The sequence below is a fragment of the Ambystoma mexicanum genome, chromosome 7p (assembly GCF_040938575.1).
Source record: "Ambystoma mexicanum isolate Mex_15411 chromosome 7p, UKY_AmexF1_1, whole genome shotgun sequence".
NCBI classification, from domain to species: Eukaryota; Metazoa; Chordata; class Amphibia; order Caudata; family Ambystomatidae; genus Ambystoma; species Ambystoma mexicanum.
Window position 1 is genome coordinate 941,254,119 of NC_090939.1, and position 72,089 is coordinate 941,326,207.

Below are 72,089 nucleotides of genomic sequence, written 5' to 3' on the forward strand. Positions count from 1 at the left end.
CTTTGCTGCAATATGCTCGAGAAAGGGCTCTGGAGAGAGTAACGGGAGAAGGACCACGATTCATCAAAGAAAATGGGTTGTAGTATAGATTAACTAAGGCCAGGAATCAGTAGGATCGGAATAGACTTCGTTGGACCTTTCGAACCGACACAAAGAGGTCCCAAATACATTCTTGTAGTGGTCGATTATGCAACTAGGTATCCCGAGGCATTCCCACTGAAAGCCACAAATACGCAATAGATTTGTGACGCCATCATACCTTTCATTGGACGAGTTGGGATACCCAGAGAGATTGTCACCGATCGGGGGTCGAATTTCATGTCTAAAGTATTAGAACAAGTTTGTGAGACCCTAAAAATAGAACACCTGAAAACTGCTGTGTATCACCCACAGACCGATGGGCTAGTAGAACGTTATAATAACACCATTAAACAGATGCTGAAGAAAACGATTTCCCCAGAGAATAAAGACTGGGATAGAGTACTTCCATGGATTCTAATGACACTCAGGAATACTCCACAGTCCTCAACAGGGTTTTCACCCTTTGAGTTATTATTCGGGAGACCCGTTCGTACTTTGCTCCTTGGGAAGAACAACCAAAACATGAAATAACACTAACAGAATATGCTTCCCAACTACAAGAAAGAGTAGAAAAGCTACAAAGTGTTGCAAGAGATAACCTTCTCCAAGCACAGATAAGACAAGAAAGATACTACAATCAAAATACACAGTTACGAGTTTTTAAAAAAGGAGACCAAGTACTCGTGTTAGTACCTACATCAGAGAACAAAATGCTAGCTACTTGGAAAGGTCCTTACGAGGTTCACGAAGTCTTAGGACCATTAACATACAAGGTGAAACAGACAGACTGTAAATTTCCGTATCAAACCTATCATGTCAATTTACTTAAAAAATGGAGATCTCCCATCCCAACAATGGCCATGATATCCGTGAATGAAACTACAGAAGAACAATTTCTACAAATAAAGGAAAAAACTGGTTCGAAGGATCTGAATGTGAACCCAGAGTTGTCAGCTGTACAAAAAACAGAGTTGTCTAGGGTCATACAAAAGTTTACACATGTATTCTCTTCCCTACCAGGGAGGACTAATTTAACAAATCATCAGATAGTCACTAAACCGGGAACTATAGTGAGACAAAGACCTTATCGAATTCCTGAATCAAAGATCAAAGCTTTCAACCAAGAAGTTCAAGAAATGCTAGATCTTGGTATCATTGAACCTTCTTACAGTGATTGGTGCTCTCCGGTAGTTCTTGTACCAAAGCCGGATGGGAGTGTAAGATTGTGCATGGATTTTCGAAAAGTAAACGACATTTCTAAATTTGATGCGTATCCAATGCCTCGAATAGAAGATCTCCTGAACAATTTAGGGAAGGCAACATTTTTGACTACCATTGATCTAACCAAAGGTGACTGGCAAATTCCCCTCCTTCCGGCTGATAAGGAAAAGACGGCGTTTGCCACACCCACAGGTTTATATCAATTTAATGTGCTACCCTTCGGGTTGCATGGAGCTCCGGCCACCTTTCAGCGACTAATGAACCATATCATCAAGGGACATGAACAATATGTCGGTGCTTACCTTGATGATATCATAATCTACAGCAACACATGGGCAGAACACCTACAACATCTTGCAAGTATCCTTACGACTCTAGAAACGACAGGATTACACGTAAATCCCAAAAAAACTCATGTTGCCATGTTGCATACAAAGTATCTAGGATATTATGTCAGTCAGGGGATCATCAAACCTCAAGAAGAAAAGATCAAGGCTATAAGGCAGTTGAAATTTCCAGCTACACCAAGACAAGTACGGGCATTTCTAGGATTTGTGGGATAATACAGACGATTTATTCCACACTTTTCTACTCTCGCCAGCCCTCTCACAGATCTCTTAAAGAAGAACTCAATGACAAAGAAAACTTGGGAAACTCTGGAGACTTTACAAGCATTTAAGGCATTAAAGGAGGCCCTCACTGAGAGAGCTGTATTGCACTGCCCAGATTTTAATGCACCGTTTTACCTACAGACCGATGCCTCAAGTACCGGACTCGGTGCTGTGCTGTTTCAGGATCAAGGAGAGAAGGAAAGACCCATACTCTTCATTAGTCGGAAGCTATTGCCACATGAACCCAACTATTGAGAAGGAATGTTTGGCCGTAAAGTGGGCTATTGACGCTCAAAGATATTATCTCTTAGGCCGAGAATTTACTTTAATAACAATCATGCCCCATTGGTATGGCTTGCTCGGAACAAGGATTTGAATCAGAGAATACTTAGATGGTTCCTTACCCTCCAGCCCTTCTCTTTCAGGACAGTTCATAAACCAGGAAAACTGTTAGCCCAAGCTGATTATCTATCCAGGGCTGAAACCCTTCCCGATCGTAAGGGTTTAGTAGAGGGGGTGTGACAATGTGCATGTCTTATTTGTAGCGTCTGCTTTTATTATATATATATAAACACGGCTATAAGGCTTGGCTGACACGGAGATACTAGAGCAGGAAGTAAAACAGGTAGGACCTTTCCTCTAACACTGTGTTTTCGTTGCCTAGGAAACGGGGTCTGAAGAGGAGGAGATCGAGCCCAACGGTCTCAGCTGGGCGTATTAATGGAGGCTGCCAGAAGTTGATCAGGATAAGTCCTGTAGCGCCGTTGCGCAAAGTTGAGTGTTTCAGCATTTAAAGTTAAAAGGTTGCTTCGACGTAGAAGCGGAGTAAGAGAGGAGAAGCTGTTTAACGAAACGCTGTCGCGTTTCATGATGTTTTGAAGAGCCGCGGAGCGAACGTATTACCTGGTATGCGGAGAGGGAGAGCGAGGGAGGAGAAGTGGTTTAACGAAACGCCGCTGCGTTTCATGACATTTTACGGAGCCGCCGAGTGAAGCTTTTCTGTGTATGCGGAGAGAGAGAAAGAGAGGAGAGTTCCGTATGCGCCGAACTGAAGAGCACAGCTGACTCCGGAGCTGAGCCGAGAGGTCAGAAAAGGGGCGGAAAATAGAACGAGCCTTCTCTCTCGCCCTCGACAGCGGAGGAAAAGACATTACTCAGGTAACGCTACGTTATAACAGGGAGGAGTCGAGAGACAGAAACTGCTATGAGCCAGGCAAAGCAGGAAAACGATCTTCCAACCACTAATAGGGCATTGTACTGAAGGGGTAAAACATACAATCTACGAAGGGAAGACCGAAATAACAGGGCAGCCATAACTACCAGTCAAAATATGCAAAGGTGAAGAGAAAGCGAAGGAGAATTTTAAAGAGGGGCCGTCAGGATTGCATAAGAAACTGTCACACTAAAATATAAAGCCAACAGTAAGGTTGGGGAGGTTATAAAAGCAACAGAGTCTCCGCAAAGCTAGAGAATATCTGAACTGTCGAGTGCAAAAGGTCTGTATTTTCTGTATTTTCTGTAAAAGGTTGATTTTGAAAATGGGATTAAAGACTTGTTAAGGACACTTCTAAAACAAATAGAGGAAAAGAGAGCAGACAATAAATATCTAAAAGAGAAGAAGATCTCCAACAGAAGGAGAGAATACCGCACAGAGAAAAGAAGAGAACCCGAGACAAAAAACAAGACAAAGATAAAACACGACCCACGGCCCTCATTTGAGTACAACTTACCCATGTGGCCTTGCCGGCTGACTCTCTCTCTCTTTGAAGATCTACAGTAGGCTGAAAAGAAGTATCCTTTTTCTGGTGTTTCTAAAAGAAAAGAAAATTTGATTAATAAAGATTTGGGCTCTCTTTCAGTCCAAAGAAACTATTTGATGGCTGAAGACTCATAATTCTTTGGTTTCAAACAATATCATAAGTATATCATACACAAATTATCACAAGGTGTAGTAAACATTTTGACAGGTGTAGTAAACATTTTGATAGGTGAAGTAAACATTTCGACATAATCATTATCTAATTCATCTCGGAACTCAAAAAGTCTATACACATGTTCTCTCACTTCTTCATCCCTCTCCCTAACAATCGCTGCGGTGGTAATTTCCCAATTAGCTGTTTCCATCTCTCCACCAAATATTCACCCATGCATTCCAACACTACCTGTCTTTCGTTGCTTCTTCGAAAGTCATATATCGAAGCCAATGTTGCCGTCCCGTCATTCCCGTCTATATACATCTCTGCCTGTTGCTGCGATTCCACCTTTCTTTCTTTGCTGATTGTGCTGCAGGTTACCCTCGTGCACTCCCGTTGGTCAGTCCCTCCTCTTGCCCCCGTGGTTTCAACTTCAACCCCGGGAGGAACGGACGGTGCTGAGTCTGTGTCTAAGGCGGGAGGTGCGGATGGGAAAATGGGAACAGCGAGGGTCTGTTGTGGGCCTGGTTGGCTAGTAGGAAGTGTTACGTGCGCAGTCTGTGGCTGTGGGAGGGCTTGAGCTACCGGAGGGGGAGCTTGGGCTACGGGCGGGGTCTGGGCAATAGCTACTGACGTATCTGGTCTTACTTCTGATCTTGGGCCTTGTTTTGTATGGGTCAATATATTTTCTATCAATTCATCTGCTATGTGTAATTCTCGCTGTGGGTATATCTTTTCTATATTCAACTGGTCACGCCTGCCTGCCCTTCTTAGACTCTCAGTCCACTCCTCCTCTTCTTTTTCTTCCGCTACCTCACATTTCGATTTATGCCTGCACGCATGCTTTGCTCTGCTTTTATAGTCTCAAATGCTGTAGGACGCGCTTTCTTTCTTATCAACACCCTTTCCAAGTTATCTATCCTCGCCATCTCAAAACTACCATTAATCGGCCACTGATGGTCTTGTTGCTTTCTGGTTTGCCTATGCCAAGTCTCACAAAATATTATCGCACCGACTCTATACTTCACATACATCTCATACGCCGGCGTTCCCCCAGGTGGTACAATTTGGCCATTTTCCAAAGATTGTCTATCACAGCGGAAACACCCTGCTAAGGTGGACAATACCCCAGGCATGTTTCAACCTTCCCCCTGGTTAATCAACCTTACCTAGGGCGTTTGATTTTGCAAAGTCAACTCTCAACCAATGCCAGGATGCTTTGAATCGGGGAATGACTCACCTGATAAAGCAAGTCGTCTGTATACTGACGCACCAAAGGACATCGTGTCTGCGTTTCTTGGCTTCCGCCTCGTTTCGGGACCCTCACCTCCTTGTTCTCTAGCCAGGCACGTGGATCAGGGATCAGATGTGTGCAGATCTGCAAAGGAGTCTCTCATCACTTTTACAGGGCACCCCGAACACCTCTTGATCCCGGCTCGATCGTCCCGTCCTCGCCGTTCTCTGCCTTTCTCAATTACAACGTTACACGAAGGAACAAGTGGGGGAGGGTCCCTATTCGGGCGCCATCTTGAAAGGGGCCCGTAGGGGACCCTAACGTCTATGGAAACAAGGCGGGTCACCACACACGATAGAGATGCCAGACACGAGGTTGTATTCGAAAAAAGCTAGGGTTTTATTGCAAAGCAAAAGTCTCAGTTGGCCAACTGGGTCTCACGCCCCGCAATGTGTATCTCTAGACCTCGAGGGACGCAAGAGAGTGAATTACGTACATCAGTTACATATATACAAAATGCATATCAAACAATCAGCTATGTCATGTTTAACACCCCCCCCTTTATTGGGTTTCTTTGAACTTGGTGTGATGATGGACATCTCCGACCACTATGGCACCTTTAAACATCTATTGTAGTAACAATTTGCAATTTGTGAGTGCGTAGGCATCTTTCGGTTACAGAATAGAACACAGCGCTTCTGTTCTTGGAAGCACACTACATATGGGGGGGGAGTTGCATTCCAGACCTTGCTATCTATCAGGTGCTATTTGCGTCCTGAGAGCCGACATGCTCTTAGCGGGCTCAGCAAAGGGGGGCCATTAGAAAAGCATAATTCAAGCCTTTAGCAGTATTATTCTAACATATTCTACCATATAACGAGACTGACTGGCAGCTGTGAAATGATTAAATGCCCTGCAGCTCTGCTTCAAGGCTACATTAAGGAGGGAGCGGGCATTCTTCCTGGCGCTGCCTACGTTTGTGTTTCAGCGAACTCTTGTTATCCTTGCGGCCCTGTGGCCTTGTCCTTTTTGCATACAGACAAGACGCCTTAAGCCACTTCTTGTTCTTGCCTTGTCCTTGATCCAGCCATGGGCCCACATACACTCATAGGTACCGAGTTTTTCTCATGTATATGGGTCTATTGTGATGCTCTCAGGCTTGCAACACCCAGCCATTGTGATGGGGAGGGGAGGTCAATTTGCAAGCATTCTGGAGCAGGAATCTTTATATATTTAAATAGGGGGAGGGCGAGGGAGAGGAAGGTAGAGATAGAGAAAGAACAAAATATGGTATTTGGAGGCTATGTGTTTGCATGGAAAAGATTTTAGGCTTTTAATCAAGTGGAAAGGCTCTGTGGCTGGTATCTCAGCCTGTTGATGCTTTGTTGAGTTGCTTGGAAAGTGCAAGAACAGAGACCTGAAGCACTCCCGGGCCAGGTTGCATGTCTCCAAGTTACGGAAACCCCACAGACCTCCTCCCTGTGCCACACAATTCTGGGCACTGAGCTCTGCAGTTGTTCCCCACAAATCACCAAGCGCCCCAGATTTACTTTCTCAGAGTTGCTAGTTACTGCTACCGCAACTCGGCCACTTGATCTTTCCCACATACTTGCTACTGTGGAGTAAGCAGGGCTAAGAGAGAGGGAGAAGGGGTGTGCCTATGCAAATCATCTGCCAGGATCCTACCTGGGAGTTAATTCAATCTCACCAGCTGACACCTGGGCAGTGGCAGGTAATTTGGAGAACAGACATATTCGGACAGGCCACAAAGCATACAATGGGCTATTAATTGGTGATCCCTTTAGCCATGTCTCCCTTAGTTACTGAGGTCCAGAAAAATTCCACCCAGAGCTCTCATAGAGAGGTCCTTGGCCGATCGTGGCCGATCAGGGGAGTGAAGGGTTGGGGTGACTGCACACTGCCTCACATTTTCACTGTATTTTACAGGGCTAATGCTTTTGCAGTAGGCGTCTGTACAAGTGATTGTGTTCTGCACTGTGTGAAAGTAACGTTTATCCACTGACATTAACCAAACTACTTTCTCTGTTCAAAGAACATACATGCAGAGAAAACATTTTATGTTTTTGGCGGAAGTCCCAGAGTGTCTTGCTAATGATTTATTACGCTGTCTGCTACTCTATTTTTGACGTAGAGTGTTCCCAGCCCAGGAATGTTTAAGGCATACTGTATGTAAATCTCTTACAATGAAAACTCTGTTGAAAGCACATAGGTAGATAGGAATGGATCTGTTAAGAAATGAAACAAAAAGCCTGGAGAAATGTGGAAACAGGTAGTATTTGGACTTACAATAAACGGACTCACAGTCAGATGTGCTATCCCTTGACCCACTGACCCCCTTACCTTTTGTGTAATACTTTTGCTCTCAGTAGGTTTGTCCAGAGTTCCCTTCTTAAAGCGGCTTTCTTATAAAACAATCCTAGACCTGCTTTTTGTGGCACACATGCCTCATATCCCGTTGCTCTTGATAAACTGAAATCATCTCCCACCAACACAAGCTATACAAGATTTCCAGGGCTCAGCCAAGCAAACTCAGGTGGGTCGAAGGTTGACCAATCCTTAAATCAGCAGCAAAGTTAACATTGAAATCAGCCTCAGAATCTCTTAAAGGATGGTCCAACATCTGTTGCTTGCGGGCGCAATCGGAAAGCCTCTGGTGCTGACGCCTTAAGGCACCTCTTGTTCTTGCCTTGTCCTTGATCCAGCCATGGGCCCACATACACTCATAGGTACCGAGTTTTTCTCATGTCTATGGGTCTATTGTGATGCTCTCAGGCTTGCATCACCCAGCCATTGTGATGGGGAGGGGAGGTCAATTTGCAAGCATCCTGGAGCAGGAATCTTTATATCTTTAAATATAATTGGCATTAAACCAAACCCTTTAGGACCAGATCAATACAGCAGCAAAGAATGCTGATTCATTGTTGGTTGCCTCTTAATTTCATACCATCCGATATATAAATGGTGTTTGGACTTTCTGCCCTCTGACATAAGGACATTTGGTATGGCAAACGTTTGACCAGAGATCCTAATCAATGGTTTGATTGACTCTCTCTTTGTGTTTGCTTCCACAACACATGTACTAATATGGGAATGATAATAGGAAAATTAAATTGGCCCCTGCTCTAAAGATGACACGCACATTCGTAAAGCATTCACTATTTTTGGTACATGACAGGACAGAAACTTTTCTTAATTTGCAAGTCTTTATTTTTTAATACATCTTTTTTAATGAAGATTGAGTGCATGAAAACCTAAAATTAATGGGAGGGAGGGGGGAGGTAGAAGCGGAGGAGGAGGGAATGGAGAAGGTGTAGTGATAAAGAGAACCCGCACTCCCTGGGATCCAGCCCTTTGTGCAAAGTAAATCACTCCTAATTACCTTCCCACACAAGTAAGGTTTATGACGCACGAGTCTGGAAGAAAGCCAATCACACAGAATATATGATGCTTGCATTTATTATCTACAGTGTCTAATGAGAACTAAGCAGCAATTTACAATAATATGGAAACAGAAAGTGCAAGCTGTATAATGCCAATTGTCAATCACAGATGAATATGCAATTATTTTGTCTTGCGCTCCTAATAAAATGTAGATGAAGGTACGATCAGATCACACCCGGGACCCTCGCCGCTACAGGTTCCCGGCACTCCTCGAGAGAGGAGGGGAGGACTGGCCAAGCCCCCACAGTCCTACACCAGAGTGGGGGTGTGATGCTAGGAGTCTTGGCCGAGATAGTGCACAGCTAGTCGTCCAGGCACTGTTCCTCTTGGGACGCGCGTCTCACCAACAGCCCAGGATGAGTCCCTACCTCACTGGTCCAAGCATAGTTCTCTTATTAGGGGCTGCGCGTCAATCATCATGACGTACCAGCTCTTCCAAAAGCTTCTAGACTCACCCCTCCAGGCAGTAAACATGTTTTTGCTTGGAAAGTTACAAGACTGGAAACAGCCAGTCTTGGCTCCCAGGCTTCGTGCACTGTGTTTTGGGAAGATCTGACATTCTTGCCTTATCAGTGCACCTGACTCGCAGAGCGAAGACGAGCATAGCTGTGCAAAGCTGTGCCTGGCTCCCAAGGGCTTCGTAGAGCCTCTTGCAAATGCTAGATGTTTTATGTCTTCAGGAAAGGCCTTCGCAATTAACCCCTTACAAGCATGCAGGCTCACCCAGTTCGAGATGCCTGGTTGATGTCAGCATTTTCCTCCACGCTTCAAATAGGCTCTAATACACACAAGATAGCTCAGTGGGTTAGTGCAAGTGCAGGTTACTGCAAGTGCCTAATCACGACATTCCACCCCTTTCGAAGTGAGGCCTGAAAATGCTGACTCAGTTCCACGATTTGGAAGCATGTACTCTGTGCTGTAGGCCGATTAAGCGTTTCTCTAGCGCAGTCATTCTAGTATAAAGGAAAGACATTCTGCGCAAGAGCCCAATGAAAACGATAAGGATGAATATTAGGGAAATCAGCAACCACAGCAATGGATGCAGCATTATATTAAGCAGCTTAGTGGAGGAGGGAGACCATCCAGTGAATACATCCCACCAGTGGTGAGTAGTAACTGATTGCAGATGGTCAGCAGTTTTAATTAATTGGTTCCTGTCTATTATCAGTTTGCACTCTGCAGAAATAACCGAGGTAGCTAGCATCTGGAAATCTTTCCAAGCAGTTTGGGCAAATTGTCTAATAGCTTGAAGCCGGGCAGTAATCACCCCATAGGGTAGAGTCCAGTTAAGCAAATGTGTGAACTCAGCATACAGAGTAGTGTGAGACCACTGGGCTAAAGAATATAAGGTATGAGTAACAATGTCTAAGATAGCCACAACCTGATCTACGCAAAATACTTGAGGATTCCCTAATAGCCTATAATTGTTAATAAGCAAGGAATGATTAGTAACTATGCAAGCTTTATGCTGATCTATCTGGAAGATATCAGTCCCATTAATGTGATATTGCATCCAGGTGCACTCCCCCGCTACGGGATGCATGCATGGGTCCGGAACCCTCCCAGTTAGGGGACACATCCACCCCTGATCCCAGTGCATGCAGGTGTGACTATGGATGGTGTAGTTTTGGCTGTCTAACCATTCCTCTCGTATTTGCGGAACCCACCAGGAACCATTGATTTTCATAGGCAATACTATAAAAGGACACCATATTTCTAAATCATAAGCGGTCCTACTATCTTGCATTAACGCATGGCATGTGTTATTCATGCAATCAAAAGCAAGCGGTTTAATCCATATGTTTGCTGGTAAGTGTAGCTCTGTGTGCCAGTGGGTTGAAGATAGTCGCCCCCATTCGGAGCGGAAAGCCAACACCTGCTGATTTAGCAAAGTTTGCCATAGAATGCAACGTGTGTTTTAGCAGTCTTGTTGACCTGCCCTATGGCAGAAAAAATGTCTTCATGGCTGAAATTCTGCCACTTCCAGTGGTTGCCAATACTTGTAGCAGTGTTGCACAGGGTAGGGCTTATCAATGGGCCCCACTGGGCCAGAAGCTTTATAGCGGCGCTGGCATCAGAACCCATAGTGGCTAACTTATTGCGCACAGTTTCTATGTCAAAAGCATTTAAAGCCCCCGTTCCCACTCCCGCTGCACCCGCAATCAATGAATCTAATCCTCTAGCTACGCGCAATTTGGCTATGGGCCATAGAAATTGACTCCATTTATAGCAGCTTGGTAGTACTAAGGAAACATTGCCTCGTGACAAATCTATGTCTAAGTGTAGCTCTGTAATGATAGACGCATGCATCACTTGTCTGCAATTTAAATGTTGTCTTACTACTGGAAAATCTAGCATGTTCACAGTTTCTACTTTGTGTGATTTGAAAAACACCATCCTCCAAGTGGGATGTCTACTATATACAATATTGGTTTTTGATACAAACAGCATACTACCATCTGGTACAGGCTGTTTCAACGTACAACTGTATGAAAGGCATTTGGTCAAGTTATAGTCCAGAAAATCATGGCGAGTACACTTGCTGCAGTTCTTGGGGCAGAAGAAACATGAAACATCAAACAAATTATTTGATCCATTCACTGAAATGTTTGGGCCTAAAATTTCATAAGGACCAGTCATATGAGTTAGTGACAAAAGGTGTCCGACAATGTGCCAATCTAGAACTCTTGCAGTTCCATGTGGATACTCATTTGTAACGCTTTTCTCACAGGTTAAGGTGCGGTTGTAGTTATCACGCAGGACTGGAGCATCAGGTGTAGCGCATGCGATTCTCAGAGTCCATGTAGCGTCTTGCATCAACCCATTCTTTACAGAGAAAGCGTTGGCTTGGCAGGCCAGGAGCACCCACAGCAAGGTAAGTCCCTTCCCCTTCATACTGCTCTACGTTCGTGGTGTGAGCCTAGTAGCGGGAATATAAACAGGCATGTCAGAATTATGCAAAAGTACAACATAAGTACTTCCAACACCTTGACTTAACACTTCCCCAGCCTCAGGCTTTTTGTTTGAATGGTGCACCCACACCTTTTTCCCCGTGCTACCGAAGCCTCCTTCCCCCCTCAATGTAGTGTCTGGGGATTGCTTGCTCTCTACCACTAGGGGAACAACTGCTTGCTCACAAATCAATTGTGCAATTCGGTCATATTTGGTTAATGGTACTGCAGATGCACCAGCATTATGTAAAAGTACCGAAACAGTCCCTCTATAATCAGGATCAATCACACCTCCCAATATGTCAATGCCTTGTTTCGCCAGGCTGGATCGTGCAGCAATGCGTCCATAAGTGCCAGCTGGCAATTTGATGCCAATACCCAGCAAGATGGATTTGGTTTGCCCCACCGGTATAACATCATCTTCACAGGTAGATAGATCAAGTCCAATGCTGCCTGCAGTGGCTTGCACAGGCAGCTTAGCTTCTTTGTCGGTTTTCCACAAACCAGAGTCTTTGTGGATTCCACTTTCTCACTTGTCCGTCTCACAAAGGGTGTCTGGCGGTTTCCCAGTGGACGATTGTTCAGTTCAAACAGTGCTTGTGCTAGGTGTTTGGACCACCCCTTGAGAGTGTGAGTCTTAGTCAGCTTCTTTATTTGTTGCTTGAGCAGCCCATTGCTACGTTCCACCAGAGCAGAGGATTCTGGGTACCGGCTGATGTGCAGTGTCCATTTTATGCCTTGCTCTAGTGACCAGTCCTGCACATTGTGTCCAGCAAAATGGCTGGCTTGGTCTGATTGGATTTCATCCGGGATGCCATAGTGTCTGATGAGGTATTCCATGCCTTGCAAGGTAGCCCGTTGATCTGCATGGGCAACTGGATAAGCTAATAGCAGTCCAGAGTATGTGTCTACCATGGTCCACACATAATGCTTTCCATTCTCGGGCGGTAAAGGGCCAATGTAGTCAACTTGCCATACGCTAGCAGCTCTTTCACCTCTTCTCAAAGGGCCTTGAGGCTTCCTCTCCAGAGGGTAGTGCTTCACTTCACTGCACACGGAACATTGGGAGGCAGCTTGTCTGGCTTGATCCATGGTAATGGGCAATTGTCTCTTTTTTGCCCATTGATAAGTTCCTGTTTGCCCTAGATGCCCTGAGGTTTGGTGTGCCCAATCCGCCATCCCTTGCAGCACCTCAGCTTCTTGCGGTGTTGTCACTGGGCGAATCTTTGCCATTTGGTCCACTTCATTGTTGAACAGGGCAGCCAGTGAGGTGTCAGGGGGCATGTGTGCATCGACATGCCCAATGCAGATTTTGCACCTCTCACCTTTGCACCACATCTCTTCCCAGATGTCTGGCCCTCCCCAGATCGGCGTGTTCTTGATCTGCCAACCATCTCTTCTCCATGCCGGTGCCCAATGTGTCAGGCCTTGATATGTGGCCCAACTGTCTGTGTATATGTATGCAGTCTCTGTTTCCTTCACCTGTTCAATCACGGAGGCCACTGCTTGCAGTTCAGCATACTGACTTGATCCTCCCACACCTTCTCTCATTAGCAGTGTTTCTCGATGGGGCTGGAATGCGACAGCTTGCCAGTGTCTTTGCCCTTTATCATACTTTGCCGTGCCGTCCGTGAACCATGCAGACTTTTGTTCTTCTTCTGTCAATGTATCATAGGCGGGTGCGACTTTCAAGGGAGATTCTGGCAATGCCACAGGGGTGTTTGGTTCAGGCATCGCTTCCAGATCTACTGCCTCCAGCATTTGTTCTTGCAGTCTGGAAACCCCTGTGCGGCCAGCTTTCGCACGTTGCTGTAAATACCATTTCCATTTGACATGAGTGGCGTCTTGTGTCCCAGCCCATGATTGGAATTTCTGTGCAAATTGTCACTGGTTGCTCGCCTGTGATTCTTTCAGTTTCAACTAGAGCCCAGTACACTGCAGCAACTTGTTTCTCAAGCGGAGTGTATCTTGTCATAGGATCTGTGAGTTTCCTTGACCAGAACCCCTGTGGCACTCTTTTATGTCCTTGCTTTTGCCACAAGCTCCACACAGCCACGTCATTGTAGACAAGAATTTCCAATTCAAAAGGATCAGTTTTTGTCAGGGGCCCCAGCGTAATGTAATTTTGCAATGCGTCTTTAGCCTGTTGGAAGGAAGTCTGTTGCTCTAGGTCCCATGTAAAGTCATGTTTCTTTCTGGTGACTTTGTAAATGGGTTTCAGTATCAAGGCTTAAATGAGGTATGTGATTTCTCCAAAACCCCATTAACCCAATGAATCTTTGTGCCTCTTTTTTATCTGCTGGTGGAGCCATCTGCTGAACCATATCAATTACCGGGTCGGGAATTTTCTTAACTGACCCAGACCAGATTGCGCCTAGAAATTTCACCTCTTGAGCAGGCCCCTGTACCTTTTTGGGATTTATGGCCCACCCCCGATTTTGCATGCGTGTGATCAACTTTTCAGCAGCATTTTCTACATGTTCTTTCTCAACACTGGTCAGCATGATGTCATCAATGTAATGAGCAATAAATACATTATCCAATTGCACCATCTTTAAGTCTCTGGCAATCAATCCATGACACAGAGTGGGACTATGCACATACCCCTGGGGCAATTTAGTAAAGGCAAACTGTCTGTCTCCCCAAGTGATAGCAAATTGGTCTTGTGATTCAGTGTCAATATCAATGGAGAAAAATGCATTGGCCAGGTCAAGGACCACATGCCATTCACCCACTTCTCTCGTAAGGTTTTCAATCAGGGTGTTGATGTCTGGCACCGCCTCAGCTAAGGGCGGCACCTTCTTGTTCAAAATGCGGTAATCAATTGTCAGACGCCATGCCCCATCCGGGCGGCGGAAAGGCCAGATCGGCGAGTTGAATGGACTGACTGCCGGCCTCATTATGCCAGCTTTCACCAATGACTCAATAGTTTCACCAATCTCTTTATGTCCTCCTGGCAACCGGTACTGTTTCACACACACTGGGTCAGCAGGAGGAGGTAAATGCAAGGGGGACCATTTGGCATGCCCAACCACAACGGGGTTAATAACTCTCACATGGATTTTTCGATTGCCAAAAACAAATTCGCCTAAATCTGTAGTCACACTTTTGCCCAACAACACATCCATGCCAAGGATGTACTCCGGTATATCTGCAATCAAAACATTTGCTGTGAAAGGCAATCCCTCGCCAATTGACATTTTTACATTAAAGGCTTTTGCAACAGTTTCTGCTCCCCCATAACCATTGACCAAAACTCTGGGACCAGACAATTTACTGGGATTGCCATTCAGAATGGTTACCTCAGCTCCTGTGTCTATTAGAGCCAAAACATGTTTTACTTTCGCATCCAAGTACAAGGTAAGTGGCACAAAAGGGCGTCTGTCTCTGGGACTAGTTCTCTTTATTAACCGTACCTCAAAGACAGAGCCAGCCCTTCAATCAAAAATGGGGTCTGGGACCTCCTACTTGTTCTTTGCCAACTCAGGGTAACCTTTTGCTCGCACTTTGGGCTTTAACACCTCCTCTTCAGAGGGTGCAGAGGGCTTAGTTTTTCCCGTCCCTATCTTTTAATTGTTTTCCATTTCTCCAGCAGCTCAGATGTGGGTTTACCATCTATCTCTTCCCTTGGAATTCCTGCTTTTAGCAGGTCCACCCACATTTGTTTGCGTGTGATCTCAACAGTATCAGCTTTCTCTTTAGACTTTACATTTTTACCACGCTTTTTTCCTGAATCATTGTTTGCAGCCACTAGACGCGCTGCTTTGCGTACATCCAGCCCTTCTAGTTGCCCTAACAGAAGTGCCACTTCACCAATGGCTTTGCCCTGCGCTGGACCCAGCAATGAAAGCAATGCGCCCTTCATGTGACTCGGTGCATTTCTTAACAAACGTGCGCGCATGCCAGCTGTAAACAACTCCATGTCAGGCCCTGCAAAATTTGCACTGTACAGTGCACACTGCAAACCCATCTCTCTAAGCTGGTTTGTTGCTTCAGTTAGTGACTGCCACAGCCCCAACTCTCTTCCATATCCATTGGACTCCCATACAGATTCATTAGGGCAGTCTGAAGCCAATTAAACAAGGAATGAGAACCTTGCTGTCCGAGCGCACCGCGCACTATCTGTCCCAACATCACATTAGTAGTGAGTGAACCCATCTTTAACAGTTCCTCTGGGGTTAAGAAGATACTATCGGCACCCGTGTCCCAGATGCAAAGGAACCAAGTCAAAAGTGCTTCACCTAGCTTCTGTCTAAATAACTTAGCAATCTCTAAAAGCTCTGTCTGTGTATAATCACGGACAATCCTTGTATTTTGAATATTTGCACCGCCAGCTTGGCCTTTTGGTTTGTTCGTGATTAACGGCCGTGCTGGATAAACACATTTCTTTGGAGCACATTCCAGCTCCTCTTCATCAGACCAATTTAATTCAGCAAGTCTAATTTCAACAGACTCATTCCAGTCGTGTGCTTGCTCAGTTTCACTATCACTGACTTCACCCGACCATAAATTTGGGTCCCAGTTATCTTTCCTAATTAGCGCGCAAATCCTTATCTTTGACGGATTGCCCCGCCGCTGTCTGCGCTTGTGCGTGGCTACACGCACAGCTAAAGAGGCACACCTGTCCTCCATCTGATCAGCCCGTTTAACGGACGATTCAAGGGTCTCTCTCATAATAATTTGTTGCTCTTGGAGCAGGGATACCTCGTCTGTTAATTTACGAATCTGAGCATCTTTAAGCAATTCATTCTCATGCACCTTTCTGAGCGCCTGCAGGAATAACCAGCCTATGTTTCCTGCTGCCTTTAGCTCCTTTCTGCATTTCTCAAGCGGTAAACTCTCCAAGCACTTACTAATTACCGCCGGGGAAACATAATTTTCAAGCATGTCCCATGCCCTCGGTGCCGGGTACTGATGCAAAATATCTGCCACACCCGACCAAGCATTTGATGCCGGCCATCCTGGAATGTGACAGAGTGCACTATCTTCCCCATTGCATTCATCTTTTGCATGTTTTTTCCAGAAGGGCATTGTGCTCGTAAACCCTGCTCACAGCGCCAAATGTAGTGATAAACAGTACCCGCACCTCCCTGGGATCCAGCCCTTTGTGCAAAGTAAATCACTCCTAATTACCTTCCCACACAAATAAGGTTTAAGAAGCACGATGAACTCAGTCTGGAAAAAAGCCAATCACACAGAATATGATGCTTGCATTTATTATCTACAATGACTAATGAAAACTAAGCAGCAATTTATAATAATGTGGAAATAGAGAGGGCAAGCTATATAATGCCAATTATCAATCACAGATGAATATGCAATTATTTGGTCTTACGCTCCTAATGAAATGTAGATGAAGGTACGATCTGATCACACCCAGGACCCTCGCCGCTACAGATGCCCGGCACTCCTCAGCAGAGGAGGGGAGGACTGGCCAAGCCCCCACAGTCCTACACCAGAGCGGGGATGTGATGTTAGGAGCCTCGGCCCTGATAGCGCACAGCTGGTCGTCCAGGCACTGTCCTTGATACGCGCGTCTTTCCAACAGTCCAGGATGAGTCCCCCCTCCCTGGTCCAAGTATAGTTCTCTTATTAGGAGCTGCACGTCAATCATCATGACGTGTCAGCTCTTCGAGAAGCTTCTAGGCTCTCCCCTCCTGACAGTAAACATGTTTTTTGCTTGGAAAGTTACAAGACTGAAAACAGCCAGCCTTGGCTCCCAGGCTTCGGGCACTGTGTTTTGCATTCTTGCCTTATCAGTGCACCTGACTCGCAGAGCGAAGACGAGCAAAGCTATGCCTGACTCCCAAGGGCTGCACAAAGCCTCTTGTGCTAGATGTTTTATGTCTTCAGAAAAGGCCTTTGCAATTAACCCCTTGCAAGCATGCAGGCTCACCCAGTTCGAGAGTCCTGGTTGATGTCAGCATTTTCCTCCACGCTTCGAATAGGCTCTAGTACTCACAAGATAGCTCAGTGGGGTTAGTGCAAATGCAGGTTACTGCAAGCGCCTAGCAGCTTATCACGACATTCCACCCCTTTCGAAGTGAGGCCTGAAAATGCTGACTCAGTTCCATGATCTGGAAGCATGCACAGTGTGCTGTAGGCTAATTAAGCGTTTCTCTAGCGCAGTCATTCTAGTATAAAGGAAAGACATTCTGCGCAAGAGCCCAATGAAGACGATAAGTATGAATATTAGGGAAATCAGCAACCACAGCAATGGGTGCAGTATTATATTAAGCAGCTTAGTGGAGGAGGGAGACCATCCAGTGAATATATCCCACCAGTGGTGAGTAGTAACAGATTGCAGATGGTCAGCAGTTTTGATTAATTGGTTTCTGTCTATTATTAGCTTGTACTCTGCAGAAATAGTTGAGGTAGCTAGCGTCTGGAAATCTTTCCAAGCAGTTTGAGCAAACTGCCTAATAGCTTGAAGCCGGGCAGTAATCACTCCATAGGATAGAGTCCAGTTAAGCAAATGCGTGAGCTCAGCATGCAGAGTAGTGTGAGACCACTGGGTTAAAGAATATAGGGTATGAGTAACAATGTCTAGGATAGTCACAACTTGATCTACGCAAAATACTTGAGGATTCCCTAAAAACCTATAATTGTTAATAAGCAAGGAATGATTAGTAACTACGCAAGCTGTATGCTGATCTATTTGAAAGATGTCAGTCCCATTTATGTGGTATTGCATCCAGGTGCAGTCCCCTGCTACGGGATGTATGCATGGGTCCGGAACCCTCCCAGTTAGGGGACACACCCACCCCTGATCCCAGGGCATGCAGGTGTGACTGTGGATGGTGTAGTTTTGGCTGTCTAACCATTCCCCTCGTATTTGCGGAACCCACCAGGAACCATTGATTTTCATAGGCAATACTATAAAAGGGCACCATATTTCTAGAGCATAAGCGGTCCTACTAACTTGCATTAACGCATGGCAGGTGTTATTCATGCAATCAAAAGCAAGCGGCTTAATCCATATGTTTGCTGGTAACTGTAGCTCTGTGTGCCAGTGGGTTGAAGATAGTCGCCCCCATTCGGAGCGGAAAGCCAACACCTGCTGATTTAGCAAAGTTTGCCATAAAATACATTGTGTGTCTTTAGCAGTTTTGTTGATCTGCCCTATGGCAGAGAAAATGTCTTCATAGCTGAAATTCTGCCACTTCCAATGGTTGCCAATACTTGTAGCAGTGTTGCGCAGGGTAGGACTTATCAATGGGCCCCACTGAGCCAGAAGTTTTATAGCGCCGCTGGCATCAGAACCCATAGTGGCTAACTTGTTGCGCACAGTTTCTATGTCAAAAGCATTTAAAGCCCCCGTTCCCACTCCCGCTGCACCCGCAATCAATGAATCTAAACCCCTAGCTACGCGCAATTTGGTGATGGGCCATAGAAATTGACTCCATTTATAGCAGCTTGGTAGTACTAAGGAGACATTGCCCCGTGACAAGTCTATGTCTAAGTGTACCTCTGAAATAATGGAAGCGTGCATCACATGTCTGCAATTTAAATGTTGTCTTACTATTGGAAAATCTAGCATGTTTACCAACTCCACTTTGTGTGATTTGAAAAACACCATCCTCCAAGTGGGATGCCTACCATGTACAATATTGGTTTTTGATACAAACACCATACTACCATCTGGTAGAGGCTGTTTCAACGTACAATTGTATACAAGGCATTTGGATAAGTTATAGTCCAGAAAATCTTGGCGAGTACACTCGTTGCAGTTCTTGGGACAAAAGAAACATGAAACATCAAACAAATTATTTGATCCATTCACTGAAACTTTTGGACCTAAGATCTCGTAGGCGCCAGTCATATGAGTTAGTGATAAAAGGTGTCCAACAATGTGCCAATCTAGAACTCTTGCAGTTCCATGTGGATACTCATTTGTAACGCTTTTCTCACAGGTTACGGTGCGGTTGTAGTTATCACGCAGGACTGGAGCATCAGGTGTAGTGCATGCGATTCTCAGAGTCCATGTAGTGTCTTGCAATAACCCACTCTTTACAGAGAAAGCGTTGGTTTGGCAGGCCAGGAGCACCCACAGCAAGGCAAGTCCCATCCCCTTCATACTGCTCTACGTTCGTGGTGTGAGCCTAGTAGCGGGAATATAAACAGGCACATCAGAATTATGCAAAAGTACAACATAAGTACTTCCAACACCTTGACTTAGCACTTCCCCAGCCTCAGGCTTTTTGTTAGGATGGTGCACCCACACCTTTTTTCCTGTGCTACCGAAACCTCCTTCCCCCCTCAATGTAGTGTCTGGAGATTGCTTGCTTTCTACTACTAGGGGGACAACTGCTTGTTCACAAATCAATTGTGCAATTCGGTCATATTTGGTTAATGGTACTGCAGATGCACCAGCATTATGTAAAAGTACCGAAACAGTCCCTCTATAATCAGGATCAATCACACCTCCTAATATGCCAATGCCTTGTTTTGCCAGGCTGGATCGTGCAGCAATGCGTCCATAAGTGCCAGCCGGCAATTTGATGCCAATACCCAGCGAGATGGATTTGGTTTGCCCCGCCGGTATAACATCATCTTCACAGGTCTATAGATCAAGTCCAATGCTGCCTGCAGTCACTTGCACAGGCAGCTTAGCTTCTTTGTCGGTTTTCCACACAACAAGAGTCTTTGTAGATTCCACTTTCGCACTTGTCAGTCTCACAAAGGGTGTCTGGCGATTTCCCAGTGGACGATTGTTCAGTTCAAACAGTGCATGTGGCAGATGTTTGGACCACCCCTTGAGAGTGTGAGTCTTAGTCAGCTTCTTTATTTGTTGCTTGAGCAGCCCATTGCTACGTTCCACCAGAGCAGAGGATTCTGGGTATCGGCTGATGTGCAGTGTCCACTTTATGCCTTGCTCTAGTGCCCAGTCTTGCACATTGTGTCCAGCAAAATGGCTGCCTTGGTCTGATTGGATTTCATCTGGGATGCCATAGTGTCTGATGAGGTATTCCATGCCTTGCAAGGTAGCCCGTTGATCTGCATGGGCGGCTGGATAAGCTAATAACAGTCCAGAGTATGTGTCTACCATGGTCAACACATAATGCTTTCCATTTTCGGGCGGTAAAGGGCCAATGTAGTCAACTTGCCATACGCTAGCAGCTCTTTCACCTCTTCTCAAAGGGCCTTGAGGCTTCCTCTCCAGAGGGTAGTGCTTCACTTCACTGCACACGGAACATTGGGAGGCAGCTTGTCTGGCTTGATCCATGGTAATGGGCAATTGTCTCTTTTTTGCCCATTGATAAGTTCCTGTTTGCCCTAGATGCCCTGAGGTTTGGTGTGCCCAATCCGCCATCCCTTGCAGCACCTCAGCTTCTTGCGGTGTTGTCACTGGGCGAATCTTTGCCATTTGGTCCACTTCATTGTTGAACAGGGCAGCCAGTGAGGTGTCAGGGGGCATGTGTGCATCGACATGCCCAATGCAGATTTTGCACCTCTCACCTTTGCACCACATCTCTTCCCAGATGTCTGGCCCTCCCCAGATCGGCGTGTTCTTGATCTGCCAACCATCTCTTCTCCATGCCGGTGCCCAATGTGTCAGGCCTTGATATGTGGCCCAACTGTCTGTGTATATGTATGCAGTCTCTGTTTCCTTCACCTGTTCAATCACGGAGGCCACTGCTTGCAGTTCAGCATACTGACTTGATCCTCCCACACCTTCTCTCATTAGCAGTGTTTCTCGATGGGGCTGGAATGCGACAGCTTGCCAGTGTCTTTGCCCTTTATCATACTTTGCCGTGCCGTCCGTGAACCATGCAGACTTTTGTTCTTCTTCTGTCAATGTATCATAGGCGGGTGCGACTTTCAAGGGAGATTCTGGCAATGCCACAGGGGTGTTTGGTTCAGGCATCGCTTCCAGATCTACTGCCTCCAGCATTTGTTCTTGCAGTCTGGAAACCCCTGTGCGGCCAGCTTTCGCACGTTGCTGTAAATACCATTTCCATTTGACATGAGTGGCGTCTTGTGCTCTGCCACTTTTCCCATTTGCAGCAGTGTCACGCACCCAGCCCATGATTGGAATTTCTGTGCAAATTGTCACTGGTTGCTCGCCTGTGATTCTTTCAGTTTCAACTAGAGCCCAGTACACTGCAGCAACTTGTTTCTCAAGCGGAGTGTATCTTGTCATAGGATCTGTGAGTTTCCTTGACCAGAACCCCTGTGGCACTCTTTTATGTCCTTGCTTTTGCCACAAGCTCCACACAGCCACGTCATTGTAGACAAGAATTTCCAATTCAAAAGGATCAGTTTTTGTCAGGGGCCCCAGCGTGATGTAATTTTGCAATGCGTCTTTAGCCTGTTGGAAGGAAGTCTGTTGCTCTAGGCCCCATGTAAAGTCATGTTTCTTTCTGGTGACTTTGTAAATGGGTTTCAGTATCAAGGCTTAAATGAGGTATGTGATTTCTCCAAAACCCCATTAACCCAATGAATCTTTGTGCCTCTTTTTTATCTGCTGGTGGAGCCATCTGCTGAACCATATCAATTACCGGGTCGGGAATTTTCTTAACTGACCCAGACCAGATTGCGCCTAGAAATTTCACCTCTTGAGCAGGCCCCTGTACCTTTTTGGGATTTATGGCCCACCCCCGATTTTGCATGCGTGTGATCAACTTTTCAGCAGCATTTTCTACATGTTCTTTCTCAACACTGGTCAGCATGATGTCATCAATGTAATGAGCAATAAATACATTATCCAATTGCACCATCTTTAAGTCTCTGGCAATCAATCCATGACACAGAGTGGGACTATGCACATACCCCTGGGGCAATTTAGTAAAGGCAAACTGTCTGTCTCCCCAAGTGATAGCAAATTGGTCTTGTGATTCAGTGTCAATATCAATGGAGAAAAATGCATTGGCCAGGTCAAGGACCACATGCCATTCACCCACTTCTCTCGTAAGGTTTTCAATCAGGGTGTTGATGTCTGGCACCGCCTCAGCTAAGGGCGGCACCTTCTTGTTCAAAATGCGGTAATCAATTGTCAGACGCCATGCCCCATCCGGGCGGCGGACAGGCCAGATCGGCGAGTTGAATGGACTGACTGCCGGCCTCATTATGCCAGCTTTCACCAATGACTCAATAGTTTCACCAATCTCTTTATGTCCTCCTGGCAACCGGTACTGTTTCACACACACTGGGTCAGCAGGAGGAGGTAAATGCAAGGGGGACCATTTGGCATGCCCAACCACAACGGGGTTAATAACTCTCACATGGATTTTTCGATTGCCAAAAACAAATTCGCCTTAATCTGTAGTCACACTTTTGCCCAACAACACATCCATGCCAAGGATGTACTCCGGTATATCTGCAATCAAAACATTTGCTGTGAAAGGCAATCCCTCGCCAATTGACATTTTTACATTAAAGGCTTTTGCAACAGTTTCTGCTCCCCCATAACCATTGACCAAAACTCTGGGACCAGACAATTTACTGGGATTGCCATTCAGAATGGTTACCTCAGCTCCTGTGTCTATTAGAGCCAAAACATGTTTTACTTTCTCATCCAAGTACAAGGTAAGTGGCACAAAAGGGCGTCTGTCTCTGGGACTAGTTCTCTTTATTAACCGTACCTCAAAGACAGAGCCAGCCCTTCAATCAAAAATGGGGTCTGGGACCTCCTACTTGTTCTTTGCCAACTCAGGGTAACCTTTTGCTCGCACTTTGGGCTTTAACACCTCCTCTTCAGAGGGTGCAGAGGGCTTAGTTTTTTCCCGTCCCTGTCTTTTAATTGTTTTCCATTTCTCCAGCAGCTCAGATGTGGGTTTACCATCTATCTCTTCCCTTGGAATTCCTGCTTTTAGCAGGTCCACCCACATTTGTTTGCGTGTGATCTCAACAGTATCAGCTTTCTCTTTAGACTTTACATTTTTACCACGCTTTTTTCCTGAATCATTGTTTGCAGCCACTAGACGCGCTGCTTTGCGTACATCCAGCCCTTCTAGTTGCCCTAACAGAAGTGCCACTTCACCAATGGCTTTGCCCTGCGCTGGACCCAGCAATGAAAGCAATGCGCCCTTCATGTGACTCGGTGCATTTCTTAACAAACGTGCGCGCATGCCAGCTGTAAACAACTCCATGTCAGGCCCTGCAAAATTTGCGCTGTACAGTGCGCACTGCAAACCCATCTCTCTAAGCTGGTTTGTTGCTTCAGTTAGTGACTGCCAACAGCCCCAACTCTCTTCCATATCCATTGGACTCCCATAAAGATTCATTAGGGCAGTCTGAAGCCAATTAAACAAGGAATGAGAACCTTGCTGTCCGAGCGCACCGCGCACTATCTGTCCCAACATCACATTAGTAGTGAGTGAACCCATCTTTAACAGTTCCTCTGGGGTTAAGAAGATACTATCGGCACCCGTGTCCCAGATGCAAAGGAACCAAGTCAAAAGTGCTTCACCTAGCTTCTGTCTAAATAACTTAGCAATCTCTAAAAGCTCTGTCTGTGTATAATCACGGACAATCCTTGTATTTTGAATATTTGCACCGCCAGCTTGGCCTTTTGATTTGTTCGTGATTAACGGCCGTGCTGGATAAACACATTTCTTTGGAGCACATTCCAGCTCCTCTTCATCAGACCAATTTAATTCAGCAAGTCTAATTTCAACAGACTCATTCCAGTCGTGTGCCTGCTCAGTTTCACTATCACTGACTTCACCCGACCATAAATTTGGGTCCCAGTTATCTTTCCTAATTAGCGCGCAAATCCTTATCTTTGACGGATTGCCCCGCCGCTGTCTGCGCTTGTGCGTGGCTACACGCACAGCTAAAGAGGCACACCTGTCCTCCATCTGATCAGCCCGTTTAACGGACGATTCAAGGGTCTCTCTCATAATAATTTGTTGCTCTTGGAGCAGGGATACCTCGTCTGTTAATTTACGAATCTGAGCATCTTTAAGCAATTCATTCTCATGCACCTTTCTGAGCGCCTGCAGGAATAACCAGCCTATGTTTCCTGCTGCCTTTAGCTCCTTTCTGCATTTCTCAAGCGGTAAACTCTCCAAGCACTTACTAATTACCGCCGGGGAAACATAATTTTCAAGCATGTCCCATGCCCTCGGTGCCGGGTACTGATGCAAAATATCTGCCACACCCGACCAAGCATTTGATGCCGGCCATCCTGGAATGTGACAGAGTGCACTATCTTCCCCATTGCATTCATCTTTTGCATGTTTTTTCCAGAAGGGCATCGTGCTCGTAAACCCTGCTCACAGCGCCAAATGTAGTGATAAACAGTACCCGCACCTCCGTGGGATCCAGCCCTTTGTGCAAAGTAAATCACTCCTAATTACCTTCCCACACAAATAAGGTTTAAGAAGCACGATGAACTCAGTCTGGAAAAAAGCCAATCACACAGAATATGATGCTTGCATTCATTATCTACAATGACTAATGAAAACTAAGCAGCAATTTATAATAATGTGGAAATAGAGAGTGCAAGCTATATAATGCCAATTATCAATCACAGATGAATATGCAATTATTTGGTCTTACGCTCCTAATGAAATTTAGATGAAGGTACCATCTGATCACACCCAGGACCCTCGCCGCTACAGGTGCCCGGCACTCCTCAGCAGAGGAGGGGAGGACTGGCCAAGCCCCACAGTCCTACACCAGAGCGGGGATGTGATGTTAGGAGCCTCGGCCCTGATAGCGCACAGCTGGTCGTCCAGGCACTGTCCTTGATACGCGCGTCTTTCCAACAGTCCAGGATGAGTCCCCCCTCCCTGGTCCAAGTATAGTTCTCTTATTAGGAGCTGCACGTCAATCATCATGACGTGTCAGCTCTTCGAGAAGCTTCTAGGCTCTCCCCTCCTGGCAGTAAACATGTTTTTTGCTTGGAAAGTTACAAGACTGAAAACAGCCAGCCTTGGCTCCCAGGCTTCGGGCACTGTGTTTTGCATTCTTGCCTTATCAGTGCACCTGACTCGCAGAGCGAAGACGAGCAAAGCTATGCCTGACTCCCAAGGACTGCACAGAGCCTCTTGTGCTAGATGTTTTATGTCTTCAGAAAAGGCCTTTGCAATAAACCCCTTGCAAGCATACAGGCTCACCCAGTTCGAGAGACTTGGTTGATGTCAGCATTTTCCTCCACGCTTCGAATAGGCTCTAGTACAAACAAGATAGCTCAGTGGGTTAGTGCAAATGCAGGTTACTGCAAGCGTCTAGCAGCTTATCACGACAATTATCTACTGTGTCTAATGAGAACTAAGCAGCAATTTACAATAATATGGAAATAGAAAGTGCAAGCTGTATAATGCCAATTGTCAATCACAGATGAATATGCAATTATTTTGTCTTACGCTCCTAATAAAATGTAGAGGAAGGTACGATCAGATCACACCCGGGACCCTCGCTGCTACAGGTGCCCGGCACTCCTCGAGAGAGGAGGGGAGGACTGGCCAAGCCCCCACAGTCCTACACCAGAGCGGGGGTGTGATGCTAGGAGTCTCAGCCCAGATAGTGCACAGCTGCTCGCCCAGGCACTGTTCCTCTTGGTACGCGCGTCTCACCAACAGCCCAGGATGCGTCCCTACCTCACTGGTCCAAGTATAGTTCTCTTATTAGGGGCTGCACCTCAATCATCATGACGTATCAGCTCTTAGAGAAGCTTCTAGACTCAACCCTCCGGGCAGTAAACATGTTTTCGCTTGGAAAGTTACAAGACTGGAAACAGCCAGTCTTGGCTCCCAGGCTTCGTGCACTGTGTTTTGGGAAGATCTGACATTCTTACCTTATCAGTGCACCTGACTCGCAGAGCGAAGACGAGCAAAGCTGTGCCTGGCTCCCAAAGGCTGCGTAGAGCCTCTTGCAAATGCTAGATGTTATATTATATGTCTTCAGGAAAGGCCTTCGCAATTAACCCCTTACAAGCATGCAGGCTCACCCAGTTCGAGAGGCCTGGTTGATGTCAGCATTTTCCTCCACGCATCGAATAGGCTCTAATACACACAAGATAGCTCAGTGGGTTAGTGCAAGTGCAGGTTACTGCAAGCGCCTAGAAGCTTATCACGACAGAAGGAGAGGGAGAGGGGGGCGGAGGGAGAGGGAGCAGGTGTGGGGGAGGGAGAGGGAGAGGAAGGGAGAGATAGAGAAAGAAAGAAAATATGGTATTTGGGGGCTATGTGTTTGCATGGAAAAGATTGTAGGCTTTTAATCAAGTGGAAAGGGGCTCTGTGGCTGGCATCTCAGCCTGTTGATGCTTTGTAGAGTTGCTTGGAAAGTGCAAGGAGAGAGACCTGAAGCACTCTCGCCAGGTTGCATGTCTCCGGGTTACGGAAATCCCAAAGACCTCCTCCGTGTGCCACAAAGTTCTGGGCACTGAGCTCTGCAGTTGTTCCCCACAAATTGCCAAGCGCCCTAGATTTACTTTCTCAGAGTTGCTAGTTACTGCTACCCCAACTCGACCAATAGATCTTTCCCAGATACTTGCTACTGTGGAGTAAGCAGGGCTGAGAGAGAGAGAGAGGGGGGGTGTGCCTATGTAAATCATCTGCCAGGATCTTACCTGGGAGTTCATACAATCTCACCAGCTGACACCTGGGCAGCTGGTGAGAATTTGGAGAACAGACATATTCGGACAGGCCACAAAGCACATACTGGGCCATTGATTGGTGATCCCTTCAGCCATGTCTCCCTTAGTTACAGAGGTCCAGAAGAATTCCACCCTGAGTTCTCATAGAGAGGTCCTTGACCAATTGTGGCCGATCAGGTGAGTGAAGGGTTGGGGTGACTGCACACTGCCTCACATTGTCACTGCTTTTTACCGGGGTGATGCTTTTGCAGAAGGGGTCTGTACAAGAGATTTTGTTCTGCGCTGTGGGAAAGTAACATTTATCCACTGACATTAACCAAGCTACTTGCTCTGTTCAAAGAACATACATGCAGAGAAAACATTTTACTTTCTTGGGGGAAGTCCCAGAGCATCTTGCTGCTGATTTATTAGGCTGTCTGCTCATCTTATTTTGACATAGAGTGTTCCCTGCCCAGGAATGTTAAAGGCATACTGTATGTCAATCCCTTACAATGAAAACTCTGTTGAAAGCGCAGAGGTACATAGGAATGGATCTGTTAAGCAATGAAACAAAAAAGCATGGAAAAATGTCAAAACAGGTACTATTTGGACTTACAATAAATGGACTCACAGTCAGATGTGCTATCCCTGGACCCACTGACCCCCTTGCCTTTTGTGTAATACTTCTGCTCTCAGTAGGTTTGTCCAGATTTCCCTTCTTAATGCGGCTTTCTTATAAAACAATCCTAGACCTGCTTTTTGTGGCACACATGCCTCTTATCCCATTGCTCTTGATAAACTCACATCATCTCCCACCAACACAAGCTATAAAATATTTCAAGGGCTTAGCCAAGCAAACTAGAGGTGGGTCGAAGGTTGGGCAATCCTTATATCAGCAGCAAAATTAACATTGAAATCAGCTTCAGAATCTCTTAAAGGATGGTCCAATATGTGTTGCTTGCAGGCGCAATTGGACAACCTCTGGTGCTGACGCCTTAAGCCACCTCCTGTTCTTGCCTTGTCCTTGATCCAGCCATGGGCCCACATACACTCATAGGTACAGAGTTTTTCTCATGTCTATGGGTCTATTGTGATGCTCTCATGCTTGCATCACAGAGCCATTGTGATGGGAAGGGGAGGACAATTTGCAAGCACCCTGGAGCAGGAATCTTTATATCTTTAAATATAATTGGCATTAAACCAAACCCTTTAGGACCAGATCAATACAGCAGCAAAGAATGCTGATTCATTGTTGTTTGTCTCTTAATTTCATACCATCCGATATATAAATGGTGTTTGGACTTTCTGCCCTCTGAAACAATGGTGTGGCAAACGTTTGACCAGAGATCCTAATCAATGGTTTGATTTACTCGCCCTGCGTTTGCTTCAGAAACACATGTACTAATATGGGAATGATAATGGGAAAATTAAATTGGCCCCTGCTGTAAAGGACGACACGCACATTCGTAAAGCATTCACTATTTTTGGTACATGACTGGACAGACACTTTTCTTAATTTGCAAGTCTTTATTTTTTAATGCATCTTTTTTAATGAAGATTCAAATTGTATGTCCATACATATATTACAACAAAATATATTTTGCGCCAAATTCAACACTAATGCCTCAGAGCCTTTTACTTGTGAGTCCTATTGACTGAATGAACAGCCCCGCCCCCTTCAATTTCTTGATTTGTACTTTTAGAATTGGCATGCTTCTATTGTTTTTTTATCCCATTCTACCAAACTCAGCATTATCAATTTCCCCCTTGTTGGTGCTAATTTCTATGTATCACTTGGCACTGCAGCGTAAACTACTATTCGGTGCTATATGCAAATATCGCTCTGAACTACAGATTTACTTGCTTCTAGGCCTTAATCTTTAATTCTGGCTGAGCAGTGTACTCTGGATTTGCCTGAATTAAGTTGGTTGATTTGTTTTTTGATTTCTGTAACTTTCAAACAGCTCCATTGTCAAATAACATTGTCACAATGTGCTGCAGTGCATTAAAACCTACAATTAATGGGAAGGGGGGGTAGGTGCGGAGGGGGAGGGGATGGAGAAGGAGAGGGAGAGGGGGCGGAGGGAGAGGGAGCAGGTGAGGGGGAGGGGGAGGGAGAGGGAGAGGGAGAGATAGAGAAAGAAAGAAAGTATGGTATTTGGGGGCTATATGTTTGTATGGAACATATTTTAGGCTTTTAATCAAGTGGAAAGGGGCTCTGTGGCTGGTATCCCAACCTGTTGATGCTTTGCTGAGTTGCTTGGAAAGTGCAAGGACAGAGACCTGAAGCACTCCCGCCCAGGTTGCATGTCTCCAGGTTACGGAAATCCCACAGACCCCCTCCCTGTGCCACAAAGTTCTGGGCACTGAGCTCTGCAGTTGTTCCCCACAAATCGCCAAGCGCCCCATATTTACTTTCTCAGAGTTGCTAGTTACTGCTACCCCAGCTCGACCACTATATCTTTCCCAGATACTTGCTACTGTGGAGTAAGCAGGGCTAAGAGTGAGGGAGAGGGGGTGTGCCTATGCACATCATCTGCCAGGATCCTACTTGGGACTTCATTCAATCTCACCAGCTGACAGCTGGGCAGCGGCAGGTAATTTGGAGAACAGACATATTCGGAAAGGCCACAAAGCAGATACTGGGCCATTGATTGGTGATTCCTTTAGCCATGTCTCCCTTAGTTACCGAGGTCCAGAAAAATTCCTTGGCCGATCGTGGCTGATCAGGGGAGTGACGCGTTGGGGTGACTGCACACTGACTCACATTTTCACTGCTTTTTACAGGGGTAATGCTTTTGCAGAGGGAGTCTGTACAAGTGATTTTGGTCTGCGCTGTGGGAAAGTAACGTTTATCCACCTACATTAACCAAACTACTTGCTCTGTTCAAAGAACACATTTTATGTTTTTGAGGGAAGTCCCAGAGGGTCTTGCTGATGATTTATTAGGCTGTCTGCTACTCTTATTTTGACATAGAGTGTTCCCTGCCCAGGAATGTTTACGGCATACTGTATGTCAATCCCTTACCATGAAAACTCGGTTGAAAGCACAGAGGTACATAGGAATGGATCTGTTAAGAAATGAAAATAAAAGCCTGGAAAAATGTCAAAACAGGTAGTATTTGGACTTACAATGAACTGACTCACAGTCAGATGTGCTATCCCTTGACCCATTGACCCCCTTACCTTTTGTGTAATACTTTTGCTCTCAGTAGGTTTGTCCAGAGTTCCCTTCTTAATGCGGCTTTCTTATAAAACAATCCTAGACCTGCTTTTTGTGGCACACATGCCTCATATCCCGTTGCTCTTGATAAACTCACATCATCTCCCACCAACACAAGCTATAAAAGATTTCCAGGGCTTAGCCAAGCAAACTAGAGGTGGGTCGAAGGTTGACCAATCCTTATATAAGCAGCAATGTTAACATTGAAATCAGCCTCAGAATCTCTTAAAGGATGGTCCAACATCTGTTGCTTGCGGGCGCAATCAGACATCCTCTGGTGCTGACGCCTTAAGCCACCTCCTGTTCTTGCCTTATCCTTGATCCAGCCATGGGCCCATATACACTCATAGGTACAGAGTTTTTCTCATGTCTATGGATCTATTGTGATGCTCTCAAGCTTGCATCACCCAGCCATTGTGATGAGGAGGGGAGGTCAATTTGCAAGCATCATGGAGCAGGAATCTTTACATCTTTAGATATAACTGGCATTAAACCAAACCCTTTAGGACCAGATCAATACAGCAGCAAAGAATGCTGATTCATTATTGTTTGGTTCTTAATTTCATACCATCCGATATATAAATGGTGTTTGGACTTTCTGCCCTCTGACATAAGGACATTTGGTATGGCAAACGTTTGATCAGAGATCCTAATCAATGGTTTGATTGACTCTCCCTTTGCGTTTGCTTCAGCAACACATGTACTAATATGGGAATGATAATGGGAACATTTAATTGGCCCCTGCTCTAAAGGATGACACGCACAATCGTAAAGCATTCGCTATTTTTGGTACATGAGAGGACAGAAACTTTTCTTAATTTGCAAGTATTTATTTTTTAATACATCTTTTTTAATGAAGATTGAAATTGTATGTTCATACATAATGCACGACAATATAATATATTTTGCGCCAAATTCAACATTAATGCCTCAGGAGCCTTTTACTTGTGAGTCCTATTGACTGAATGAACAGCCCTGACCCCTTCAATTTCTTGACTTGTACTTTTAGAAGTGGCACGCTTCTATTGTTTTTTTAATCCCATTCTACCAAACTCAGTGTTAGCACTTTCCCCCTTGTTGGTGTTAATTTCTATGTATCACCTGGCACTGCAGGGTAAACTGCTTTTTGGTGCTATTTGCAAACATCGCTCTGAATTACAGCTTTACTTGCTTCTAGGCCTTAATCTTTAATTGGGGTTGAGCAGTGTACTCTGGATTTGGCAGCTTTGAGTTGGTTGATTTCTTTTTTGATTTCTATAACTTTCAAAAAGCCCCATTGTCAAATACCATTGTCACAATGTGCTGCAGTGCATGAAAACCTAAAATTAATGGGAGGGAGGGGGAGGAGGTAGAGGCAGAGGGGGAAGGGGATGGAGAGGGAGAGGGGGGCGGAGGGAGAGGGAGTGTGTGAAAATAAGGACTCCAGGCAGACAAGACTCCAACGGGAGTTTATTGATTAAGATCAGCGTGACAGCAGGCACCTAACTGAGCGGCAGCACCAACTGAACTGAGACTCCCGCACCAGTCAGGCACATCAAATCAAAATATTCCTAGAACCCTATGACTCCTAATAGAGTTGCTCTGTACGAAATATACACCACACAGTACTCTCGTGAACCAACATACAAAGATATGTGAATACATAATAGTGCTGTGCACTTTGCCCATCACAACACATCTCACCCCTTACATTTGGATCAGCTTTATTTTACCTAGAAGTCTTTAAACCAACTGGGTTTGTTCTTGACTCTTCCTGACCTTGTCTCTGTACCAAGTTTTGTTTGACTGTCATCATCAGAGTCTTCATCCAACAGCTGATTGCTTCCCTTATCACAAAACTCAGCAAGTTTGTTATTGCCTTCATCACATTTACTGTGTTCGTTGCTTTCAACACCAACTGGACATTTCACGAATTGGGACATCGACCAACATTCTCCTACCTCCATAATAACCACATTGCCCCTTATAGCAGATATCTTTTTAGGACCAATATATCTGCTTTCCACACACTTGGACGCAAGTCTGGGATTTTTAATGAGTACCAGATCCCCCACTTTCCAGTTGTTAACCTTGGCCTTCATGTCCTCATCAAACCTCCCTTTGTACACATCCTGTGCCTCCTTGATAAGCGTCATGATCTTTCCACGGTCAACATTGGCACTTTTAGCCAAGTTCAGCCAACCCGGACAAAGCTTTGTGCCAGGTTGTCTTCCTTTCAGAGACATGAATGGAGAAATGTTTGTAACTGAGTGTGGCGTAGTACAATAGTTTCATATCATTTCCTTCAAAATACAAGACCATTTCAAACCTGAGGCTATAGCCAGTTGTAAACCACCCTTTATAAACCTATTAGCTCTCTCCACAAGGCCATTAGCCCTGGGGTGATAGAAAGCTGTTTTAATGTGCTTGATGCAGAATCTTTTAAAAAAATTTAGCATTCTCTCAGAACAAAACTGCACCCCATTATCAGTGACCAACTCTGCCGGGAAACCCTCTCTGTAAAAGACTTCTTCGAAAAATAGCACCTTTTCAGCAGTAGTAGCCTCACGCAAAGGCTTCCATTCAATCCATTTGGAATGGTAATCTACTAACACTACAATATATTTGTATTCATCACCAAGATTCTGTATTGGCCCAATCAGATCAACTGCAACTTTTTTGCCAGGGCTCACTAGGTACTTTGACAGGCGTAATTGGCACTTCTCTAACAATCCTGGTCTTGTCACTTTTCTCACACTCTCTACAGCCTCTGACACACTTTTCTGTATCACTATCAATCCCCGGCCACCAAAAAGATTGCTGCAAGTACCTCTTCGTTCCCCCCATACCTAGGTGTCCCTGATGCGCTATGTTTACTAAATGAGATCTAACCCTGCTGGGGGGGACTATCCTGCTTCCTTTCCTGAGTTTGCACCCATCCTCAGACAAACTTAACTCATCCCTCACACCAAAATACCTTTCATATTCCTTTCCAATCACATTCTTGTGAGGCCATCCTTCTTTAGTCCACACCTTGACTTGTTTCAATATTGAGTCCTCCTCATCAGCACTTACCCATCTCTCTTTATCAATGGCATCATACTCAATCTCGGCAATACTAACGTTTTGATATTCCGGTATCTCACCACTTTCACCATCTCTTACAGGCAACCTAGACAAACAGTCCGCAACCACATTCTCTCTCCCAGGAATGTAGCACACTCTGACGTTATAGCTCATGAGTTCCACCATCCACCTCGAAATCCTAGGAGACCCTTTGGCCCACTCAGAACTATTCATCAGTTGAACCAAGGGCTTGTGATCTGTTCTGACAAGGAAAGCTCGACCCCACAGAAAAAATCTAAAATGTGTAATGGCCCATAAGACGGCCAAAGCCTCTCTTTCGATAACAGAATAATTCCTTTCTGCTCCTCTAAGTGGCCTGGATGCAAATGCAATGACATGTTCAACCTTACCTGAATCAAACTGAGTCAAGGTAGCTCCCAATCCTAGGGTACTTGCATCAACTGAAAGCAGGGTCTTCTTACCTGATATAAACCCCCCTAATGACGGTGCCTTGGCAATCCCTTCCTTGATCTGCTGAAATGCCTCTTGACACTCTTTGGACCATTCATACCTCACCCCTTTCTTTAACAAATCTCTCAAAGGGGATGAGATGGATGCAAATCCACCCACAAATGTATGGTAATATTCTGCTAGTCCCATGAAAGAACGCAATTGGTCCTTGTCCTGAGGCTGGGGAGCATTACTGATACTTTCCACTAGCGACGTCTTGGGAGAAATGCCTTCTTTAGAAATCCTGTGTCCCAGGTAGTCCACTTCCCCAACAGCTATCCTACATTTGCTCCTCTGGACTGTCAACCCCGCTTCTCTTAGTTTACATAATACAGCCCTAAGTGCCTTGTCATGCTCTGACTGATCACTCGCAAATATCAAAATGTCATCTTGAAATACTGTTACGTTTTTCAGACCCTTCAACACCTCCTCCATCACCTTTTGGAACACAGAAGCAGCTGAAGCTAACCCAAAGTGCATGTGATTGTATTTGAACGTGCCTTCGGGTGTGATAAAGGCAGTAAGGTGTTGTGACTCTCTGGAAAGGGGAACCTGGTGATAGGCAGTAGAGAGGTCAATGACCGAAAACACTTTGGGCTCACCAAGGGTGGAGAGTGTTTCTGAAATATTGGGCAAAGGATGCCTTTCCACTAATATGTTATGATTAAGACTACGTAGGTCTACACACAACCTCAATTTCCCATTGTTTTTAGCCACAAGCACTAAACCACTCCGTAGCCGCCACAGGCTCAATCACACCTTTGCAAACTAAATCATCCAGTTCACTACGCAGTTGCGCTATCATGTTTAACGGCACATGCCTCACTTTATGAACTATAGGTTGAGCATCCTTCTTCAGTTTAATATGATGCTCAAAATCCCTGAGCCTGCCCAAGTTTTCAGAGAAAACCTCTGGAAAGTCCTTGGACCATGCATCATCAATTTCAGCAATAGTAACGGGTTCAAGAGCACTGGCCTGCACCCTGACCCTCAGATTTTTCTGTTCCTCCCAGCCCAATAGGGAGGCACCCTACTTTGCGACCAAAATGTTAGCCTTGCATTCCTTCCCTTTGTATGCAACTCTTGCAGAAAATTGACCCAGAATTTCAATTGGAGACTCTCCATAACCACAGGGTTGAATGTCAGGTGGGTTCAGAATTGTTTCATCCCTCTTCAGGGTTCTCTTCAAGGTGTCTTTCGATATGATGGTCCAGGGAGAGCATGTGTCTACTTTCATAACTATTTCTTGACCATCAATTATGAACACATCCACCGGCCCCTCCTTCTCTCCTCCAATGGCTGATACTTCAAACACATGCCTGGGACTTGAGTCCTGTGCAGTGGACACTTCCTGTATATTGTAACCCAAACAAACACTTTCCTCGTTGTCGTTCCTGGATTCCAGGAGATTTATCAATGAGCCCTAGCAACATTAGCAAAGTGTCCTCTGCCTCTGCACTTGAAGCATTCAGCATATTTCGCTGGGCAAGAAGGGTAATTTGATCCATGTCTGAGACTGCCACATCTGGTACATTTCATGCTCGACGCTCCCTTTCGGTTCATGCTGACACTCGGCTTCCTCTTTTGATCAACAGCACACACGGCTTGAGCACTTTGTTTGTCAATTCTCAGTTCCTTAACATATTTTGACGTTTGCTCTATACTCCTGGCTAGATCCACAGCCTCCTCCAGCTTCATGTCCTTGGTTAGCAGCTTTTCTTGGATTCTGACATTGTTCGTACACCTCACCAGCTGGTCCCTGATGAGTGAGTCAGAGAGGTGTTCGAATTCGCAAGAGTGACTTAGAGTCCTTAAGGAGGCTATGTATGATTCCACTGACTCTGATAGCTCCTGCACGCGCTGGAAGAACCTGTGCCTTTCAAATGTCACATTCTTTCTCGGTTCAAAGAGATTCTCCAATTGTTTGAGGGCGAATATATACTCATCCACATTTTCGGCTTCGGCACTAAGACCTCTGCTTAGTCCATCAAACACGGTGCGCCCTTCTATTCCCAGATTATGAAGCAACAATGCCTTTTTACGAGCCAAACTGAACCTCTCTCCACCCACCGCTACCAAGTAGTTCTCGAATATGTTCTTCCACCTGTCCCACCTGATGGAGGGACGGCCAGGCTCATTCAGGAAAGGCACAGGTGGGGGTATCGTTGCTGCCATGTCGCGGCAGACAACTGTGGCTATATGTGTGAGGCAACAGTGTAGAGAACGGAGTCTTCAATTGATTGCAGAGTCTTTCAGTAATTCATTGTGAGTGCGTCACAATGCCCTTCTTAGAAGGCAGGGAGATTCCAATGAAAGGGTGTTGCTCGGCAACCCAATAACAATGTCAGCATGAGGGAGGAGCTCTTTCCACGTCAGAGGGACACACCTACTTCCTCACCAAGTGCGCAAGCTGAGGAGACAGCAGGCGCGTGAATTAGCTTGCGTTCAGCCTCGAGCAGGGCTGCAACAACTTTGCGAGCGCGCGTTGAATTGGGAAGCGCAGCGCAAAGGCACACCAGCCCCCACCCTCCAGGGTACGCCTCCTGACCTGGTCTTGATCCTGCTTCCACTGGGACTCGTTCCGCTCCGCCTGCTGTCACGCACGGAAGCAGGATGAACAGGCGTTTATCCGACGCGGCCCCGGCAGGGGGAAGAAAACGAGCGAGTAGCACGACAATCCTCGTCGCCAATGTGAAAATAAGGACTCCAGGCAGACAAGACTCCAACGGGAGTTTATTGATTAAGATCAGCGTGACAGCAGGCACCTAACCGGGCGGCAGCTCCAACAGAACTGAAACTCCCGATACCAGTCAGGCACATCAAATCAAAACATTCCTAGAACCCTCTGACTCATAATAGAGTTGCTCTGTATGAAATACACACCACACAGTACTCTCGTGAACCAACATACAAGTATATGTGAATAGAAAATAGTGCTGTGCACTTTGCCCATCACAACAGAGCGGGTGAGGGGGAGGGGGAGGGAGAGGAAGGGAGAGAGAGAAAGAAGGAAAATATGGTATTTGGGGTTCTATGTTTGCATGGCACAGATTTTAGGCTTTTAATCAAGTGGAAAGATGCTCTGTGGCTGGTATCTCAGCCTGTTGATGCTTTGATGAGTTGCTTGGAAAGTGCGAGGACGGAGACCTGAAGCACTCCTGGCCATGTTGCATGTTTCCAGGTTACGGAAATCCCACAGACCTCCTCCCTGTGCCTCAATGTTCTGGGCACTGGGCTCTGCAGTTATTCCCCACAAATCGCCAAGCACCCCAGATTTACTTTCTCAGAGTTGCTAGTTACTGCTGCCCCAACTCGACCACTATATCTTTCCCAGATACTTGCTACTGTGGAGTAAGCAGGGCTAAGAGAGAGCGAGAGGGGGTGTGCCTATGCAAATCATCTGACAGGATCCTACCTGGGAGTTCATTCAATCTCACCAGCTGACACCTGGGCAGCAGCAGGTAATTTGGAGAACAGGCATATTCGGACAGGCCACAAAGCATTGGCTGGGCCATTGATTGGTGATCCCTGTAGCCATGTCTCCCTAAGTTACCAAGGTCCAGAAAAATTCCACCCTCAGCTCTCATAGAGAGGTCCTTGGCGATCATGGCTGATCAGGGGAGTGAAGGGTCAGGGGTGACTGCACACTGCCTCACCTTTTCACTGCTTTCTACAGGGGTAATGCTTTTTCAGAAGGGGTCTGTACAAGTGATTGTGTACTGCACTGTGGGAAAGTAATGTTTATCCACTGACATTAACGAAACTACTTGCTCTGTTCAAAGAACATGCATGCAGAGAAAACATTTTATGTTTTGGGGGAAGTCCCAGAGGGTCTTGCTGATGATTTATTAGGCTGTCTGCTACTCTTATTTTGACATAGAGTGTTCGCAGCCCAGGAATGTTTAAGGCACACTGTATGTCAATCCCTTACAATGAAAACACTGTTGAAAGCACAGAGGTAGATAGGAATGGATCTGTTAAGAAATAAAACAAAAAGCCTGGAAAAATGTGGAAAAAGGTAGTATTTGGACTTACAATAAACAAACTCACAGTCAGATGTGCTATCCCTTGACCCACTGACCCCCTTACCTTTTGTGTAGTACTTTTGCTCTCAGTAGGTTTCTCCAGAGTTCCCTTCTTAAAGCGGCTTTCTTATAAAACAATCCTAGACCTGCTTTTTGTGGCACACGTGCCTCATATCCCGTTGCTCTTGATAAACTGAAATCATCTCCCACCAACACAAGCTATAAAAGATTTCCAGGGCTTAGCCAAGCAAACTAGAGGTGGGTCGAAGGTTGAACAATCCTTAAATCAGCCAAAGTTAACATTGAAATCAGCCTCAGAATCTCTTAAAGAATGGTCCAACATCTGTTGCTTGCGGGCGCAATCGGACAGCCTCTGATGCTGACGTCTTAAGCCACCTCCTGTTCTTGCCTTGTCCTTGATCCAGCCATTGGCCCACATACACTCATAGGTCCAGAGCTTTTGTCATGTCTATGGGTCTATTGTGATGCTCTCAGTCTTGCATCACACAGCTATTGTGATGGGGTGGGGAGGTCAATTTGCAAGCATCATGGAGCAGGAATCTTTACATCTTTAAATATAATTGGCATTAAACCAAACCCTTTAGGACCAGATCAATACAGCAGCAAAGAATGCTGATTCATTATTGTTTGGTTCTTAATTTCATACCATCCGATATATAAATGGTGTTTGGACTTTCTGCCCTCTGACATAGGGACATTTGGTATGGCAAACGTTTGACCAGAGATCCTAATCAATGGTTTGATTGACTCTCCCTTTGCGTTTGCTTCAGCAACACATGTACTAATATGGGAATGATAATGGGAACATTTAATTGGCCCCTGCTCTAAAGGATGACACACACATCCGTAAAGCATTCACTATTTTTGGTACATGACAGGACAGAAACGTTTCTTAATTTGCAAGTCTTTATTTTTTAATAAATTTTTTTTAATGAAGACTGAAATTGTATGTTCATACATATTACACGACAACACAATGGCCCTCATTACGACCCTGGCGGAATACGAAAAACGATGGCGGAAATGTAATACCGCCATCGAATACCGCCCGTTGCGATCATGACCCGTCACCGTAAAGTACGATGCGATTAGCGACACCGTAGTGAACGCCAACGCTAACTGCACCAAGTACGCGCACGCGCGCTGTGCAAAACCGCAATATCCGCCATGGCGCAACGGTACACGAATGCTGACCCCAGTGGACATTCACTTAACGCCATCAAGCATGGCGGAAAGTACCATTCCGCCATGACGAGAACTACGGCATCGCGAACCAACCGTAATGGCCCTACTGAGTGCCTGTACTCCACTCCCTGGCCACATTGCACAACTCCTCGTAGGTGCAATGCAGCCACACCATGCAACCAGTGAAATGTAGAAGTCACCAATGCATGCCAACTAACAAATGCATGCAGGTGCCCCAAGTGCCCTGTGAGTGGCCATCCACAATTGGCAACACACCATTGCCGTACTGATGCAGCACAGGCATCTGAAGGTGCAAGTACACCAAAATGAACTGAAAATTCCATGACACAAAACAACAACAGTCCCCCATCGCTTGCCACCAGTGTAAATCAACATTCAAAGCAGTAACCTGAGGGAGACTGCACCAGCCCTGTACACATGCCAGTAGTCAAACCAACCATCAGCAGAAGCACGTACCACACAACTGTACCCAGAAGCCGGAACCCAATGCAGAACACCTCACAATACATCGCGGCACAAATCTGAATATGCCACATTACCAGCAAAGAATAACGCTACACGGTTAATATCTGAATATAAATTTAATGCACATCAAAATCACCAAGCCCATACAGCCATTTGAACACAAACTCACAAATGATCAGCATTACTGTGGGCTGCATCCGCAATAAATGACCAGCTTCCCCATGTGTGACGCCCTGTACCTTCATGGCACACAGGGGCTACATCAACGTCCAATAAGGCAGCATGGAAGCGCCTAGGACCGCAGGGCCGTCCCATGAAGTAGGCACTAGTCCAGCTGGAAGCTAGGTATGCTGCACCTAGCCACTAGTACTGCGTAAGGGCATGTGGGCCATTGGCGATCGTCCCATAAGATCGTAATGGTGCTCCACTGATTAACTCGAAGCTGCAGGTGTCGACTGTAGAAGCCATCTGCAGGAGTGGCGTACAGATGGCAGCGGCAGAAGGGGAGGAGATACCTGTCACCCAAATGAAAAAAATGATAGTATGGGCATCCCAACTTCATATGTATTACTCACTTCATTCAACACACCAAACCTACAACCATATGCATGCTAGCCCACTCATAAGGATCAAATGCAACCAAAAATCACTTGCGAATTATTACGACACAAATCGAGGTGAATACACTATTTCAAACGAGTGTCTGTGTGCATGCGCCTGTCAGAACAGGATCCATCAGATGGGATCATCAACGTGCATAGACACAAGTGATTGAAGGCGCGTCGAGACAGGGAGGGTTCAACAAGGGCAGACAGACGATGGTCCCACTATGGCAGCCTTGCATCACATAGCACAGGGGAAGGGGATAGATTCCAAATAGCCATGTGCATGGCAGACTCCCAATTAAATCATCTTTCCATGCATCCATTCATCATTCCCTCATCCCGTTATGAAAACGCCTGAATATTCACTCACATAACATTCGCAATTTCCATTGAGTCTGTGCGTAATGCAGCCTTCAAAATCCACTGTGCTCCTGCCCGGATTCCTTGTGTAGTGAAGTCACATGTATTTGGGAACGTCCTGCCTTATCGTCCACTACGCTATAGCGCATCCCATTCAAATCATATCAATCATTGCATTCCCGTCATGGGCCCTGTCCCAAGGACATTCAACAATAGAACGTTACATTTCCAGTCAGACCTGTGGGCGTCTCCACGCCGCTAGTTGAAAACCGAAAGCGCTGTCCTTCGAATTCCTAATTTGCAACATCACGTCGAAAAGGCATCTGTGAATGCTTGTATTCACAAATACATCTATGCAGTGCGGCTGTGTGTGAAAATGGTAACTGGCCTCAATCACTGATGGGACTCCCCGCCGTCAGTGAACGTCGGTACAGTGCTGCATGAGGGTCCACCGTTGATCGAGTACTACATTCCACTGACCCTTCACAAGTCTGCTCGCGAATGCAAATATAGTATGTGAAACAATGGGACCATAGCAGAATTAACATATAAACCAATATATCACTGCCATCGGGATTAAAAACATGAATGTAAATGCAAGATGCCATGCGTCGAATTGCAGCGTTGTATGCGGGACGTGCTCGCACGAAAGGCATTGCAGCTGACACAGGTGGAATGAATCACCACAGGTGAAGGCTATACAGCCTGAAAACACATAAATTGCACACTCAACCCCCTCCCCCAACCACACCCACTCCGGAATGCTACCGGCAGGACTAGCGATGTTGGGCCTGGGGGACCTGATTGCACTGCAAGTACTCCAACTTCAAGAAGAAGACGAACGCCAACTACTACAACAACCGGCCGCACAGAGGAGACGCAGGAGGAGGAGGAGGAGGGCAAGGCATGGCCAGCAAGCCCCACCAGCACAGCCACTACCACCACGCAGGCAGCCCGCAATCCCACACCTCCGAGCTAATCCGTTCAACCTCACAGCTGAGCAGATCCACACCCTCTACCGTTTGGACCGGGACACCATAACCGCCATTGTCAACATGACACACGCTGACCTTGTCAGCATGATAGATAGCCCAACCGCCATCCCACCCCTACTGAAGGTGGTGTCTGTACTCCACTTCCTGGCCACAGGCACCTACCAGCACACAGTCGGACAGTTGCATGGCATTTCACAGCCACTATTTCACGGACACTATTCCAAGTGCTTGATGCCCTCCTGAAGCACTCAGACGACTACATCACTTTACCACACTCGGAGCAGGAGCTTACAAACACAAAAGTGGGATTCCATGCACTTGGCGGCATACCGGGTTGCATTGGTGCCATCGACTGCACCCATGTGGAATTGGTTGTCCCACATGCCATGGAGGCCCAGTACCGCAACCGGAAACAATATCATTCTATCAATGTACAAATGGTGTGTGACTCCAACAGGATCTTTACACATTGTTCTGCCCGATTTCCAGGATCAACACATGATTCTATGGTCTTGCGGAACTCTAGAATACCACGCTACATGGAGCGACACGCAGGGCGCCGATCCTGGCTACTCGGTGAGTCTCATTTAATGCATGAGTATGTGGGGTAGGTGATGCGTGAATGACCTGGCAGGAAGGGGGGGGTGCGTACGTAGCAATGACATTCCACAAACATCCTTTGTTGTCCACATACAGGTGATGCCGGGTATCCACTGAAGAGATGGCTCCTTACACCAATCCGGAACCCACAGGACCAGCATGAGGAGGACTACAACCATGCCCACTCACGTACCCGTGTGTTCATAGAACAGGCATTCGGCCTACTGAAGGCTCGTTTCCGCTGCCTCAGCAGGTCTGGCGGGGCACTCCTGTACCGCCATGAGAAGGTGGCAAAGATGGTCATGGCATGTGTCATGCTACACAACATGTGCGTACGTAGGAATGTGGCCATGCCCCCCGACGCAGAACTGCTAGCACCTGAAGATGGTCATGATGAGGGTGGGGATGTGGCAGCACCTCAAGGGGTCCGCGAGGCACAGGAGGCCCGTGAATTACGTCAGAATCTCATAGATGCATGCTTCTAGCACTCATGCCTGGTGGCTGTTACATGGACACGGGACTTGTGGCACTGTGTGTGTCTGGAACATGCACAATGTGGACTGTACGCCAAGATAGGCCTCGTACACAGAGATCAATGTCCACACATCTCATTGGATGAATATGAAGAATTGTATTGCAGATGTGAAATGACATTACACACCCAATCGACCCGCCACCCGAGGAAGCACAACACATCCCCTCCACCCTCCTACCCCCCCCCACGAACACCAGTGTCCAATGACGCTCATTGTCAGTGGGCAGACGCTATTGCAAGCCCCCTCTCCGGGTATCAGGGGCACCCCTGCCTGTGGAGCGGCGGTTCCTCCCAGATCTACGTTGGGGGCTGCCTTGGACGGAACTTGCAACGGATGATGTCTCTGCCTGCTCACGTCCATGCATGTCCCTAAGGGTTTGTGAGAGCTCAGTGAGCACACGGCGCACAGCGGCAAGTTCACCACATACGTCTTTGGACGTCGCATGCAGTTCCCCCCTCAGGCTCTCGGTGCTTCTCTCCATTTGTCCCCTCAGGCTCTCGGTACTTCTCTCCATTTGTCCCCTCAGGCTCTCGGTACTTCTCTCCATTTCTGCCCTAAGTGTCTCAGTAGATGTTTCAATGGCTGCCTTAGAACCCCCACATTCAGCAGCATGCTCCTTGAGGAGCGTGGCCAGTTGCTGCTGTTGCACTATCATCTGCTCGAGGGACTGTTGCCTCTGCTGGGCCATGCCCATTTGCGGTGGTGTCACAGAGGGGCTGGACGCCTCATGTTGCCTTGCAACAGGCCTTGTGGGGGTTGGCCAGTCGTCGTCTTGTGGGTGCCCCTGCGTGGTTTCCTCATGGTGTACGGGATGATACAAACAGGGGGATTGGGACAGGTCATGGATGTGTCCTACTTCGGCAGCACCGTTTTCTGTGTCGGAGCATGCTGGCATGAATGCAGTGTCACCTAGGGTGCTGCTGCCACCAGAAGCAGTGCCTTCTGTGGCATCCATTGGGGGGACCTGTGGTGCTGCTGTTGTGGACATGCTGGCTGCTGGGGTGCCTGTTGGAGTCCCCTCCAGTGTGCTGCCACTCGATTTGTGCAGCTGCCGTGTCTTGATCCGTGCAGCTGAGGTGGAGGGTCTTTGGCCGTTGGTCTTGGCCCTCTTTGCAGGTGTGCTGGTAGGGGTGTCCTGAAGCTCGTCGTTGGAATCGGACCCTGTGGTGGAGTAAAGGAGGGCGAGCGTTATTCATGGGTCTGTGGTAATTGTAATGGCAATTGTGTCACATGCATTGGGGTGGTACCTGGGGGTGATTTGGGTCAGGGCCTTGGAGGTGGTCTCATTTTTGTGTGCATTGGGGATGCAGTTATTTTGCAGTCTGCAGTTGGGGTGTGCATGCTGCACATGTAGAGTGTGTTTTTGGGATTTTTAAATATTTATTTATTTAATCTGACTTTTAAGGGACGCTGTCATGGCAATGTATGTGGTCGTTCTCCTGGACATGTGTTTCTATTGCACTATGGGGACACATGGTACTTCACATGGTTGGTAATTGTGGATTTGGCATAGTTTTATTTGGGCCACCTACCTGATTCTTCTGATGTCTGCACTCCTTTCTCCATCCCTCCGACTCCCTCTATGCTCTCCATTCCGATGGTGGAGGCACAGATTTCTTCCCAGGGGGTCAACTTGATGGGTGATTCCGATCCTCCCCCGGTAGCTGTGGCAATGTTCCGGTTGGCAGAGAGTATGCTCCGGACGCTTATCCGTAGGTCGTCCCATCGCTTTCTGCATTGCTGTGGGTTGCGGGGTGCGGTCCCCACCGCACTTACCCGCTGTGCCACCAGCGCCCATATGGCCTTCTTGTTCGCAAGTGCCGTCCTGGTCATTTGCGTCGAGAAGACGACGGCGGCATTCTCCTGGAGGGTCTCTGTGAGCACGGTGAGTTCCTCGTGGGAGAAGTGGACCTGCCGCTTGCGGTCGCACGCTTTTTTAGCAACTTTTCCCATGTTTTTTTTTTTAGATGGGGTGGCTAACGGGTTGTGATGTGTCTCAGGGTCGGATTTTTAATGGTTGTGTTTGGATTCTGATTTTATAGGTGTACGGCGTGCTGTTTCCCGTTCCGGCCCCATGTTTTTACTTCCGTTTCCGTATATTTACGGTGACCGTATTTTGCGCTGACCGCTCATTACGGTGACCGCTAAGATGGGTGGCGGAATTGCACCTAGGGCGACGTACGACGGCGGTAAGGGGCGTTTTGGGGTCATTTCCGCCATTGCGGACTTTGCACTTCCGCCATGGCGTAATGCTCGTGCCCGATGGGTCAGAATTAGCCGCACTTTCCTCCATCGTGCAGTGGCGGAAACGCTATTTACGCTATGGCGGTCATGTCAGTTACTTTCCGCCAGGGTCGTAATGAGGGCCAATATATTTTGTGCCAAATTCAACACTAATGCCTTAGGAGCCTTTTAATTGTGAGTCCTATTGACTGAATGAACAGCCCCACCCCCTTCAATTTCTTGACTTGTACTTTTAGAAGTGGCACGCTTCTTTTGTTTTTTTATCCCATTCTACCAAACTCAGTATTATCACTTTCCCCCCTGTTGGTGTTAATTTCTATGTATCAGCGTAAACTGCTTTAAGGTGCTATTTGCAAACATGGCTCTGAACTACAGCTTTGCTTGCTTCTAGACCTTAATCTTTAAATGGGGCTGAGCAGTGTACTCCGAAATGTGGCTGTTTTTGGTTGGTTGATTGCTTTTTTGATTTCTGTAACTTTCAAGCTGTCGCATTGTCAAATACCATTGTCACAATGTGCTTCAGTGCATGAAAACCTAAAATTAATGGTAGGGAGAGGGAAAGGGTGAGGGAGGGAGGGAGGGAGGGAGGGAAGAGAGAGAGAGAGAGAGAGAGAGAGAAAGAGAAAGAGAAAGAGAAAGAGAAAGAGAAAGAGAAAGAGAGAGAGAGAGAGAGAGAGAGAGAGAGAGAGAGAGAGAGAGAGAGAGAGAGAGAGAGAATAAAATATGGTATTTGGGGGCTATCTGTTTGCATGGAAAGATTTTAGGCTTTTAATCAAGTGAAAAGGGACTCTGTGGCCGTTATCTCAGCCGGTTGATGCTTAATCAAGTGAAAAGGGACTCTGTGGCCGGTATCTCAGCCGGTTGACGCTATGTTGAGTTGCTTTGACCATGCAAGGAAGGAGACCTGAAGCACTCCCGGCCAGGTTACATGTCTCCAAGTTACTGAAATCCCACACACCTCCTCCCTGTGCCACAAAGTTCTGTGCACTGAGCTCTGCAGTTGTTCCTCACAAGTCGCCAAGCGCCCCAGATTTACTTTCTCAGAGTTGCTAGTTACTTTTACCCCACCTCGACCACTATATTTTCCCCAGATACTTGCTACTGTGGAGTAAGCAGGGCTAAGAGGGAGGGAGAGGGGGTGTGCCTATGCAAATCATCTGCCAGGATCCTACCTGGGAGTTCATTCCATCTCACCAGCTGACACCTGTGCAGCAGCAGGTAATTTGGAGAACAGACATATTCGGACAGGCCACAAAGCATTGGCTGGGCCATTGATTGGTGATCCCTTTAGCCATGTCACCCTAAGTTACCAAAGTCCAGAAAAATTCTACCCTCAGCTCTCATAGAGAGGTCCTTGACGATCATGGCCGATCAGGGGAGTGAAGGGTCGGGGGTGACTGCACACTGCCTCACCTTTTCACTGCTTTCTACAGGGGTAATGCTTTTGCAGAAGGGGCCTGTACAATTGATTTTGTTCTGTGCTGTGGGAAAGTGACATTTATCCACTGACATTAACCAAACTACTTGCACTGTTCAACGCACATATATGCAGAGAAATCATTTTATGTTTTTTGCGGAAGGTCTAGAGGGTCCTGCTGATGATTTATTAGGCTGTCTGCTACTCTTGTTTTTGACAGAGTGTTCCCTGCCCAGAAATGTTTAAGGCACACTGTATGTCCCTCCCTTACAATGAAAACTCTGCTCAAAGCACACAGGTACATAGGAATGTATCTGTTAAGAAATGAAACAAAAAGCCTAGAAAAATGTCGAAACAGGTAGTATTTGGACATACAATAAACGGACTCACAGTCAGATATGCTATGTGTTGACCCACTGACCCCCTTACCTTTTGTGTAATCCTTTTGAGCTCAGTAGGGTTGTCCAAAGCGGCTTTCATATAAAAAATCCTAGGCCTGAAAGTTATGGCACACATGCCTCATATCCCGTTGCCCTTGATAAACTCACATCATCTCCCACCAATACAAGCTGTAAAAGATTTTCAGCGCTTAGCCAAGCAAACTAGACGTGGGTCGAAGGTTGAGCAATCCTTAAATAAGAAGCAAAGTTAACATTGAAATCAGCCTCAGAATCTCTTAAAGGATGGTCCAGCATCTGTTGCTAAAGGGCGCAAAGGGGCAGCCTCTGGTGCTGACACCTTAAGCCACCTCCTGTTCTTGCCTTGTCCTTTATCCAGCCATGGGCCCACATACACTCAGAAGTACAGAGTGTTTCTCATGTCTATGGGTATGCTGTGATGCTCTCACGCTTGCATCACCCAGCCATCGTGATCGGCAGGGGATGTCAATTCGCAAGCACCCTGTTGCATGAATCTTTTTATCTTTAAATATAATTGGTATTAAACCAAACCGTTTAGGACCAGATCAACACAGCAGCAAAGAATGCTGATTTATTGCTGGTTGCCTCTCAATTTCATACCATCCAACATCTAAATGGTGTTTGGTCAAACGTTTGCCATATCAAATGTCCTTATGTCATAGGGCAGAATGTCCAGAGGTCCTAATCAATGGTTTGGTTGGCTCTTCCTTTGCGCTTGCCCTAAGCCGTCAGCACCAGAGCCTGCCCGATTGCCCTCTGCAAGCAACCAATGTTGGCCCATCTTTTAAGAGATTCTGAGGCTGATTTCAATGTTATATTTACTGCTTATTTAAGGATTGCTCAACCTTCGGCCCACGTCTAGTTTCCTTGGCTATGCCATTTACATCGTTTACAGCTTGTATTGGTGGGAGATTATGTGAGTTTATCAAGAGCAACGGGATATGAGGCATGTGGGCCATGAAAAACTGGTCTAGGATTTTTTTTAATAAGAAAGGCTCTTTAAGTAGGGAACTTTGGACAACCCTGCTGCGAGCAAAAGGATTACACAAAAGGTAAGGGGGTCAGAGGGTCAAGGGATAGCACATCTGACTGTGAGTCAGTTTATTGTAACTCCAAATCCTACCTGTATCGACATTTTTCCAGGCTTTTTGTTTAATTTCTTAACAGATCCATTCCTATGTACCTATGTGCTTTCAACAGAGTTTTCATTGAAAGGGGTTGACATACAGTATGCCTTAAACGTCAACAGCAAGACCCTCTCGGACTTCTCCCAAAAACATAAAATGTTTTCTCTGCATGTATGTTCTTTGAACAGAGCAAGTAGTTTGGTTAGTGTCAGTGGATAAGCGTTACTTTCCCACAGCGCAGAACAAAATCAATTGTACAGACCCCTTCTGCAAAAGCATCACCCCTGTAAAAAGCAGTGAAAATGTGAGGCAGTGTGCAGTCACCCCAACCCTTCACTCCCATAATCGGCCACGGACCTCTCTATGAGAGCTCAGGGTGGAATTTTTCTGCACCTTGGTAACTAAGGGAGACATGGCTAAAGGGATCATCAATCAATGGCCCAGTATCTGCTTCGTGGCCTGTCCGAATATGTCTGTTCTCCAAATTACCTGACGCTGCCCAGGTGTCAGCTAGTGAGATTGAATGAACTTCCAGGTAGGATCCTGGCAGATGATTTGCATAGGCACACCCCCTCTCCCTCTCTCTTAGCCCTGCTTACTCCACAGCAGCAAGTATCTGGGAAAGATATAGTGGTTGAGTTGGGATAGCAGTAACTAGCAACTCTGAAAAGTAAATCTGGGGCACTTGGCGACTTGTGGGGAACAACTGCAGAGCTCAGTGCCAATAAGGAACAAGTTACTTACCTGTAACTGTTGTTCTCCAACATGGGTCTGGCATGGATTCACATGCTCATGAATATTCCCCGTCGTCAGGCTGGGACTCCTCGGTAAAGAAAAATCAGTATCAGTTCTGTTTCTGATCTGTCTTTCGTAGTAGTAACCAATCACTGATCTCTGCGTCATACTGACCACAGCCAATGACTGCCCTCTCCCTAAGCCCCGCCTCTGGCAGCCATCTTCAGATTTGGTAGCACGTGAAGTGGCAGTATGACCAAGTGAAGAGCCGCAGGGGGTTAGGCGGGAGGGTTCGCATGTGAATCCATGCCAGACCCATGCTGGAGAACAACAGTTACAGGTAAGTAACTTGTTCCTTCTCCAGCATGGGGTCTGGCATGGATTCACATGCTCATGAATATAAGAATACATAGCAGTACACACATGCACAACCACGGGAGGTGGCAAAAGGCTCAACATTAAGCAATACAAAAACTCAACATTAAGCATCTCTTACCTCCTCACGAGGCTCACCTTAAGCGAACAGGTTGCGCAGCACTGCTTGGCCGACCCTGGACTCCTCCCTGGAATCCCGATCGACGCAGTAGAATCTCGTGAAGGTGTGCGTCGACCTCCACGTAGCAGCCCTGCAGATGTCCAGCAGGGGCACACCAGATAAGAACGCCGTAGTAGCAGCGATCGCTCTGGTCGAATGGGCTCTCGGACGGCCTGGCAGCAGTTGGTTTGCCAACCGGTGGCAGTGCATGATGCAGCCGGAGAGCCATCTGGAAATAGAAGACTTCGAGAGAGCCTTCCCTTGATTCACAGGCCCAAAGTTCACGAATAGCTGTGATGTCCTTCGAAAACTCTTTGTGCGGTCCACGTAGAACTTCAGCGCTCTAGCCACATCCAGCGAGTGCAAAGTCCTCTCAGCCGGCGACGAAGGAGACGGGAAGAAAACAGGTAACACCAGGGGCTCGTTAAGATGGAAGTCTGATGGCACCTCGGGCATAAAGGAGGGGTGCGTCCTAAGCACCACCCTCGAGGCATGGAAAGTCAAGTACGGTGCTTTGCAGGATAGGGCCTGGATCTCTCCCACTCTTCGTGCGGAGGTAATGGCCACCAGGAATGCAGTCTTCCACGACACAAACTTCATCGGTGCGGAGTGCATCGGCTTGAATGGGGGCCCCATTAGCCTGGTCAGCACCACGTTACGTTCCCACGCCGGGGCCTTCACCGGCGGGAATGACCAGAACAGTCCTTTCATAAACTCTTTTACCAGTCGATGGGACCACAGGGACGTCCGTCCTGTGGTTCTGGTATATCTGGAGATCGCCGTCAGATGAATCTTAATGGAGGCATGGGCTAGCCCAGCCTTTGCCAGCGATAGCAGGTACGGCAGCACTTGAGAGGCCGTAATCCGTAGGGGGTTGATCTTCTGTGCTCGACACCAGATAGAGAACCTCTTCCACTTATGACCGTAGCATTTGAGAGTCGAGGACGCCCTGGCCTTTGCAAGAACCTCTCTGCAATCGGCCGGTATATCGTAGCCTCCAAACTCTAGCGCTGCAGGAGCCAAACCTGCAGGTTCAGCGACGCCGGGTCGTGGTGGAAGATGGCGCCTCCTTCTCTGGAGAGAAGGTCCGCGTCCGCCGACAGCTTGATGGGAGGGGACGTTGACAAGTCCAGAAGGTCCGGGAACCAGATCTGCCTCGGCCACGCCGGTGCGACGAGGATCATCCTGCACCGGGACCTCTTGAGCTGGTTGATGAGTCGAAGCAGCAACGGCAACGGCGGGAACGCATACAGGTATAGGCCGTCCCAGGGGAACGAGAACGCATCGCCCATGCTTCTCGGCTGGGGAAACCTGCTGGCAAACCTCTTGCACTTCGAGTTTGTCGCTGTTGCGAACAGGTCGATTTGGGGTTTGCCCCATCGTCGGAAGAGTTGATCCACCTGATCCTGGCGCAGTTCCCACTCGTAACACGCGCGCAGCTCCCTGCTGAGCGAGTCGGCGATGGTGTTTCTTTCTCCTGCCAGGTGGAAGGGAACCAGGAACATCCCCTGGGCGACCGTCCAGTGCCACAGATCCTGTGCCTCCTTGGATAGGGCTGGGGATCTGGTGCCTCCCTGCTTCCGTATGTAAAACATTGTCATGGTGTTGTCCATGAAGATCCGCACCACCTTGCCCTTGAGAGACGGGAGGAACGATTTGAGAGCCCAGAACACGGCTCGGAATTCCAGGACGTTGATGTGCAGGAGCCTCTCCTCCGGGAGCCAGAGGCCTCTTGCGTGGAGATCTCCGGTGTGGACGCCCCAACCCTCCAGGGAGACGTCCGTCGTCACCGCCTCCTGGTACGCCGGCGTCTGAAAGTCCATGCCCACCGTGAGCTGCGCTCGAACGCCCCACCACTGAATCGCCCGCCGGAACACCTCGTTGAGGGGGACCCTGTCTTCGAAGGTGCCCGTCGCTTGCATCCAACGGGCGTCGAGAAATTCTTGAAGAGGGCGCATCCGTAGTCTGCAGAGGCGCACCAGGTAGATGCAAGAGGACATCATCCCCAGGAGGGACTTGATGGACCTCATCCTGGCCACGTCCGTGGCTAGCAGGCACGGCACTTTGCCTAGAATGGTCTTCGTCCGTTCTTCCGACGGTGCCGCCAGGCGCCTCACTGTATCGAGCTTCGCTCCCAGAAACAGGGCCACTTGCGACAGCACCAGGTGGGACTTTGGGTAATTTATGGCGAATCCCAGGTTCGTGAGTAGCTGGACGGTCCTCGCAGTGTGTTCCGACGGCGAGTTCCCTCGTCCTTGAGCGGATGAGCCAGTCGTCCAGGTAGGGGTAGACGTGAATCCCCTGCAGGCGCAGCCGCGCTGCCACAGGTGCTAGGCACTTGGTAAACACCCTGGGGGCCGACTTCAATCCGAACGGCAGTGCTCTGAATTGGTAGTGGCGTCCCTGGACGACTAACCTGAGGAACTTTCGGTGACTTTTGAGGATGGGAACGTGGAAGTATGCATCCTCCAGGTCCAACGCCGATAGAAAGTCGCCTTCCTCCAGCTGTCCCACCACGTGCTGGAGGGTGACCATCCTGAACTTTTGTGACCGATGTATTTGTTCAAACGACGAAGGACCAGGATGGGGCGCCAGCCGCCCGTCTTCTTCCTGACGAGGAAGTACCTTGAGTACACCCGGGAGCCCCGGAGCCTCTTCGGGACAAGCTCGATGGCGCCTTTCCTGAGCATCGCCCGTACTTCCAACAGAAGTTGCGGGATGTGATTTTCCTTCGTGGCCACAGGTGGTACGTGAGGGCACTTCTTCAGGAATTCGATAGAGTGTCCTCTTGCCAGGGTATCCAGCACCCAACGGTCGGTGGAGATGGACTTCCACCCGCCGACGAACTTCGTCAGCCGGCCTCCCACCGGGGTGCTTCGGTGGGGGCCCGAGGCCACGGCCGGTTCAGTCCTGCTTGGAGGTGGTGGCATTGCCGCCCTGGCCACCTTGCTGACGGCGGCGAGGCGCTCCCTGCTTGCCGCGACCCCTGTAGGCCTCCTAAAACGAGGAGCGTGCCGCCTGGCGGTAGGACGACGAGCCACCGCTGGAACCCTTGGAGGCACCCTGTCTGCCTCCGGAGCTCCGAAAGGGCCTTAGTTGCTGAAGGGCTCCTAGGGCGCGGGCCGTCTCCGTCTTTATGGCTTGGAGGGATTCGTCCACCGCCTTCCCGAACAAGTTGCTGCCGTCGAACGGCATGTCCAACACCCTGGTCTGGACGTCCTGACGGAAGTCGGTCGCCCGGAGCCAACCCCGTCGTCGTAGGCAAACACCGTTGCCCAGCTGGCGGAACCTGGTATCGGCAATATCGGTTGCCACTGTTATGGTGTGGTCCGACGCCACCTCGCCTTCTTGAAGTATTTCCAGGGCCTCGGACCTCTTATCGTCCGGTAGGAAGTCTAATATGGGGGCCAGCTTAAACCAGAGCTCCCTGTCGTAACCGGCCCCGATCGCCAGGGCGTTGGCCGCTTTGATCGTCATCGCCGCTGTCATGATGCCCGCTCCCGGGGAGCCGGTTCAAGTCCTGCGTCCCCGAAAGCGGACATCCAGTCCCCAAGGAAGGACCCAGCAACCCCATATAGGGGCCCTTTGGACAGTGTCCTGGCGCCTACGGCGCCAGGCTCATAAAAGACATCAGTCCTGGTGCCATAGGCGCCAGGCTCATTATGGAAGTGCTTGGGTGCACTTACCTGATGCAGACCATGCTGCAGGATCCCGGCCTCCTTGAGGCCTGAAAGGAACTACTTTACCTGTGGGACTAATTTACCATTCGGGCGTGGTCGGGGAAGGATACATACCTGATTGGAGGAAGGATACATACCTGGAACTTCTTCCAAGGCTATTTAAACCCCACCCGAACAGCCACACGTGCTTCGCGTTGTTCTGCATCTAGCAACTGGACGCTCACCGTGTCTGCTCCTGCATCCTGACTTCTGCCACGCCTGCCAGCATCCTAGATCACCTGCAAAGGAAGAGAAGAAGAGAACAGAAGAAGGAAAAGTCCTTACCTGCTAAATCCGCATCCCGGAGACATCTCGCCGACAATCCTGAAAAGGAAGACTTTTATTTAAAAGCTCATCACGTTGATCACTGCAGCGCCGCATTCCACTCACCTTTACAGGGCGTCCCATGTTCAGCAGCGATCATCCGTATTTGCAGTCACGCCCCAGCGCCTAGGGGGAGAAAGACCAGAACAAAAGGTGAGAGAGAGAAGGGAATAAGGAAAGCTAAATCTCCATGTTAAGACTTACCTGTTGATTCATTCCCTCTTCATTTCGGGTCCGCGCCGCATCCTGGCATTTCCGGACCCCTGCCCCTAAGGGGAAAAAGAGACATCAGCGTTAATGAGTGAATGAAAAGACATTACCAAAAAACGCTCATTAAAGACTTACCTGATTTCTACAAGGATTTCACCTCTCATCTCGGGTCGGTGCCTGTTCCCCGGCATTCCGTACCCCGGCCCCTATGGGGAAAAAGTGACTAGCATTAGTACATTAATGCATGGACACAAGGGGAACCTCTTATCAAAAAACTTACCTGGAAGCCAAGCAAGTTTGGTTCTCACCAATCCGAAAATCCAGTGAAGTAACTGGATACCAACGCGCCCCTACATCAGAAGCAGGATGGAGAGCTCGTCCTTCCAGACCCTAAGGTGAGACGATACGAGGAATCACAGAAGTGTTTCGAGGAGGGTGAGAGGGGAAAGTGGGAGGCTGATTGCATTACCCCGCAGACAGTTAATCCCCTATTTTCGCCTACAGAAGGATACTTCTGTGAGCCAGACAAGCCAGATTTGGGGGCCCGGTCCAGTCCGTCTTCCGAACCCTGCGCATCACCTTAGAAGGGGTCACAGCAGCGCGAACCAGTCCAGCGCCTCTGTGGGAGTCAGGTGAGCGTTACAGCCGCCGACGAAATGACCCGCCGCCCCATGGCGTCCAACTTCTTTCCCTCGCCGTCCGGCGGGGAATTCGACGTCGAGGCTCCTGACCCCGCCGCTTTCTTCTTCGCCACCGCCGAGACGACCGAGTCTGGCGTTGGCTGGGCCCTGAGGCACAGGGGAGCGGTTTCAGGGACCCGGTACTTCTTCTCGTACCGGTCCCGTTTGGCTGGTGCCGTGGAGGGGTTCTTGAGAACCGACAGGCCCTCCTCCCAGATGTCATCGATTAGAGGCACCGCAATGACAGTCTTCCTCTTGGCCTCCCGGCGCTGATAGAGGAAACCTTCCTTTTTCTGCTCCTCCGGGCAGAGCTGGAACAATTCGGACGCCCTGGCAATCATGGCGTGGAATGAGCCAATCTCGTCGGGCGGCGAGGCCCGTGCGACGGGAGACCCGTTCCGTCGTCGAGCCCATCGCACCGTCATCTCCCGATTCGTGGGAGGATGAGGAGGGAACTGTGGGCCTTACAGGGGCGAGTGGAGGAGAGGGTTGGGTCCTCCGTCGTTTGAGGACATCATGACGGGCCAGGTTGGGGATCCTCCGGTCTGGGCCGTGGTAATCTCGTCCTTATCTCAGAGCATAAGGACTGGATCGCCGACAAAATGGCCGCCGAGCTATCCTGAGGCCTAGGTTCCGGCTGCGTCGGAAGGGAAGGCTGCTCTTCCTCGCCATCGTCGTCTTCCTCGGTTATCTCCCGAGGATCTTCCTTACGGGATCGAACCTTCTCGAATTGGACTTCGAGATTCCTCACGTCCTCGGTCAGTTCCTCCTCCGAGGCTGACTCCGAGCTTGAGGAGGCTACCGTGCCCCCCCTCGCTTCTTCCATCATGGTGGCCATGACGATGGGCTGAAAAGAGGATTCCCTCCTTGGCGGCAGGGAAACTCTAGTCCCGGAGGCAGTCTCCGCTGGCGGGGTCTCTGCCGGCTTGGCCAGAGTCGCCGCGATCGCCTCGATAGAGGCCTTTGCCTGCTGGGTAGGGGCCTTCACCACCTTAGGTGCGTCCCGGGCCTTCTCCTTAGGGGGAGGGGCGGCGCCTCGCTCCCCCTCTTCCGAGATCGGACGGGGCTTCTCCCGAAGCTTACCCGGGGTCTCGGACTTCCTCTTCCCCGAACCGGAGCGCTGACTCGTGGTTGACGGTGCCGGGGAAGGCGCGCCCTGCCTGGCGACCGAAGAGCCCAACCTTTCGGCGCTCCCGGAGCCAGCGGACTCGCGGCGCTTGGCCTGGTGTTGGGACCCCGTCGCCGGGGCGCCCGCACAGGATTTAGAAGCCCGCTCGGACCCTTTCTTCTTCTTCTCACCCGTTGAGCCCTTCTCCAACCAGCTGGCGAGACCGGATCGACGGTCCCTCATGGTCTGCTCCGACAAGTTCTTGCAGAACTGGCAGTCCTTCTCTACATAAGTCTTGTCCCCATGTAGACAGTAGAGGCATCGCGAATGTTCGTCCTCCTTAAACACATTCTGCAGCCCGCATCCAGGGCAGCTGCGAAACAGCTTGGGTCCGGGTGACGAACTTGCGTTCTGGGCCATCTCGAAGTAGGCCGCAAATCTTCTGGAATCCTCCAAGAAGTTGATTCGACGAAATCTTCACCCTTGAGGGGCGTAGGAAAATCCCGCAACGGGTAGCCGTTAACGGGAGTAGAAACGGTGGAGCTTGAGGCTTGATTAACCGAAAAAATGTGAAAATTCACCTGAAAAGCGCGAAACACGCAGTAAAAGCTCGAGAGCTAAGCACGAGGACTCCCAACACTTGAACGTGCGGTAAAAATCTGAAGATGGCTGCCAGAGGCGGGGCTTGGGAAGAGGGCAGTCATTGGCTGTGGTCAGTATGACGCAGAGATCAGTGATTGGTTACTACTACGAAAGACAGACCAGAAACGAAACTGATACTGATTTTTCTTTACCGAGGATTCCCAGCCTGACGACAGCGAATATTCATGAGCATGTGAATCCATGCCAGACCCCATGCTGGAGAACTTTGTGGCACAGGGAGGAGGTCTGTGGGATTTCCGTAACTTGGAGACATGGAACCTCAATGCAACCAAAATAGAATAAAAAAAGGCTCTTTTCAGTGCCACCAATAAAGAAAAGATCCCCAACCCTGGTTGAAATGTTTCCCCCCACCCATGCACAAAGGACGATATGTCAGCAGACACCACAGTAGTTCGAGGATCGCACGTGGCACTTCCGGGCTTTTGAGGGTGGCAGGCATGGAAATGGGACTGTGGAGGCCTGCGGATTGGTCAATAAGGTTTCCTGGGTGTGGTGTGTAAGGAGCGACTGTGGCAGAAGGTGTGTTTGCAGAGAGGAGTGCAGATGGCTATGGTTATGGCTGTGTCGTTCAGGAGGCAGAGTGTATGGATTTTGGGCGACTCCTGGATACATTGGTTGGAAGTGCATGCAGAACGCTGTTGAATGGCTACACATCTTGGATTCCATCATGTGGATGTCCACAGGTAGGGAGTACATGGAATGAAGTGGCTGAATGTGGCTCCTCTTTGTGCCACTTTGGTGACGCTCGATCACCCAGACATTATTATTCATTGTGGAGGGAACAGTTTAGGACATGTTACTGTAATTTCTTTGCAGTTTGCGATGAAGGTGGCACTTGGGCAAGTCACGGACATGTTTCCAAATTCGCGAGTAATTTTTTCTCGCATTGCCCAGAGACAGATTTGGCAGCATTCTTCTTCATTTGGACCGCAAATGGAGAAAGCGAGGCGCAATGTGAACAAGGCTGTTTGGGCCTTTTTGAGAGATGTTGGCATGTTCTCCTTCCACAATGAAAACATTATGTTTCGTAGCACCAACCTTTTTTACGCAGAGATGGAGTCCATTTTACTGATGCTGGCAATCAGCTATTTCTGCAAAATATCCAAAATGCACTGCAGCGTTTCTTGCAAGTATAACAAGCATTTCCCCAATAGGTGATGGCCACTTCAACCCTTCCAAAAACCAACAAACACCACAAAAAGGCTGTTTTCAGAGCCACCACTTCCTCCCGGAAACGAGTGCAATGTTTTTGACTGAGCCACCCCGTGCATCATTTTAGATGTCCACGGACTACCGCGCTATCTGCGGAGCTAACAGGCTGCATAGCGGCCTGCATCCTTTCATTGGCAATTCTATTTTTGAACTGTGAAAGGTGGCTCTGAAAAGAGCCTTTTTTTGTTGTTTTGTATTTATCTTGTTCTTTTTACACACGACACAGAAGGAAAGGAAGGGAAGGGAGGGGAGGGTAGGGAAGGGGCACCAACCACAGGGATAAGAAAGGGCAAATGGAGAGAGGAAGATGTTGGGTGGGCCTTACGTAGGTAGGGGGCACTCCTTCTCATGCTCCCAGACGGAAGCCTCGAAAGCACTATGTAGTTGCTCCCCCTGGATAGTACTGTGTCGCAGTACATGCACAATACAGTGACCTTTGAAAGGTAAGGGTCTGCTGCGGTGTGTACGCCTTCAAAGCTGTTTTAGGGATCTGCTGCCTCACAGGAGTGTCCCTAGTGGTGGCATGAGCATATGCGGAGGATGTGCAGGGGTACTCAACCTACTGCCTTGTTCGAAGGGGACACTGATTGTCAGTTCGTTGGTGTGGGCTCCCCACCCTGTCAGTGAGGCGTCTGTCACTACCATTATCTCCAGTCATGGTTGCCAAAAAGATTCTCCCTTGAGAATGTTGTCTTTGCAAGCCCACCAAAGAAGGTCTTGAGCAACTCTGCTCGGAACTTGCAGTTGATCTGACATATTTCCTGAGAATTGGGACCATTGAGTTCTGAGAGCCCATTTAAGGGATCTCATTCTCAAGCGGGCCTACGGCACCAGAAAAATGCAGTATGGCATGAGATCGAGCAACCTCAGAAAATCAAAGGCCGGAAGATAGTGGGCATTCTGGAATTTTGTTACGATATGCTGAATGTGTTGAGCTCTGAACTCGGTAGGTGAGATTTTCCCAGAGGAAGTATCCAGGACTGCTCCAATGAATTGGAGTCTTTGGAATAGTATCATATGGGACTTCTTGTAATTGAGAGAGAAGCCCAGTCTGTGAAGGGAGTGGCAAGTTATGCTGATATGTTCCAGGGCTTGTTCGGGAGAACGTGCCCTGTTCAGCCAATCATCCAGGTAGGGGTAGATGTGAATCCCCCTCTCCTGAGACTTGCTGCCACTACCGCCATCAACTTGGTGAAAACCCTCAGGGCGGAGGTCAGCCCGAATGGCAGAACTCGAAATTGATAATGAGAACCTCCAACTGCGAACCTCAGGTACTTTCTGTGCTTGAGATGGATTGGTACATGAAAGCAAGCATCCTGAAGTTCCAATGATACCATGCAGTCTTGGAGTTGGAGAGCCGCCTGAAGGATCTGAGAAAGGGTTACCATCTTGAACTTGCCCTTTCTGAGGACCTTGTTGAAGTTTCCTAAGACCAAGAGAGGTCTCAATCCTCTGTCCTTCTTTGTGATGAGAAAATAGGGGGAATACCAACCTTTGTTCCTCTCTGCTACAGGTACAAGTTCTATTGCACCTTTCTCTAGCTGGGTTAAAATTTCCTGCACAAGGAGTGGATCTGGAGTTTCGACAGAGTTGGGTCCCGGTGGATGATCTTGAGGCCTTTTTTGGAAAGGAAGGCAGTAACCCTGGGCTACTGTTTCCAGTGCCCAAGCATCTGAAGTAATGCCCCGCCATTCGATCAGATGCTGAGAGATTCTGCCTCCCACTGGGGTCTTGTGGGTTAAGGACTCAGAGTGGCTTAGAGGCGGCTGCAGGAGCAGCTGAGGGTACAGATACACCTGCTGGGGCTGATCTAGCACCCCTTCCTCATCCACCCACGAGGGAATCTTTTGTCCCCTTTGTCCAGCCTGTCCTCTTCCTCTTCCAAAGGAGGAATAGAAATGAAAAGGATGACCCCTCCAGGAAGATGAGCCTGAATAGGGCTGTTGCTGAGGTTGTCGAATGGAGGCGCTAAGGGATAGGTCTGCAGCTTCTCCAGACTCTCATCCGCCTTGCTGTCAAACAACCTTGACCTGTCAAAGGGCATATTGAGTAGTCTGGCCTGCACATCCGGTGCAAACCCCGACTTGCTCAACCATGCAAACCTGCATAGTACGGTGCTAAAAGCCATGGATCTGCTGATGCTGTCAGCAGCATTCAGTCCTGATTGGAAACATTCTCCCATTGCCTCCTTTCCATCCTTAACTATATTCAGGAAGCCGTCTCTTTCTTCACCTTCCGGGATGTGATCAGTCGCTATGGCAATACAGTCCCACACAGTGTAAGTGAAACTTGAAAGGGTACATGTGACATTAGCAGACTTCAAGGCCATACTGCCTGATGCAAAGATCTTACGAGCCCAGGCATCTACCCTCTTGTCGTCTCTATCCGGGGGATTAGAGGGATAAGCAGATTACCTGCTCGATGTGGCGGCCTGGGCCACCCAGCTCTTAGGTGTAGGGTGTTTGGTTAGATACTCTGGATCATTGCTAAAAGGCCTGTATTTCCTAGCAAAGTGCCTGTTCAGAGCAGGTCCAGATTGTGGAGTTTCCCAATTTGCTGTGACCTTCCTCTGAAGGGCTGCATAAAAGGGTAAAACTGGGTCCTTGTGAGGGCCTTGGTTCAGGATATCTGTCATATCATTCTGTTCATAGGCAAGAGAAGCCCTGCTCCAGCCCATATATTCCATGACTCTATTCATGAGGCTCCTATACGTGCAATCTGCATGTTCAGATGTGTCAGGCCCGCCAAAGTCCAGCTCTGGTGAAGTGTAAATACCACTAGTCGACTGGAGGCAATCATAGAGATCACTCATCTTGGATTCCTAATTAATAAGCTCCTCAGGAGCATTTTGAGCCCATATCGCAACCCAAAGGGTGGGGAATCCTCTTCAGAGGCCTGTTCTTCCTCATAAATTGAGGCCATAGACTTGAAAAAGTCTTTCTTTGGAGTAGGTTTATAAACCTTTTCTGGAATGGACAAAGGCCTTGATAGCGTCGAAGTAATTGTCGATAGAGTTGACGATGGCTTTGCAAATGGTGTCGACGATGACTTCAACAATGGCGCTGGTTTGCTTGGTGCTACCTTCGACTTTTGCGTCGACAGGCTTGACTCCGACAAAGTCGTCGAATGCGTCGACAATTTGCTCTTCTCCGGAGATATTGGAGAAGGACTCGGTTCTCGAGTCAATACCCTCTACGATTTCTCGTTGACCCGAGAACGAATCGCCACCTTAACGCTTGGCTTTGAAGTGGTCGTCTTTGACTACCCTAAGTCATCCAAAGGAGCGACTGTGGCATGGCTTTTGCGTGATTCCTTCGAGAGGGTCGAGGCCACATTCTCAAATATACACATAATTTCAATTTTAAATGCATCCCACTTTCTGGGGGAATCTGTTTTGGTTGGGCACCTGATTACCTTGGTAGAGGAATCAGAAGAAGAAGAGGGAGACCTATGGCGTCTCTTCTTCATCTTCTTCAAAGAAGAAGACGAAGACTGCCTCGATCGACCCTTCGTCCGGGACTGCTTCAATTTTTTGTGCCGGGACGAGTCTCTAGATGCTCAGATGGTTAAACAAACATTCGGGGGAATACATTTCTGGAAAATTAATTGTCAAAAAATATATTACATGTGGCATGACAGATACATTTGTTAAGGAGCCCTTTGTGGGCAGGACCGAATCTCTAGCAAATTGCCCTACAAGCAACAAATGTGGTCTGTTTACCATGGCTGAGGTGGGAAAAATATCACTATGACTACAGCAACAGAAATGATTTAATGGAACCTGAATGTGAGATTTGTTCCACCCACTGGTTTTACACTGTGATAGCGAGTAATTGTATTCACCATTCCCTTCTTCAAAATGGCGGAAGTTGAAAGCAGTGCAAATTGTAATCTTTTTCTATAATGAAAATATGAATGATTTTAAGATGGTTTTCTGCCAATTTCACGAGTACATGTATAACTGTTGATGACCTCGAGAATAATGCAACTTACCAACAACTGGCTTGGTACCAGTAAGGAGGCAACAAAAGATGTACAGGAAATTCTAGATCACTTCCCATCCAGAACAGGCCTTTTTCCCCATGAGGTTTCTGGTGAGATTAAACAACGAGAAGGAAGCCAGGGCAATCTCTTTCCCAGTCAGCATCACCAGATTCCAAACAATAGAACTGTGCTGCCTGGTGAACCAATCATAAATATTAGACTGCTTCTCTCCACCTCTAGTTTTCTAGCTCTTGCTCCCAGTAACAGAATTCACATTTAATAAACTGCGTTTACTGAAGCTAGTGATAACTTTATATAACATAATATTTATTTTTCAGTTTTTGAAATATTTTATTCGTATGAATTGGTTTACGAAAACACCTTTAGTACAATACACAATATAAATTACAATATTTCATGCATACAATAAATTATCTCTACAGATTCTACACTGACAACACATGTAAAATTATCCTGATTATAATATACTGTTAGGTTCCTACATTTTTATGTCATCGTTGTTACAAAACCATTAAATCTTTCTTAAAACTCACAATTATATTTTGATTCATTAAAGGTCCACATTTTACAAGCTAATACGTATTATCTCTGGTTCATTCGATTTAATTTAGGCTGAAATAAGGCCCAAAATTGCACCTAGGTAAGGCATAATTTAGTTGTAGACTCTGTCCCCGCTCTTCCTTTGTCATTGGGACATTGGACTGCTTATAATCGGCCAACCATTACCTGTCGGCTCCAGAGCTATTTACACAAATGAGCACACAAATACACAATAATACAATACAGTAACTAACCATAAACAGAATGAAAACAGTTTTAACTGAAAAATTCAAACCGCACATTCCTGAAAAAAAGATGACAAAAATCATAAATTCTGCTGGAATAGCAATCTTTTCACTTGTTTTCGGGGACATTTATAGAAAGAAATAATCATCTGTTACTCCTGTGGATGTTTATTCCAAGCCATAATGGCCAACACAGACAAGGCTCGATTCTATGGCAAGATTGAAGGCAAGCATTATGCTTAGACTTTCTTTACTTCACCCATTAGTAGCAAAGAGAAGAGCACACACATTCTCCTTAAATTCCCTGGATAGTCGACGTTTTGACTCTTTACAATAAGTGACTCCTAGAATCAACACCTACCTCATCCAGTGTACACACCCACACCCTGCCACAAACTCAGGGCCGATGTATAAACAATCCAACTCATAGTGAAACCTTTGCAAATCCATATACAAAAATCAAGCATAAATGCACTGTGAATAATAATCATAGTTGAAACTTAAGGACTCACTATTTGGAATGTGAAATACATTCAAACAGCAAATCTCCAAGCCTTACTTTTCAGATGACCTTCTTCCCTTCCTGCATTCACTAACAAAGACACCAGATGCAATGCAATGCAATGTGCAGATTTTTAAGTCTACCATTGACGAGCCCAAGAAGACCAAACAGCAATTACATTGGATGTCTTTGACGAGAATAATGTATGTTTGAGCACATAATGATGGAAAAATCATGAAAAGTTACTTAGCGTGTCATTCATCACTAAGTGTCCTTAATTGCTTTAATCTTCCACATCCCTATGCATGTCAGACAAACATTTCAGCTCAACCACTTTCACTGATTAGGCAGAAGCCGGATTCATACATTGATAAAGGGAACTTAGTTTGAACAGCAGCTGAAAACACGACAGCTGCACAGACAAGGAGGACAAACTGTTAAAAAGCAAAATGTTTCTTTGAAATAGGTGACATTAACTTTTCATAAAAGGAGCCTCGACGTACACTGAGATACATAGAAAAACTATTATAATTGTAGTTATGTGTTTGTAGGTGTCTATATAGCCTTTTTGCATACTTACCACCAGGTGAGATAGTGGTAAGTGCATTTTTTTGCACTATTATATTGCTCATTTTGTTTGTAAATTCGCAATCTGCTTTGTACCGAGTGTCAAGTTCGTAGGCAATTCGCCTATAAGGCCCTTGCCACAGTTGTCTCAGTAAGCTATGGAATAATGAAAATATGCTTTCAACTTTGTATTATACAAAATATGACAAAAAAGAGGCAATTGGAGCTCCAAGTGTAAGGGGTGTCACTGTAGCCCTTTCATCAACCTTGAAGGGAGCTCCCACCTCCTTGCCCAAGTCTCCAGTCTTCAAAAAGGTCTTCTCGAAATGTGGTTCCTCTATAGCCAGGGTAGCTCTTCGGTTTTGCCTATCCCCTTGCTAGGGACTGCCTCGTGGACTTCCTAAGTAACCTAAGCTGGATAGCCATCTTTCAAACTTTTATCCTCACTTTTCCCTCTCTAAGCCTGACTCCACTCTTCACCACCTTCCTGGCTGCCCCTTTCTCCCTCTGTAATCTGTCTCCAGGTCTTATCACTCTGTAACCCTTCTCATGACCCTACTCTTAAACTCCCTCCTGATCTTCTCGGTTTCCGTTCTAGATCTCACTGGTCCCCACACTTCTCCTGCCTCATCACTGACCTGGCTCTCCTTTCTCCACCTCTCTACTCTATTATCCCCTTCTAGTCTATCTTCTCCCACCTCCTATCTCCACTGCCTCTTAACTAACCTGATGCGCATCTCTCTCTTTCCCTCTCTCTCTCTTCTCTCTCTCTCTCTCTCTCTCTCTCTCTCTATCTCTCTCCCTCACCACTCATTCACATGTAAACAGCCAAATATGTACCACAATCTCTGTCCCAAAACCTTATCTTCACTCTCTACAAGCAAAACTCTCCTCCACGTTTTCCTCCACCTGCAGCACATTTCTCTCTGGTCCCAAGGTCCTCCTTCACCTCCTCTGCCTTCAGCCAAAGAGGTTACGCTGCCATCTGATTCTGCTGGATTTTTATAGCCCTCCCCTTCCTGCCTAGAAGGTTCTCTAGTCTCCCATTGGGTATTCATGCGAGCTCCTTCGCAATGCCAATTTATTTATGTCTAGTCCCAACTCCACCTCTTCTGAACTGGAACGTCCACTGCAAGTCTTCTCAAGGGTCTTTAGCCCCGCCACCTTCACAGCCTCTATTTTCCTCCAGCCAGCCATACAATGTCTGTGGTTGTTTGTTCTCAGTCCCCTCGAGGATCAAGTAAGCACTCGTCCACAAAGGTTTTGGGGCGTGTACCCTGATCTCTTTAGTGCTGGTCAGCTCCCTGCTGGTTCCATCTCTTCTAATACTGCTGCACTGTTGCCATGTAGCCGGCCTGGGGTTTGTGGGGTGGGTACTGGGACTCCCATTCGCTCCTGAATGGGAAAGGATAGTCAATTTTCACTAGTGCAACCAGTTCATACCTCCTGTTGCAGAACACGTTTGGGCCAGGTGTATTGTGCTGCTTGTAGATTATCTCTGGATGATGCTGATTCGAAAGATTAGAAAGAGTAATCCTGCCAGTAGAGAGGCTGCTAGGCCTAGGGACAGGGAAAGAGGTTCTAAGGTAAATACACAGCCCCACACATGTGAGGGAGTCGGAGACGAGGATCCCCCTCAACTCCCCTGTGCCACCTCTGGGGATGGACTGGCTCTGTTGTCCTGATAGGCTGTCTAACCCAGGTTGAGTGGGGTCCTTGAGCCTCCCTGACAGGATCATATCCTTGACCCTGCCACCCTGTCTCTGTGTTTGTTGCTTGGTAGCACCAATGTGCATTTTTCTTGCTTCTCATATATCTTGGGGTTTCTTGTAGGTATTATTTATGCTTTCTGTATTTCTTTTTTTTTAATCAAATCTTTTTATTGATTTTACCGTAACAAAATAAAAGAGACACAAACATAGGTACGTTGTGGCATGACATAACCGTCCTGACAGGATGACATAAATGTAATAACATAATATAACAAAGGAAGCCAGCGGGCAGCAATGCGCCACCTTCAAAGTCTGGGATTGAAACAAAGCAGACTACTATACTCTGGTGGCCCCCATTGAACACAGGACACTTGACTGAGGTAGAGGTGTTTATTCTGGCAACTTACATAAAGAGGGTGCGACAGGGATTGTCTAGAGCGGGGGGTAGTACTCACAGTTCAGTCTTGATAGAGCAGTGCAGTTAGCTTCACTGCACTGGATGTATAGTGGATGCTATTTACATCTCCCGCCTTCTAGACCTGCCATTAGGCTTGTCTTTAATCATGGAATTACGCTCTGCAATTGGAGGGGTCTGCGTGTGAGGCAGCTTCAGTTAAAGGGCTGTTTACCTTATCAAGGAGGAGCACCGAGGCCCGACTCTCCTCCTGGTGCCTCTGTCAACTCCACCGGGTTTTCTGGTCTGTCGCGCGCTTCCTGCGTGTAATCTCGCGAGGTCCATCTCCGTCGAGATCTTGCATGATAGGTCCTCACAAATACTCCCTCAGCCCTCCCCGACCCATTTGCCCCATATTTTTACAAACCTTTGGGGGAAGCCCCTCGCCCTGTACATTCTCCTCTGAAGGGACACACATCTGTCCACTTCTGCAATCCATTGGCTCAGTTTTGGACGCTCCGCTGAACCCCAGGATGCTGTGATCAGCCTCTTGACAAGCCCCATCATTACTGCCAGAAATGATTTTCATGTTTCGTCAACCCATTATCCTCCCAAATCCCCAAGAGTTTTGGTTCTAGAGGCACCTGAGTACCCACCACAGCCGACAATTTATGCAGGCATTTCCCCCTCCAAAACGTGTACCCATTCACAGTCCCACAGTATGTGATAGAAAGTGCTGCCCTGCCCTCTTGTCCACATCTGAGACATGCATTGCTCCCCACGGCGGCCCACTTGGCCAATGCGGTGCGAGAATAATACACCCGGTGGAGTATCTTGAATTGTGTTAGCTGCAGTCTGGCTGCAATTCCCACCTCTCTTGGGAACCTTAAGGCCTCCACCAACTCCTCTGGCTCCAACCCTCCCACATCCCTTTTCCACCTTCCCTTTAGGCTGGTCAGTTCCTTGGCCCCTAAGGCTGTGATCACCTGGTATAATGTGGACGTTACCTTGGAAGGGATACCTGCCGGGAACAAATTGTGAGCTTCTCAGAATCACCTCCAGTGAGGGAAACTGAGCAACCATGGCATGTGCAATTTGCACATACCGGAACCGTTCCCCCAGTGGCAGACCATATTTTCCCTGCAGCGTCCCGAATGAGCAGATTCGGGCCTCTCGCACCACATCTGCTAGGGTGGTTATCCCCTTTGCCTCCCAGCATCTCAGATGCTTGACTTTTTGCAATTGAGTCATGAGCACTGTTAGGAAGAATCCTGTGCAGTGCCCTTAGGGACCACTACACACAATTAAGACTACAGGTGGCAATACAAGTTGTTCCTTTGGTACAAGCCTCTACTACTATGTTAAAGTGGTAGCAGTAGCGGAGCAGCCAGGCCTATCTCAAGAGTATATGAGCAGTAGCAGAGATTACACAAAGGGACCACAATTACTGTGACTCAAGCAAACACTGACTCAAGGTTGCAGGTAAAAAATATAAGTACATTTATTTTTAAACCATTTGTTATAAACACGACACTTCTATTAATTCAAAAACCATACGTAAAATACACTACAACTAACCAATTCACTTTGTACGGTATAAATTCAAGTAAGTACCCTGTGTTTTAGCGGACCAGTGTTGTGAAACAAAAGACGTTACCGGGAATACACTTGCGATCACATTTGACAGTAATGACAGTTCGGTCTTACTAAAGAAATGCATATCCGCGGCAAGAAATGTTACCGGGGCAAAAACACACTTAGCACCTGAGATACCCAGAGAGATTTGGGGGCAAAAATCATAGGCAATACTTTTGTCAAGGCAGAGAGAACCAGAGAACTCTCTTAGACAGAAATTCAAGAGTCAATAGGCCGGAGCCAGTGTCAAGTGGAACCGGGTTCCTGTTGTCGAGACTCACACAGTCGGATAGTTCACGATTCAACGTAGCCAGGGGTACTTAGATATTGTCAACAGAAGAAGCACAAGTTATAAGAAGGAGGGAAGACAAGGGCAAGCCTTGGAGGCGAAGAAAAGGGATTCACCCTAATTCCTCGAGCAGAACACAGTACCTTATTCAATGAAGAGGCTGGTGCCACAGCAGTTGTTCCTGGTAGTTTCCTGCAGACCCACAGTCCCTGGAGCTTCGATCCGAAAGAGGACGTCTGGAGGGGTCTGCACAAGTTATAAGAAGGAGGGAAGACAAGGGCAAGCCTTGGAGGCGAAGAAAAGGGATTCACCCTAATTCCTCGAGCAGAACACAGTACCTTATTCAATGAAGAGGCTGGTGCCACAGCAGTTGTTCCTGGTAGTTTCCTGCAGACCCACAGTCCCTGGAGCTTCGATCCGAAAGAGGACGTCTGGAGGGGTCTGCACCACACAGGGCTAAAGCCGGCAGCAGCGAGGGTGAATAAAAGGTGTGCCCCTTAAAAACAGGAGAGGCTCTTCAGATGGCTATCCGGACCAATACAGCAGTGTACAGCAATTTCGACCACAAAGAGGATCCTCTGGCTGTAGAACATGAGATGGTTATCCCCACCAAGCTCAAGGGAAGAAGACTCCAGACTGGATCTTCTCTGGTCGTCGAAGGGTAGATAGCTCAGGACTGCAGCAGGGCTTCACCGGGACAGGATAGTTGCAGTAGTCGACTTCTTCTCCGCTTCTCTTCGGTTCCTTGTAGTTCCAGTGGCGACTGACTTCTAGCCCAAGAGACCTGCCTTTTATGCGAAAATACCCAATTCACACAGCCTGGCTGTCAATCACGCAGCAGGGGGGTTGTCCTGCCCAGACAACCACCTCAGCCAATCATGGCAAAGTGCGACTCAGGTTTCCTAAGATACCCTGTGCAGGGGGAGACTACACCCCTCCCTCACATTCAGTCCACCTAGACACCCATGCACTTAGAGGAGGACTTCTTGGCAGGAACCTGCCAAAAGACAGTGAACAAAGAAGGCAAACCTGGTTTGTCGCGCAAAGTAAAACATAAGAAGGACTTTAACAAAAAGAAATGATGAATAAACCCGACCAAAGCCAAAAGAAAAAGTATTTGGTCAAGCGGGTTTAAGTTCGAGGCTAATATAATAGCCTACAACAATACCACGTTTATATAGTATAATCGCAGTAGAAAAGTTAGGGTAGATACCACTGCCACCAGCCAAGTCTAAATGTTAAAAGAGCGAAGCAATGCTCTAGGAGGTACAGATAAAAAGGGCTAAGGATTAACCCTTTCCAGTACTCCATGTAAGATGGGGTGTACTGGATCTGAGGTTAAATGAATAAGTAAAGTTAGTGGCAACTTTACCCTTTTCTGGGGGACAGTAGTCAGCCTCAGAAATGGAGTTGGTGGGAAGTCCAAAAGACAACCCTGTGTCACTGCACTGAAGGTGTTGTGTAACACACAAAAGAAAGGGGATACCGAAGTGGGGTACTCCAGAGTCCACAATCACAAAAACAGATGAAATACACATGGCAAAACACAAGTAAGAGTGGGAAAAGGGGTACACTCTTACTAAGTGGAAAAACAAACTCCAGAAATCCAGCAAAGCTGCTGGGGACTCACTAGTTAAGGGAAATTAGCCATAGAATGAGAATTCTCCCTAACAAGCGTATTATGCCAAATGAACATGTCAAGGGTTGGTCTGCCCCCCCATCCAATGTACTGATGTGCTTCAACCCATACTTTGTAAATATGCTGCATCAAACTGGGGAGGGCCCCTCTGTTCTTTGCTCCCCGTACAATATCTGGCAAGGTGTCTGTCCCTTCATTCTTCTCCACTCAATTGCGATGTGAGGGAGTGCCGGGTCCCCATGCAACCAGTCGTTTACTGTCCCCAGTTGTTCAGCCCAGTAGTACCTGCAGAAGTTGGGCAAACCGATCCCCCCTCCCATACCGACCGCTGAAGCGTCTTCAATCGGACCCTCCACTGTGTCCCCCCAGAGCAGCCCACGTACGGAGCCCTCAATTTCTGTAAAAATGTGTCTCGGTATTGGGAGCGGGGCGTTCTGCAAGACATAGATGAATTTGGGGAGTGTTAGCATTTTGAAAAGGGCTGCTTTGCCCAACAGGGTCAGTGGGAGAGTTTGCCATTGTGTTATGTCTAGTGCAAAGCTGTTCACCAGGGGGGAAAGATTAAGCCAGGAGAAATCTGATAAGTTTGGGCTCTGGTGGATACCTAAGTATTTGAAACCAGAGGGTGCAACTGTGTACGGGCAGTCCTGTGGATTTGCGTTGTTACCCCCCCCCCGTACCAGAAACAAAACAGACTTTTGCCAATTAACTTTTTTTTAAAAACTTTTGTTTATTGAGGGAGCAGTTTCACATCAAGACAGTTCACAGAAACTATGCAATACGACACGAGCATACTCCCAGTATTGATATACATATGATAGTCGGGCATACATCACAGTTTAAGGCGATGGGGTAGGCGTTACATCTGTGTCAGGCATCAAATCACATAGGTATAGGTGTAATAGTGACCATATATCTTTGGGGCGGCAGGGTGTCGGGACTGACAATACAAAGAGTTCCTCATCATCGTTTACCATGCATAATTCTTTCAGGAAATTGGTTCGGGTTGGTCCAGCGGCAGACTTCCAGCATTTAAGGATACATCGTTTGGCAATTATGCATGAGATATTAAATAATCTTCTCGTGGTTTCCTTCACTTTTCCAATGTCACCAAATAAATACTTAAAGGGGGACAGAGTGGCCGGGATTGCTGTTATCTCCTCCAGGAGACCTGCCACCTTGTGCCAGAATTCCACAATAACAGGGCACGACTAGTACATATGATATGCCCCAGCATCGGGGGCGCCACATTTTGGACATGTCCCTGTGCAACCCTCCACGAATTTAACTAGCTTAACCGGGGAATAATGTAGCTGATTCAAGATTTTAAATTGAATCAATCGGAGCTCCGAATTCAATGAGATAGATTTGGTGAGTTGACAATAACGGGCCCATCTAATGTCATTGATCTGGGCGCCCACGTCCTGCTCCCAGGTTTCTTTGATTGTTTTACGTGAAGGGGAGTGAGTCTGTACCAAAGTGTATAGCATCAAGACCCCCCTTGCCACGGCCATCCGTGGACACTACAGCTCTAATACATTCATGTGTCTGGGGTTCCAATGGGAAGGTTGGCCATCTAGCAGCAAAAGCCGCTCTCATACGATGGAATTAAAAGCGTTTAAGCTGGCCTCCCCCTACCGCACCTATAAAATGTGTGAGTTCGCAAAACGTGCCATCTCGGAACATGTCCTGCATCGTAAAGAGTTTGTTTGGATCCCAGGACCTTTGGAGGGCCTTGTCTAACGTCGGGGAGATACTAGAGAAGTTCCATAGGGGGATTTCTGGATGATAGGGGGTCTCCAGGCCAATCCTTTTGTAGATTTTGGACCAGGCACGTGTGATAGTATATACCGGGTCGAATGGACAGACGTTTCCGTAATAGGGTTAAGGATGACAGACCGTATGTCATTAGGACGGACTGCATGTTTTTCAAGGAGAATATATGGGGCCGTGTCCTCAGGGTCAAACCAATGTTTCGCAAATTGTGCCTGTGCAGTTATGTAATATAATTCAAAATCAGGTGCAGCAATACCGCCCTGCGAGTATGGTTCCACCATTTTAGCCCATCCCAGTCTGGCAGTCTTCCCATTCCAGATAAAAGAGGACGCAAGTGATTTGAGTTTCGCGAAAAAGGGTTTACCAGGCCAGATCGGAATGTTGTTGAAGTAATATAAGAGTTTGGGGAGAACCACCATTTTGAGTAGTGCCATTCGGCCATACAGCGATAATGGAAGATTAGCCCACAGCTGGAGCTTGGTCGTAAGGTTAAGCAATAATTCACCATGATTATGTGAGTATAACAGTTGTCTATCTCTAGCCACCATGATCCCCAAATATGGTACCTGCGTGGGGGCAGGTTTGAACCCCGTTATATCGGAAAGGTCACCTGTATCAGGGGTCAGTGGAAATATTTTGGACTTTGGGACATTGATTTTGTATCCAGAGTATTCCGAGAACTCGTGTATGTCTGACATAATTTGTTGCACATTTTCCTGTGGATTTCGGACATATAGCAGCGTATCGTCCGCGTATAGTGATATAATTTGTGGGGGACCAGTCATCCTGAGATCTCTGTGCGAGTGGTTCTGGCGGATATATTCCGCCTTTGGTTCTATGGTAAGTGCAAAAAGGATAGGTGAGAAGGGACAGCCCTGCCTGGTCCCCCTGTGTAGTTGGAATGTAGAGGACAGAGTGAGGATGGTTAAAACCTTAACAGATGGCTACGTGTATAGCAGCCGCACGCATTTGATAAAGTATGGACCAAGACCAAACCTCTCAAGCACTAGGAAAAGGTATGTCCAGGAGACGGAATCAAAGGCCTTTTCGGAGTCCAGGGCCACTACGGCCACCTTCACCTCTGGATCTATTTGTGCCATTACATTGAATAATCGCCTCAGGTTCAGGGCTGTAGATCTTGTTGGTATAAAGCCAGCCTGGTCGGGGTGGACCAGGATTGGCATGTATGGCAGGAGTCTGGTGGCCAATACCTTGGTGAAGATTTTCACGGCGGTATTTATCAGGGAGAGGGGCCTATAAGAGGCCATGTCTTGTGCTGGTCTACGCGGTTTCAGAAGGACCGTGATGACTGCTTCTCGCATCGAATCTGGGAGGACACCTTTGCTCATAGCCTCTTCCCACGCTTTCAATAATTCACTCTGAAATGCTTTGTATAGTTCCGCGGTCAGGCTGTCCGAACCGGGGGCATGGCCACCGGACAAAGACTTAAAGGCCGCTGTGAGTTCTTCGATTTTAACAGGTTGATCTAGTATGTTTTGTGTCTCAGGGGTTAATGTAGGGACGTCTAGGTCATCTAGGTACCTGAATGTGTCTTCCTTGGTTTTTGCATCATGATTGGAGTATAGAGCAAAGTAAAAATCCGCGAAAGTGGAATTAATGTCCTGTTCTTTATTGACCGCTATGCCGGCCGGGTTCTGTATGCTAGCAATTGGGTTGTGATGTCTATCGGTTCTAAGCATATTGGCCAGAAATTTCCCGGCTTTATTACTTTCCCCATATCTGCGGGCTTTAGCTGGGGCAGCCATGTATAAAACTTCCCTATTGGCCAACTCATTGAATTC

General features: G+C 47.5%; 4 non-coding genes across 4 annotated transcripts; all 4 read left to right on the plus strand.

Annotated features, from left to right (window-relative positions):
- The first annotated feature begins 8,136 nt into the window (after nt 1-8,136).
- LOC138526655 (U6 spliceosomal RNA) lies at nt 8,137-8,244 on the plus strand. Its single transcript, XR_011283687.1, has one exon. It is a non-coding gene; the product is annotated as a U6 spliceosomal RNA (small nuclear RNA).
- A 20,132-nt stretch (nt 8,245-28,376) lies between these two features.
- LOC138526657 (U6 spliceosomal RNA) lies at nt 28,377-28,485 on the plus strand. Its single transcript, XR_011283689.1, has one exon. It is a non-coding gene; the product is annotated as a U6 spliceosomal RNA (small nuclear RNA).
- A 2,418-nt stretch (nt 28,486-30,903) lies between these two features.
- On the plus strand, nt 30,904-31,010 carry LOC138526658 (U6 spliceosomal RNA). Its single transcript, XR_011283690.1, has one exon. It is a non-coding gene; the product is annotated as a U6 spliceosomal RNA (small nuclear RNA).
- Nucleotides 31,011-38,582: 7,572 nt separating this feature from the next.
- On the plus strand, nt 38,583-38,689 carry LOC138526659 (U6 spliceosomal RNA). The gene has a single exon (XR_011283691.1). It is a non-coding gene; the product is annotated as a U6 spliceosomal RNA (small nuclear RNA).
- The last annotated feature ends 33,400 nt before the right edge of the window (nt 38,690-72,089 follow it).